This window comes from Poecilia reticulata, chromosome 10 (genome assembly GCF_904066995.2).
Source record: "Poecilia reticulata chromosome 10, P_reticulata-male-v2, whole genome shotgun sequence".
In the NCBI taxonomy this organism is placed as follows: Eukaryota; Metazoa; Chordata; class Actinopteri; order Cyprinodontiformes; family Poeciliidae; genus Poecilia; species Poecilia reticulata.
The window spans coordinates 21839093-21903919 of record NC_088839.1 but is presented as its reverse complement, the minus strand read 5'-3'; the positions used below and the strand labels follow the sequence as shown (position 1 = coordinate 21903919).

Genomic DNA, 64827 nt, shown 5'->3' with positions numbered 1-64827 from the left:
CAACCCCCAGTATAACAGAAAGATCACAAGTTTGTTTTTAAAAAGTTTATGGATTCTGTTTGTCTTGAAAGTGGCCATAAAAAATGTTTTTTTCTCTCTTTAAGAAAACCAAACTGCAATTTATTTTGTTCGGCTCCACTGTTAATCTTCAGATTCAATTACCTTCGAACTACTGAAAAAATGTCCAAAGAAATGGTATCACCTTGTGGAAAGAGGCAGACATGTGTAAAACCATCTGAAACTGAGAGTGTTAAAAGCTGAGATTATCTAAATATAAAGCTCCAAGAACAAAAATCTGTTAATGTGTCACCTTCTTCTCTTACCTGAGGCTGGCTGCATGAGCCTGCTTTTGGTTCTTAATCTGGAGTAGTTTTTTCCTCACTGTCAACCCATTACTAATTCTGGATGATGGTGTGAAAGTGAAAATCTGATGCAATCTAAAGATTTCCTTCAAAAGATACTTTTTGTTGCCTACCAGCAACAGAATCTGACTGTAGTGTCGTGAATTCATTTGAAAGAATATTAAAGAGTATTAGATTACATGCTATTGGATTAGAGCTAGGCTAGATTTTGTGTAAAATACGAAAACATGACTGCCTTGCTAAAACTTTCTATGACATATTCACAGACTTCAAAGTCCTGACTGGCAGGTCTTCTCAAAAGTTGATATTTGTCGCCATCTGCTGATCAAATACAGGACTTCAGACCGTCATATCAGACGAAGGAGGAACTCTCGGACTGTATTATTTTAAAACTGGTGTAAAACTAACCCAGTCAAACAGGGGTGGTGGTGTCATGATCTGTGGTTGTTTTACTGCAACTTACTGCAACTGATAAAATAATGAAATAACAAAAAATCTTGAATGAGAATGTCCAGGCATCAGTTTGGAACTGGAAGAGCAAGAGCCATATTCAAGAGAAGGGTTATTGAGAAATTGAGAAATCCATCACAATAATATAAAAGCCTCTTTGCTGACAAAGAGGCTTTGTCAGCAAAGAGTTTTCACAGACACTTGATCCCAGTTACTTCTGCCAAGGATAAGCTGACCATAGATTACAGAAAAAATTACTTTTCATTCTAGGTCTTTATTACTTTTTTTTTTATAACAATATTATCTTAAAATTAAAATTACATTTGTGTTCACAAAAGCAATGAAATAAAAAGAAAATTGAAAATAGGTTTGAAAGTCAAAAGAAGTGAGTCTTAAGAAAAGATTCAAAATGAAGCTAATCAGCAAAATAAAAAAAATCGTATCTAACTTATTCGTGACAAACACAGTAGGATTAGACTAGGTTGAATGGACTTTAGGTTGTTCAAATGTTGACAGACAAACAGTCTAGTTAACTGCAAAACAGATGTCACAAGAAGACTTTGCAACAATCATGCTGACATTGAAAATAATGTATTTGATCTTCTGTTAATAGGGCAATATAGAAGAATGTGATTGCCAAATATTATTGCTACAATTATTCTCTAATCTGGACTCATCAGACATAATATAAACTTTACACATTTCAAGTATATCCTGTAAGATTCCTTGAACTTTAATCATTGTAAATGTAAATGTAATTTTTTTTGTGTGACCTTAAGTACAAAAATGAAATCATGCCTCTTGGAATACAACACTGTTTAAGTCTTCTTGCAGTAATTTGAGAAAACTTTTAACTCATTTCACCTTTGTTCCATCTCTGCTAGGTTTGTCCTTCCATTTTGGTTATTGATCAATAAGTCAAAGTCCAAAACAAATCCTTTAAAATGATCTTAGTTTGCTTTTCACTGGCCAGTATCAACTTTTCAGCAATTGAGGAAACAACTCCATAAAGATAAATGTTGAAATATTTAAAAATATATAACTGTTTCAACTTTTAATATTTTAGTGTAGCTTCTAGAGAAAGTCTTAACGGAAGGAAAAGGAGGATCAGCTTCATCTTTACATCGGTTTGTAATTTTTACTTTTTTCATTTTTGTCTAAATCGTATGGCTAAGTTTCATATTAACAATATTCAATTGTCTTTTTCTATATTTGTTTCCATAGTGGACAATGAAGATCCCACTTGCCTGCTTGCTGTTGCTTTTTAGCTCTGCAATCTGTCAAGGTCAAACTGTTGGAGACCGTTACCAAAAATTTATAAACCAGCATATCAATGGAGGCATGAGCCAAACCCGATGTGATGCAGTAATTAGCCCTAGAGGCATCTCAAAAACTGACAGCAGTGAATGTAAGGAAACCAACACTTTCATCCGAGCCACTACTAACCTAGTTAAACAGATTTGTGGAAGTGCAGGTGAGCCATATGGTCAAATGAAGAAAAGCCTTCAACCTTTTGACGTTGTTGTCTGTACTCTGAGAAACCAAGGTGCCAGACATCCACATTGCCAGTACAGGGGGACTAGTCGTACCAGAATAATTGCAATCAGATGCGAGCAAGGCTTTCCTGTACATTATGATGGAGACATTGTTGTCTTTGATGACTGATCAGATCCAGGGGTCTTGTGTGCCTTCTTAAATAAAAAATATATAACATTTGTGTTTCTCTGTGTGCCTTTTTGTTAATAAAACAACCGTAACATGATTTACAGTGTAAACTTAACTCAAAGGTATTCAGAAAATACTACATTTTTATGAAAGAAAACGAGTATTTCCAACTGTAATATATCAGAACATAGACATTATGAGTTTAAATCATACCTGGTAAGGTTTTATAGGATGTGCAAAAGCCATTTTCTCCCATGGTGCTGCCAAAAGAAAGCTAGTCTCAAGGAATACTGGCCTCGATTGCAACATTCTGGATTCTTACGTGTATGATAGGAGTTACATACGAATAAATTGTTGAATATTGCAGGTATGCTAGCTCTGACCTTGTGAATTCTGAACAATGTTTAGTGTTCAAATTCACTTGAAATGTTATCATTCTATAAGACACATCTTCTTTAGTTTCCCATTCCCCACAGTTTATGTAGTAATCTGAACTTGTTCCTGAAAACAGATTTTTCTATTGTTATCCCCACACACAGAATATATATATTTTTATATATTTTGGCAAGGCAATCAATATAACAGCACAGCAGGTGTAGTTAAGAAAAAAAAAATCTTTAGCTGATGAAGATAACGTTTCATTGCATGTTAGAAAAATGACAAAGTCAAAAATATTGGGTAAAAATATATGGATCAAAATCCCAAGCAATGGAACAGAATTAGAATTTTTCAAACCTGCAGCAAGTTGAGAGCAAGATAGATTTAATGAACATCTGGAAATCCTGGTATGCCATACTTTTACAGTAGCCTCTTGCCACTATCAGACCAATATGCCATAAATGAATTTCTCTTTTAAAATATTCAATAATCAGCTGATCCCAAGTAAGTACAGTATTAAATGTTTAAATTATTTAATCTTTAGATTTTCTTGGCAGAATTTCATTAATACAAAATATCAGAGGGTGAATTCCCAATTGCACATTTTGCTTAGGTTACTTTTTGCTCAATAACATTATCAAGTAACATATTTTGAAGATAGTACAAAATTTCTGACCCCTGATACAGTGGCAGGAATAATGGCTGATTTTATTATCTGAACTGCAGAGTTTGAAGAATTCATTGTCATATTTTACTTTTTTTTTTCTGAAAGAACTGAAGGTCAGCTTTTCAGAGATTTTCCAGGCAATGGGTAATTCAATTATATTTGCCCTGTCACAAAGAGAAACCAGGTCAATTAAATTTTATTTTCAAAAAATGTCATCTTCATATGTGCATTTTATCCTAATCAGACATATTATTTTTAGCATCATATGTCCTCTACACGTAGGTGCCATAACTATCAAAATATATCATCATTGTATACTCTTTTGCCACCCTTCTGGCCCACATTGCACCAACTCCAGGCCTGGCTTTTGTGTCCAGCTGAGGAAACAATTTTCAAAACTATTTTTCATCATAAGGGGTCTTTCGGGCTGCACTTTGCTTGATACCTCATTAAACATTAAACGGCATTTCTATGCTTTGAAATCCTTTTCATTGGTTTTCTGTAACATTACAATTTTCTAAGAAACTTTCAAGTTTTTATTTACTGTAAGAAATTACCATTCCAATAATGAAAAACACACTTGACATAGGTCATCTGTACAATATATGAGCTTCAGGTTTTCATTTAAATTACTTAATTCAACTGTCTACCACCAGACGGCAGCACCTTAAACTAGAAATGACCTCCTTTAGGTCATGCCGTAACAGAAAGCCTTCAAAAATGAAATTTGGAAGGCCTAAAAGGCTCTAAGCTTTCAGAGAAACAGTGTAACACATAACAGAGTCAGATAATGTTTAACCAAAGCCTTTGATTATTTACAATAAAAAGTATTTAAAAATATTTTTATTTTACTTAAAAAGATATATTGCTTAATCAATAAGCTCTTTTCTAATGGTTTTGAACGTTTTACATTTGTGATTCCTATTGAAGGTGAGTTGTTGCTTGTGTCATCTTCGTTTTACTGTTTTGAAATTCTATACTAGTTCTTGTGAAAAAAAAAACATTCTTTTGCTTCAGGATTCACATAAGAATATACAACAAAAAAGTGCTTTCTTTGGAGAAGACGTCATTCTTACATGCAAAAAAAAAAAAATCTGGAAAAAAAAAATCTGAATTCTTAGGACCAACTATTGCTAGTTATCATAGCACCTGTTAACAAGACACCTTAATAACAAAGCAACAACCATGACCGTCTTTACTCCATATAAATCAAACTCGGTTGCGTGATATTGCTTCTTACTACAATGAGGAAGCAATTGAGCAGCATTTCCAGATGCTCCCATTCTATGTAGCCACATAACCCTTCATAATATGAGATCTAAATAATCAGATACCTCCCCTGCCCTGATATACCCAAACAATGACGATCATACTTTATACACTTCTCCTCTTTCCAAATGGACGTGAGTATTGCTGTAAACATTAAATTATCTTGGCATTTTACATTGATGTTTATGTTCTTTTAATTTGTCCTTCAGGATGCACACAAGAATATACAACAAAAACTGTTTCTGTTGGAGAAGATGTCTCCAACATCTGACCCCTAGTGGCCCTAATTTTAGGGACACTAGGGGCCACTAGCCCTAGTCACTTGGGGTTTATTCTAGTCACTAGGGGCTAGGGTCAATAGATACCATATGTCAATAGACATCGATATGACGTCAATAGAAACTTTAGACATGTTTCTGGGGTTACATGTGACAGTGTACTGATGTTGTCATGATCCGTGTTTCTGTGTGTTTATTTTTGAGTTTTTCTGTGTGATCCTGTTCCCTGTGAGTCTGTCTCTGCGTCTTCCCCGTTGATTGTCTCCCAGGTGTGTCTCGTTCCCTTGATTACCCCATGTGTATTTAGTCTCACCTGTTGTCTGTGTTCTTCGTCGGATCCTTGTATAAGTTTGTCTGTCGTCGCATGTCGCACTTCTATGTCTCTGTCAGTCAGTCAGTTTTCTCAGTTGAACTGTGAAGTCCTGAGGTTGCTTGGTTCAGTCTTCAGTCTCAATGTCAGTTGCTACCGGTATTAGCTGTGTGCTAATTTGCTGCCGTGCTGCCTGTCCTGGACTGTGAGCTCTATCATTAAATTCTTCCTTTTTTCATCTATAACCTGGGTCCTGCGTCTCTCCTCACCTACAACCACATCTCTTCATGACAGAAGGATCCAACCACAACCGGTGAGGAATGATTTCAGCATGGACCCAGTAACGACCTCAGCTGCTCCACCCGTTTTTCCATTCCTCAAATCCCAGGACATTCACAACCTCGAGTACGAGGAGGATTTTCATTATCTGTTAAACATGTTTCACAATGACCCATTCATGCTGGACCTAGTTCAGGAGCTCCATGAGGAATTCCTTCAGAAAAGATTCACCTCACTTGTTCCAGTTCCGTCACCTCCACCGTTCTGTTCCAACACCTCTGTTCCGTTGTCTCCAGCCGCCACCGTCAGCCCGTCTCCTCCGACAGTTCCAGCTTCCGCTCCAGCCGCCACCCCCTGCCCGACTCCAGTCGCCACAGTTCCCCTGGCCGTGGGGTTCCAGGTAGCCAGGCTGGTGCCTGGTCAGTAAGCCTGCCCCAGAGTCTGCTCCGCCCGAGCCCCCAGAGCCTGCAGCAGCCGGCGCTCCGCCCGGTCTGTGTTCTTCGTCGGATCCTTGTCTGCATTTGTCGTCACGCTCCAGTTCAAGTCCTGGTTTGCGTTTGCTCTGATCTGTCCTCTAGTAAGTTGCTACCGGCAGTTTAGCTGTGTGCTTGTTTCCTGCCGTGCTGCCTTTCCTGGACTGTATTCCGAGCATATTATCATTAAATCATCATATTCTTCATTTTACCTGGGTCTAAGCGCCATCTCCTCACCACCACCCACCCTGACAGATTAGTATTAAAGATTTTTTTTAACATTTTAGGCTTCAGAAGAAATTGAGCTTGGTGAATTTCTGGGAAGAATATTACAAAAAAGTAATTAAATCCATACTTGGGTTGCAGGCAACAGATGTTTTGTTGTTTTCACTATTGATCAGACCTCTTGTTCTGTTTCGGTTCCCTTATTGCTAAGCGACATATGTCTTTTAAAGAAAATCAACCCCCGGTATAACGGAAAGATCACAAGTTTTTATTTTATATGTCCTGTTTGTTTTGAAAGTGACCATAAAATATATTTTCCTGGTTAAGAAAACCAAACTGTAATTTTCTTCAGTTTCACTGCTAATCTTCAGATTTCCGTACCTTGCAACTACTGAAAAATCTTCAAAGAAATGGAATCACATTGTAGAAAGACATGTTTATCTGCCACTCGGAGTGTTAAAAACTCAGATTATGTAAATATAAAACTCGAACAAAAATATTTTCATGTATTGCCGTCTTCTGTTAATTGAGGCTGGCTGCTTCAGCCTGTTTCTGGTTAGTCTGGAGATTTCTGCTTGTTAATTTGGAGGAGTTTTTCCTCACTGTCAACCCATACTAATTCTGAATGATGTGAAAGTGAAAAGAAAATCTGATGCAATCTATAAAGATTTCCTTGAAGACACTTTTTATTGCCTACCAGTAACAGAATCTAACTGTATTGTCGTGAATTCATTTAAAAGAATATAAAAGAGTATTAAAGGACAAGCAATTGGATTAGAGTTGGGCCAGATTTTATGTAAAATACCACAACGTGACTGCCTTTCTAAAACTGGCCGGTCTTAAAAGTTGGTATTTAGCACCACCTGCTGGTCATTTGAGCAGGACCAGGACTTCAGACCTTCAAATCAGATGAAAGAACTTTAGAATTGTACTACTTTAAAACTGTTGTAAAACTAACTGGGGTGTTGTGATGGTCTGTGGTTGCTTTGCTGCAACTTACTACAACTGACAAAATAATTCAATAACAAAAAAATGAGTGTCCAGGAATCTAACTGGAAGAGCAAGATCCAAGTCTGCAGAAAATGGTAATTGAGAAATCCACAACAACGTAAAAGGCCCCTTTACCAGGCCAGTTTTCACCGACACTTGATGCCAATTATTTCTGCCAAAGGTAAACCAACCATAGATCATGGAAATATTTTCTTTTCACTCCAAATAGCTATTAATTCTTTAAATAAAATATCTTAAAATTAAACATTCATTTGTTTTTACAAGAACAAAAACTAAATTGAAAACAGGCATGGAAGTCAAATGAGGTGAGTTTTAAGAGAAAATAAAAAATAAAGCCAGTCGAGCAAAAAATTACCTAACTTATCCATGAGAAACACAGTAGGATTAGGTTCGGGTGACTGGGCTTTAGGTTGTTCAAATGTTGACAGTGTCTGTTTACGCCTTTTTCCAGTAATTTGAGAAAACTTTTAACTCATTTCACCTTTGTTCCATGTCTGCTAGGTTTGTCCTTCCATTTTAGTTATTGAGCAATAAATCAAAGTCCAAAACAAATCCTATGAAATGATCCTAGTTTACTTGTCACTGGCCAATATCAGCTTTTCTGCAATTTAGGTAACAACTGCATGAAGATACATGTTGAGATATTTAAAAAATATATTTGTTTAAACTTTTAATATTTTATCTTAGCTTCTAGAGCAAGTCTTGACAGAAGGAAAAGGAATACCAGCTTCGTCTTTCAGCTTGTGATTTTATTTTTTCTAGTTTTCCGATTAAGTTTTTGTCCAAGTTGGCTAAGTTTCATAATATTTCACAATATTCGATTGTCTTTTCCTATATTTGTTGGACAATGAAGATCCCACTTGCCTGTTTGCTGTTGCTTTTTAGCTCTGCAGTCTGTCGAGATCAAACTGTCAGAGACCGTTACCGAAAATGTATAAACCAGCATATCAATGGAGGCATGAGCCAAACCCGATGTGATGCAGTAATTAGCCCTAGAGGCATCTCAAAAACTGACAGCAGTGAATGTAAGGAAACCAACACTTTCATCCGAGCCAGCACTAACCTAGTTAAACAGATGTGTGGATGTGCAGGTGAGCCATATGGTCAAATGAAGAAAAGCCTTCAACCTTTTGACGTTGTTGTCTGTACTCTGAGAAACCAAGGTGCCAGACATCCACATTGCCAGTACGGGGGGACTAGTCGTACCAGAAGAATTGCAATCAAATGTGAGCAAGGCTTTCCTGTACATTATGATGGAGACATTGTTGTTATTAATGACTGATTACTGATGATGATGATGATGATGATTAGATCCAGTGGGCTTTTATGCCTTGTTGAATAAATGCCTTGTGTTTCTCTGTGTCTTTTTGTTAACAAAACAATACTAGCATGATTTACAGTGTAAGATTTTAAGTAAAGGTATTCAGAAAATACAAAATTTTAATGAAAGAAAACGAATATTTCCACCCGAACTGTATCAGAACACAGAAGAAGTTATGAGTTTTTCTGAGGAGGGTTTTAAATATATACTGGGTTTAAATAGGATATGCAAAAGTCATTTTCTGCCATGATACAGCCAGAAGAAAGCTAGACTCAAGAATACGGGCCTCGATTGCAAGTCTGGGGACTTATGTGCATCATAGGAGTTACATACACATAAGTTGTTAAATTTTGCATATTAGCTCTTTTGAATTCTAACCAATGTGTAATGCTACTATTTTAAAGCAAAAAGAAATAAACTAAATCGACTGTTTAGGCCTAACATTTACATTAACTGACCCCTCGCACCACCTTCAGGCCTGGCTCCCAATGTCCAGCTGAGGAAAAACAGTTTTCAAAGCTAATTTTCATCATAAGGAGTCCTTTGGGATGCACTTTGTTTGACACCTCAATGAACATTAAACAACACTTCTATTCTTTGAAATCCTTTTAATTTGTTTTGTGCAACATTAAAATTTTCTAAGAAACTTTCAGGTTTTCATTTGCTGTAAGCAATGAAATAAAAATAAAAACACTTGAAATACAGTGTGCAACATCTGTATAATATATGAGCTTTATGTTTTCAGTTGAATTACTGAACGGTAACAATTAATTCGACTGTCCACCACCAGATGGCAGCATATCAAGGGAGAAATGACCTTTTTCAGGTCGTGCCTTGTTAACAGAAGCTCACAGATGACGGACAGTAGGAAGGCCTTAAAGGCTCTAAGCTTTCAGAGAAACAGTGTAACACATAATAATGTTTAATCAAAGCCTCTGAAAATGTACAATAAAAAATATTTCAAAATAATGAATTTTACTTAAAAAATACATTTCTTACTGATAAGCCCTTTACTAAAGGCTTTGAACTTTTTACGTTTGTGATTTTTTTTTGCTTTTTCATATTGAAGGTGAGTCGCTCATGTCATCTTCGTTTTACTGTTTTAAAATTCCTCAATAGGCTTTGAGAATGTTTTTTTTTCTTTCTTTTTTTACCTAAGGGTTCACACAAAAATATACAACAATAACAGTTACCTTTAGAGAAGATGTCACTCTAACATGCAACCTACAATTTAATTTGTCGAGTTTCTTCTTCTGGATTAAATTTCTTTGCTGGAAAAAAATAAACTCCAGTTCTTTTTAGAATTTAAAGTGGAGCACTTATTCCCTTGCTAAAACTCACCTTTTTGCATTAAGCAATTCACCTTTTTTTAAGTACAGCAGCTGTAAAACATTGTAGCAGGAAGACATCAGGACAAAACTGAAGTTCTCAAACATCTTCATGAATGCCTCAAAAACAATGGGGCCCAAGATTGTTGACCACAATATTTTAACAGGCTTGATGCAACACATTCATTAACACCTCTTGCAAGAAGGAATTGACTGTTACCAATAGAAATCCTCAGTTCTTGCTGGGTTTTTTTTTTTTTATATCAGAATTAAATAAGGCTAATGCTTCTATGTTCAGGAACGTGTTTTACTATCAGATGGTATGCTTTAACAATGCAATTCATTTCATTGAAACTTTAATAGTTTGTCAAACAAATCTCAGCGAATGCACAGCATTTAATATTTTAATATTACCCTCACTTTTCCCTTTCATCAAGAGCTAAATCTCTAAGTTGACCAATGAGCACCATGAGTCACTACTCTGTTGATCATAGATGTGACTCATGTTTACAAGTTTCCATTACCTTCATAAGCAAAGGTAATGGAAAAGAAAGGCTGTAGTGTGATTATTTTCACTATGTTGATAAACGTAAACACAAAGAAGAGATCGTTTATTCAAAAAAAAAAAAAACAGCCTCCTCCCATATCTGGGAGGAGGCTCCCATTCTGCTATAAAGCCACATAAAGCTTCATAATATGTTTACGAGATCTAAATAATCAGATACCTCCCCTGATAGACCCGAACAATGACGATCATACTTTATACACTTCTCCTCTTTCCAATTGGACGTGAGTATTGCTGTAAACATTAAATTATCTTGGCATTTTACATTGACGTTTATGTTCATTTAATTTGTCCTTCAGGATGCACACAAGAATATACAACAAAAACTGTTTCTGTTGGAGAAGATGTCACTCTAACATGCAGCCGGAGACATAATTCATCAGGTTTCCTCTTCTGGATGAAAGTTGTTGCTGGAAATTTGCCTGAAGTCTTAGGAGCAACTTATACTTTTGATAGCAACATTGCTAATTTTACACCTCACATCACAACAAAACAAGAACCAGGAACTTTTCTTCTCCACATAAAACAAACAGAGCTGAAAGACACAGCTTTTTACTACTGTGAGGAAATAATAGAGCTACAGAAATCCCTTTGGAATGTGACTTTTTTGAAAGTTAAAGGTAATTGGAACAATTATTCTCTAACTGATGATCAGCTTTCAGTTTTTAGAAGTTTCTCTGTAGGAAAAAATATAGGTTGCATGAATTAGTTCAATTTATTCCAGCGCATTTTATGCAGACTTGAAAATAATGTATTGTTCCGTTATACCTCTAAGGACCAGAAGCTGAAATTACCACTGTTGTTCAAGAGCTCCCATCGCTTCCAGTCCACCAAACAGACGCCGTGGCTCTTCAGTGTTTGGTCCAGTCTGAATCTGATGACCATACAAGTTCAGATCATCACAGTGTTCATTGGTTCAAAGCCAACGATGATGAATCTCATTCCACTAAACTTTATGTTCATGGAAAATCAAAAAGTAAATGTGAGAGGATTCCTGAGACCCCATCTGTGAGGAAATGTGTCCACAACTTTTCACTGAGCGATGTCGGCTCCTCTGATGCGGGAACGTATTACTGTGCCGTGGTCACTTGTGGGCACCTACTGTTTGGAAAAGGAACAAAACTGGAAATTGAAGGTATTATTACCAATGTGCGATTTAAACTTTTTCTTGTTCAGAAATTGTTTTGCAATGAAGCAAAAATACTCAATAATCAGAGTGAAATGTGTATCATAATTATGACTGAGCCTTAAAGTTAAGTCACAATCCTTGTTTTTGCTCAATATACCTTATTATTTTCTCCTTTAATTTTCAGGATCGTTATTTGTCTCTCATTCTCTTGGGACCATTATGTTCATTGTCCTGCTGTGTGCTGCTTTGACCATCACTGTGATAGTTATTGTCCGACTAAATCACACCAACAAGAAACTAAGGAGAGGCACCACTGGTATTAAAATGCAGTCACTATCTTGTCATTGCATAAATATACATATATATATATATAATTTATTTTTTCTTTCTTTCTGTTATTGACACAGAAGCTACTCCAGATTCTGAAATAGCTGTTGCTCAATATAGTCAGGCAGTAAGTTGGGTATATTCTGAGTTGAAAAGCAGATCTTGTGAGTTTTCTCCATCATCATGTTTTATTTTTTTCCTGCAGACAAATGAAGATAGTTTGATTTATTCTGTGCCAAATTTTGCAAAGAAAAAGGCTGAGCAAAAAGGAAAGAGAGGCGCAAAGGCAGCGGAGGGACAAATCATCTACGCTGGTGTCCGGACGTTGGGATATGAATAGTAGTGTCATCTAATTTACAGCCCGAAGAGGAACTTGATATATTATTCAAAACAATTCTAATTTCCTTCTGGATTGACATGAGTACATGTGAGAATCATTTTATACATTTAATTGGATAGTTTGACAAATTTTTGCTCTGCTTGTCCCTTTATTATATGTTAAGTCTGACAATTTACTGCTTTGTACTGTTGCGGCTGTGTCTGTGTGGCGACTATCTGCATTTTCATTTGCTGCCCTGAGAAACTGGGTCTCATAAAACCATAGAAAGAGATGTAGCAAATTTACAAGTTGCTTAATTAACAACAACTGCCACTGGCAACAATAAGAAAGAAACAAAGAAAGAAATAATGAAAGATTCCTAAGTGTTATAAGTTTAGACTACGGCAAAGAGAAATTTAAAAAAAGTAGTTTTTATGGTGTGAAAACCATTTACTACAAAAAATAAGTTTTAATTTTCCAAAAAAAAAAATACTTCTGAAACTCTTGTTGACTTTTTTAATGATTATTTAATTCTATGTTCCTAATATTTTAATATAGATGTTGTCTGAGTGTTTCTTGTTTGCAAGTGTTTTTGATGTGACTGCTACATTTTGCCTTACTGCACAGTACAAATAAGTTTATTCTTGAACCTAGAAAAGTTGACATGTAAAAAAGAAAAATAGCATGTTGTGTTGGCTCTGGTAATGTTTGTCTGTTTTATAGAGAAAATTTTAATGCCTGCTTCCTTAACATTACAGTAAAAAAATAAATAAATAAACATTAACTTTAAATTGCTTTGAAACTGCGAGGTGCATTATTGCCTTTAATAATAAACAATTTGTTAATGTTACAACTGATGAGATGAAACAAACTGACAGTTAATGGCAACAAAAACATAAGTTCTTTCTGGATTTGGAGGAGAATAAATATGAAGACAACCACAGGAGGTCAGTAAAACAGCTAGAACACACATAGAAACCATCTGGTTGCGAAAAGGTAGACGAAGCTATAAAAGACTGCAAGCTATTTCATGTCAATCCAGTGTCCAAGCGCTATTTTAAGCTCTTTAAAGGCGCTTTCCCAAAGAAGTCAACATGCTGCTCATATAATGACTTATTCATCTGAACAAGAGAAACGTGTTTTAAAAATATAATTTATCATACACTTATAATCACAGATTTTTCTTACTTATTTGGATAACAGCATCATGCAGTTGCTGCAGATTGTTTAGCTGTAAATATTTGATGTGAATATCCCTTTCCATATTTTCAATGGATTTGGAACTGATGACTACTTTTTACTACTGTGAGGAAATAATAAGCCAGTTCATTAAACGAGTTTGAGAGGCTTTGAACCTTGTCTCATGGTGCATCATACTGCTGATAGCAGCCATCAGAAGAAGTGCACACTGTGGTCATAGGAAATAGGAGATAGTTTAGTTGGTGCAACGGGTTTAAGTTTTCACAAAAAAGTTCAACAAAAGTTTATTTCCCAAACCATTTGACCACCAGACGCAGCCTGAACTGTTGGTACAAATCAGAATGGATCCATACCTTTGTATAATTTATGATGAAATCTGAAACTCTTATCAAATATCACAACTCAGGGAATATTTTTTTTAAACTGCTGTGGGTTCAGTTTGTGTTGAGCCTGTGTCAACCGAAGCCTCAGGTTCCTGTCTTAAGCTGACAGGAATAGCCCTTTTTGTGGTCCTCTACTGCTGTCACTCGTCTGGTTGAGTGTTTGGCTTGTTGTGTGTCAAGAAGAGGTTTTCTCCATACCTTGTTTCTTTTTTTTTGTCCATTCTTAGCAAACCCAATAAATGAGTTGTGTGTGAAAACCACAGTAGATCAGCAGTTCCTGCAATACTCAGAACAGCACTATGGTTTAACAGTTGAACTTCAGCAAGCTGGCTGCATGGCATGCAGGAATATTCATCTGGATACATGGGATGAGGATACCTGCAGAGAGAACCCAAAAAATGATGCTCAAATAAGGGCATATTAATTGAGCATATATTTTGCTCCAATAAAGAGATTGGCAGATTACTGCCATGTTATTGACTGATTCATTTAAATGCTGTTTAAAAAGCAATTAAATAGTTGTACATAGTAAATTGGCTGGTGAATGTAAAGAGTAATATCTCATTCTCAACATCAGTTTGTGTTGGCATATACGTTCAAGAAGCTAACCCGAGGAAGAATCTGGAAAAAATTATGCAAAATGTCTTCATAAGAACCCTTACTGTTATAAATTGAACTTGCAAAAAAAGTCTGAAGTGAAACAAAATATTAAAATAGTTGTGGTTTCAGTATGAGAGTGGCCGTTTCTTTTTGATGTCAGGAAATAACGGTTCAAAAGTGTTTCTTGGAAAGAGACAACACAAAGCGTTTTGTAACTTCTGCATTTGCTTTTTTTGGGGGGGAGGGGAGAGGCTGAGCAGTTTTACAAAGGAAATAGTTTCACTCTTAAGTTGGTATCACATGGGGTGTTATCATGTCATGTGTCCCCACGAAGAAACGTTACATGGATTTATAAGTGGGGAACTGAAGTGGGGAGCTTCATTCCTCCAACACTACTTTCATGTACTTCTGTATTGATTTGTACATATGCAGAGTATGTGTGTGTATTATGTTGTTTGTGTTTAACTGTGTCAGAACCGAATATGTTACTTCCTATCAATCCACCATTTCAATGTATTTTGTTTCATAAATTTAAAGAGCAACTGACTGATTGGGGAATTACATTCTAGCACTGCCCTGTAGGGGTTGGGAAATTACTAGCACACCTAATTATACCATAAGTTCCAACTACAGTTTCAAGCATCCAGCATCCTGAGGTGAGAAAAGCACGTGCAAAGCATAATTTCACTGATTCTGTAACCGTTGTGGTTTTGAATCCCGTGATGCTAATGCACTGTTATTTTCTTTTTAAGTTAAGATACATTGACAGGCAGGTTTATCTGGTATTTACATTTTATATGCTACAAATGCATATGAAGAAAAATTACAGACAAATCTATGGAACTTTTATAGGGGAGTTATTTTTCAACGTCATCATGTCATAAAACCATTTAAACAAAAATGGGTAATAACATTTTAACCAACAGCACAATATTTCATAGTGTATGAAAGAGAACTAGAGCCACAAAACAAAAAAACAAAAAACTATTTCTGACTTTTGATCTCAGAAGATTGAATAAAAAAATAAAAAAACTGAATTCTAATAGATATGTTTGCTTTACATTAAGAAAAAAATCTGTGAAATTGCAATGTTTTCAATGGCAAAAGCAAATGCCATTTTCTTTTCTTTTTTTTTTTTTAATAAAAAGGTTAATACTTTATGTCCAACAAGAAAGGGGCAGTTTTTTCAGTTTTTCTGAAATTATTTTAAACTAGTGTGTCATCCTATTGGTAAAGGATCTTGCAAAAAATAAATATGGTTGTTTTGACCCATTTTAAAACAGACGGCAAAACTGCAAAAAGCTGACATGCAGAAGGCGCCAGCATGACAGGAAATGAAGTTATAAAATCGGCTATCGTGCAGGTTCATCAAGCAGTTGGACATATCGCGTCCACCACGAACCACAAACAAGTCTCACTCAATCAGGATGATGCACATGTGGATTTTTTTGATTTTTCTTGATCAAGGAGGTAAGTACTATTCACGCTATTCGGTTAAAATTGTATCTTTGTTTTAATGCAAAAACAGCATTTTAAGCTTATTTTTTTCTGTAGAATATTTTGTTGCCCCATTTATGTATCATTTATGAGTTGGTCTTTGAGTATAGACAACTTTTCTGCTGAAATATTGTCATGTACGGGGATAAATTTACAATGAAATCTGTTTTTACTCGTTATTAACGATAATTATTTTTGGATTATGCAGATTCACTGTTTTCAGTGACCACAGGTCAGCTAGGTGAACCTGTGACCTTTACTTGTTGGCTTTCTAATTCGGACTACAGTAACACTCGAGTAAAGTGGTACAAACAGAGTAATGGAGATACTCTAAGACTGATAACAACCCTGATGAAGGCAACGACCCACCCATTATTTGAGCCAGGGTTTTCTCCCTCACGGTTTGCTGCAAACTATACCACATCCACGAGCACGTTGACTATCCTCAAACTTTTTAAAGAAGATGAAGCTCTGTATCACTGTGCAGTTTCTACCTGGAATACAGATGAGTGGTCCGGGACTTATTTGTCTTTGAAAGGTAATGCATTTTTATAAGATTCTTTGCATGTCTGAAAGAGGCAATTTCTCAAACAATTTCTGAACTCATTTTTACTCTCACATTTTCTAGACGTAAATACAAGATCATTAAACTACAGTGTTGTTCAGTGGCCAACAGTATCTGCCCCACTTCAGCCTGGAGGCTCTGTTACCCTCCAGTGTTCAGTCCTACCTCGTTCCCAGACTGGATCCTGTTCAAGTGAACGCAGGGTGTCCTGGTTTGGAGTCAGAAAAGACACTTTCCTCGGAAGCATCATCTACACAGATCAAAATGCATCTTACAGCTGTGACAAGAACCCTGACGCATCATCAAATTCAAAAAGTTGTGTTTATTACTTCTCAAAGAACGTCAGCTCTGATGATAGTGGGACTTACTACTGTGCACTGGCCGTGTGTGGGGAGATTATATTTGGAAATGGAACCAAACTTGAAATTGAAGTCAAAGGTAAGAGTATGATAGTTAATAAACCAAAATTAATTTTTGTGGATTACATACAATTATGTATGTATTACATACATAATTGTATGTAATACATACAATTATGTATGTATTACATAATTGTTTTCAATCACTGTTAAATAAAAGTAGTTTTTATGGGTTATATTTTTATATGTAAGATGGCTGCAGATGGCCAAATCATGGGCTGCTTCTGACGTGTTCTCTTGTGGCTGTAAGTGGGCTTGCCATTGTTATTACCATCATCAGGACAAAAGGGGATTTCTGGAACGGTAAGACACATTTTTGCAACTAAATTTGGAAGTATTGTAATGAAGGTTTGGTATTTGTTTATAATTTTTTTATTTAACCTGTGACTTTTCCTCTTGTATTTCACAGTTGATAATTGTCCACAAGGAAAGGTTGAAAAGCAGAAACTAAAGGTAATATTTTCAAAAAACATATATTATTTACTCCATCCATCCATTTTCTAACACCCTTGTCGGGGTTGGGAGGTGCTGGTACCTATCTCTAATCAACCTATATTATGTATTATAGCGTATATTATTTACTGACATACTTATATCCACCATTTCCATGCTAAACGATATGATTTGGGTTTCCGCTGATTCATAACAATTCACTGATTTGTGCCTTTTCAGCTCAGTTCAAATGTATTTAATCAACGACAGCACATTAAACAATGTTGCATGTTAACAACAGAGTAACCATCATTTTGTACATCGGTTTTCTAGGCACAGACTAATTTGCAAACCTAGTCCTTGGTTGGACCTTTTTTTAAAAGAGTGAAATTTAAATAACTTTTTATTCTTCGTAATGATATTATTAATATGATCACTACTAATGTGTGTGTCTTCAGTAGTTTTATTGGTTTTATGTCTGTCCATCTGTTTCAAGATGTATCGGTTATTGGTGTGAATTCTATGAAGTTGAATAAATGGCATTATTTAAATCTATCACTGGAATAAAAAAGTTGTCTTTTTTTACAGAAAGAAGAGGACACACTGATTTACTCTACTGTCGTCTTTAGTATAATAAAAAATACAAGTCAAGAAGGAAAAGATGCAAAAGCAGTAAAGAGGGAGAAGATCTATGGTGCTCTAAAACCATTCGGAGTGGAATAACAAGTCAATGCCTGAAGCTCTTTTAAATCACCATGAACCACAACCAGGAGGCCCAATACAGCCCTACTATCTCTCGTGACCACTAATACCACTAACTTTCAGTGCTGACTTTTGTATGTTTGTTTTTTAAAAATATTTTTCTGGCAGTAGTGGCCTTTATTTCACAGTAATTTGACAGAACAGGGGAAAGGACGACGACCGCATCAATGTCTGCAGCCTCTGAATGTGGGGAGCCCAATATAGCAATAGCGCCACGTAATGAAATTTTAAATCAAAACACTTAAATACACATTGTACTAGTCTGATCAAAATACTGATTTGTGAGCAGAGTTAGTTTTTGAAATCAAGGCAGTCTCAAACTGAATATTTTAAAAGATCCGTTCTTATAAAACTGATGGAGGAGGATGTGCCAAGTGTGAAAGTAGCAAGTAAATGTATCATATTATAGCTCTGTTTCCTGTTTTGTCTTCCTGTTTTTTTTCTTCTTCAGATTTAGTAAAGTGAAACCATAAAGAAGAAAGCTTCTGCTCCATGTGTGTCATTAAAGTGTTAAAATAAAATGTTATCAAAGTTTGCATGTTACTTTTTTTATACAATGAATGAATGAACCATATACTAAGGTTACTATTTACACTGACTGATTGTATTTGCAATTAAATTTTAATAAACAAAAGATATTTGTAATTTATGTTCAGCTTTTTCAGACATTTTATCCAATGTATGAAAAATGTCTCTGTTATCAATAAGGTCAGTGCATGAAGTCATAGGATCTGCAAAGGCCAGCATGACACCTTAGGTTCTTTTCCCAACTTCTCTATAGAAATATAGAATATATTTATTTTTACGTTCATCTGACAATATAAAACAATAATATAAAGATGTAAATGCATGAATGATGTTTTTTATTTAGTATTTTTTTTATATGAGCAGCTTTAATAACAGATTCACGCAAGATGCATCTGATCTATTTTCAAATATTCCAATAATACCCAAAGGACTTTTAAACAGTTACCAGTGCAAGTTTTCATGCACAATATTACTCATTTTGGGGTTTGGTAATACGGGAAATGGGTAAAATACTCATGTTCACACAAACACATCAGCTGTCACTTCATAGTGCAAAACAAAGGCTCTTTATCAAATGTATGCCAAAGTAAGTTTACATATTTTACATTTTACAGTAAAAAGTACAAATGGCTCAATTTTATTGTGAACCCTTTATTGTAAACAATTTCTGTACAAAGACATTTTATATTTAATCATGTAAGAAATGTTTGCAAAAAGCAAAACTTAAATAGTCAAATCTATGAAACTTTAAAACCAACAAATGCACAATGTTAATTTGTCAGTCATGTAAGCATGTTGTGTCCAAGCTCTACACACACAGGTCCTGCTCTAAGACATTTCATGCAGTGTGGGATGACCTCCTCTCACAGCTGAGTACACACACTCTGGTGGTGATTCTATCCTCTTCTTCATGCCTTTTGTCTTCCTTGTGGCGAAATTAAGAGCTACATAATTGGCTTCATCTCCACGAGCGCCCTGCAAATAATAATTTAATATTATTTACTATTAATATGCACATTTGGCTACAGGTAAGTTTTCAATCTTTGTCAAATCACACCCTAAAGTTGGGTATTGCCATTTTGTCTATTCCTACGTCTTTTGCGTTAGTTTTGCTACAACTGCTTTTCAACCAGTCAAACATAATTTACATTTTTTTGGTCCTGATCCCTGTTTGGGCTTGATGACTTGAAATATCATCTGGATGTATCATAATATCTAGACCACATTAAAGCAAAAGTAAATTACTTGGATATTATTTATTGAACTAATAAATGCACATTTTGTAGAAGCAGAGCAGAGTACATTATAGAAATCACTGATCTTTAACAGGAACAAACTCCTGCTTGGTTGACGCAAATCAACCCATGATGAACAGCACATTTTAATAACCAAAACTTTTAGAAAAAAAAAAAAAAAAACACCACAACTATGAAGGTACAAAATGACAAATACGTGCAAACCAGTTGTCTGTACTTTCAATAATTCATTGTTTTTTATAATCCCATCTCACTAGCTCACCATAAAGTTTACAATTAAAATGAATCAATAATATAGACCTTCATTGTTGGGTAATTAGAAAATTACCCAACAATTATAAAGAAAATGTAAAATATTTTATAATAGTTATAAATTTGACAAGCCTGCTGTATCAGACAGGTATGTGAGAATTCTGCTGAATTGGGATAAGTGACAATAAATGTATTCTTTTTTAAATTTGGTGCAATGTGGCAATAAGAGTCTCACTGTGTCTGTTGCCCGGTCCCTCGATGAATTGGGTCGTCCAGATGGGCCTGTATCTGCCCCTGTCAACAAAAAGTAAAACTGTCAGGAAGAGCTGAAATTAAAACTTAAATATGTGCAAAATTAGCCTTTTATTACTAAACTGGCATTTTAGGATTTATTGCAAAAGCAGAATTCTGTTTTTATAATAAAAGAGTACTGCTTTTAATGCAAAAAAATAAAAAATAAAAATAAAATTCCACTTTTGTAATAAACTGAATGAATGGTGTTTTTTCTAAATGCATATTAAATGTATATTTGCATGATTTTGGCTGCAACAATAGTTTTTCACATATTTTTCTATTTAAAAACAACACAAGAACCACACCACAGCAAGCAAAACAGAGGAATACATGCTGAAATCTACATGTAGTTACCATTCTTCCTTTACCATCTATCCTTATCTGTCTGGACAAACAGCGAGATAGATATATAGATATAGATAAAAACTATCATTGTCCTTTCTTATGTATGTATATGTAAGTACAAGATTCAGCTGAAGCTATTTTGGACTGCTCTAGTTGTAGCTGGCTTAGATTGTTGAACGCTAAAACTAGATCTCTACATGTGGTATGAATGATTCATGAAAACCACATTATGAAGGGGTTGCTAGAGCTATATGTGCAAGCGCAGAGGAACCTATACACGAAACCTTGGCATATAAGCAATCTATACATGTGCATCAAAGGGATAATTAATTTTTTTAATTAAAATATACAACTGGTTTTTAGAAGCAACAGATATGGTCTGAAATCCATCTTTTGCCATGAAACTGGAAGGATCATATTTTATAAAACCCAGAAGAGTTTATTTTAACATGTACCTATAGCCAAATGCAATGGAAGTACATGTGCTGTCAAACATTACTGCTTTCAATACATTGCTGTACTAAACCTCAATCTGTGTTGAACCATCAAATAAATAGTTCATTTTTAGTTGCAAATTCAGTTAATAAGTCCATCATACTTGTAAATTCAAACGTTTTCCTTCTCTAAACTTTTTACAAATATTCTGTACACACTTAACACTAAGAAGCTGCTGATTTCATACTTTTTTTCAGAGAGAAAAAAGTAAGAATTAGAAAGAATTAGAAACTCGTGCTAAACCTGATCCACTACAGTGGCATTTCTTAAAGGAAAAATACGTCCTTCAGCTATAACTGTGAGAATTTTTGTATTGCATCAAAATAGGAAAGAAGAAATTTATGCATAATTTATCATAGAGTGCTGAGTAAAAACTTGAAATAGATGTAGCATACATTTGTATATGCTTGAATTTAAATAAAAAATGATTCATGATCTCATGTACCTTTAACTTTGGAACAGTTCTATATATCAAACCTACCTTCACAATGTTCAACAAGTGTTAGTTTTATGTAGACAATAAGAGCAGCGATTAGAGTCACGCAGCACGCCAGCAGCACACTAAGTACAAGAACAGATGGACTGAGATGTGAACCTGAGGGAACAAAAAAGTCAAAGAAGAAACTTTTAGTCTTGTATTTATTAGTAATAATTACAGTTAGTTACTCCAAACACTGAGATCAAAAAGTTCATGTTTAATGTTCAATAATTAAGTAAGTTGAGTAAAGTTAAGCTGGATATAAATACACCATATTGTTTAAGTGTGAAATTATGAATTGAGAAAAAAAGGAAAATTGTGTATTTGTCCAAGGTATTTGGTTTTTGTTTTAAACCAAACAAAGCTATTCTAATTTGACCCAGCAGAAACACGGTTGAGAAAAAACAATTCAGTAAAAAAAAGTTTCAGCACCCGATAATCTAAATAATCAATTTGTGTTTGTTTTTTTTTTCAGATGAACTATATTAATGGTAAACACTAAAATGTTATATAAATCTGTATTTATTTCAAAGACAATTTTCATTTTCATAACACAACTTTTAGCTGTTTATTGACTGACTATCTATAATTTGTATGTAGCATACGTGTTATGTAGTCTCACTATGAAAACAGTACTTTTTGAAAAATAAATAGAATTTATTGGACTTACTCATCTGTACTTTTGATCCTTCTCCAAACAGGATCTTCCCACATGAGAGCACAGCGCAGTAATATATTCCAGTATCTGAGGACGTCTGTATAGTTTTTGACAGCTGGTAATCACAGCTCCTTTGCTGAGCATCACAGCTGCTTTTGTTGGCGTAAATAAAGCTTGAATGGGAGGCTCCGAATCCGACTCTGAACCAGTACACATTGTTTTCAGCTGGACATTGACCAGAGATTACAGAAGTGTTGGAAAGAAGAGAACAGTTTAGATTAACCGTGTCCCCGTCCTGGACTGATGTCGTCTCTGGGGTTTGTCTGACATGAGTCAGTGTTCGACTGTTATGATCTAGTGCAGGGAAAATAAACAGATTGTTAATAAAGACTATTATATGAAAATCTTGTCTGACCTCTTTGATCTCTTTGAATAACAACAGAACTTACAGTTTACGGCCAAGTATACCCCTGCAGCAAAACGTTGAAAATAAGCAGTCCCACCTTGACAGAAATATGTTGCTTCATCCTCTTTAATGATATCCTTGATAGTCAGAGAGCACTGAGAATCCTCCGCTGTTAAATTAAAGCGATTGTTGTTAAATTGTTCACTCAGTTTTTGTTCAGTCAAGCTTCCCGTAGCAACTGTCTGGAGCATATGTCCAAGCGGCTGCTTGTACCAGTAGAAGAATTTGCGCTCCGTCTTTGAAACTGGACAATGCAGAGTAACACTCCCACCAACTTCAACCAGTTTCAAAGGGATCTGATGAGGAATCTCATTAGTTTGACTCAGGGCTGAAAAAAGAATGAAGATGATTAAAAATGTTAAATAAAGCCCATTGCATAACTTTACACTGCTTAGCTATATTGAAAAGTAAACTCCTCCACATTTGTGAACATACTGAATAAAAGTGGTACTTACAGGACATAGCGAGAAAAAACAGAGCAGATAGTATTTTGGCCATTGTGATAAATAAACAAACAAACATAAAAAAAAAGAAACACACCAGTCTAACACAACTGATCCCTTCCTCACTAAATGAAGTTTTAGCCTCATGATCTTCAATGTATTCAAAAGGGCAAATAGTTCTGATTGGCTAAAAAGATAGAAGTGCACTCCCTTCAAAAGTAAGCCAATCTATTTTTGATAGAAAACAAAAAGAGAAATAAAGGCACTATCTCAGTTTTCATAGATAGTTATTTTAAATATATATAGATGTTTACTCCTAAAATGAACCTTAAAAATCTTCATAGAATATATGTAGATATGACCATAATTTCTTGATCTATAATCAAACTTTACACCCATTTGTAATGGAAGTGACTGTTGTTGTGGTATATGTTATTAAAAGCTTAAAAGGAGGATGTGACTCACATCTCAAAAGGGTCAAAAACATTCATTATTTTCTAAGGCACTTCACTTCTAATACAGCTAATCTTTTGTTCATATTAGATCATATTATTATTCAGATCATAGTAGACAAACCAGAACACAAATCAAGGCAAATATGACACGTGAGGTTCCTCAAGGCTCCATGTTGGGGTGCTCTCATTCAGTAATTTTGTGATCCCACTATTTTAGAACATAGAGTATCACATCATCCAACACATATTTTGATGGTCGATAGTTTTTCAACTTAGCACATGCATGATTCATTTGCAGTGTGAACACAGAATGGAATGGTTCTTTGACTATAGGCAGTGTATACTGCAGAACAACTGTGAGACTGACTACAGCGGTGGGTGCAGCAGGGGCTCAAACCAGCACTTTCTGCTCACTCAAGACAGTTGGTACAGAGCAATTGGTGCTTTCACAAGTCTTAATGAACAGAGTAAAGTCACTAGTCTCTTTTTTGAAAATAAAAAAAGTTATTAATAGGGACTGAAAGTTGATCAATATAGCAACAAACTAGATTACTTGGCAACAGTGCTTTCCCTCATCCTGACCACACTTCCTGCTCATCCCCACATTTGTCCAAACTTGTCTCTTCACTTTGGTGAAATTTTTCAAAATCAGGGCTGGAGTTGTGTTGTTACATTGGATTTAGTTTCACTTTAATCATCTAAAAGATAGCATTTCTATTAAAATAAACTTTCCATATTAACAAAAATCTGCATCCTTTATTAGTTCCACCCTATGGAGAGGAGCAGATGTTGGTCAAATGTAAATAAATGAAGGTGCTAATTCAGTTTTATCTCTACAGTGTGGATGAGTGATGGTGTGGCTTTGAGAAAAAACGGGATAACATAATTTAATCTCCAGCTAAACCAAGCTACTCCACAATACATTATCATGGTATCGTAGTAGGTATCAGTGTTCATTGAACATTGCGATTTTTTTCACTATGTGGTTTTTTTCTGCGTGTGTAATTTTCAAGGTGCTAGAAAATGTTTGGAGGAAACAAATGGTAACCTGAATGTCACAGAAGGAAAATAAAAACTGTGTTCTTCAGATACTCTCTTCTTTAATATTGGATGTCAAAGGCTGTTACAGAATAATAATACCGTACATTTTATGATACATTTTATTTAAAGCATCTTCCAAAACACTCAAGGACACTATGGCAACAAGATACAAACAACACAACAATAAACCAAACAACCATGAGAAAATTACATAAATCAAACATTACAGAAAATGCTTTGAGGAGCAATGTACTTTCTTTGACTAATTGAATTATAATAATTATAGAAATACATCTAACTTATAAAGCCATTTTACGACACTCAGGAAAACCAGACAGCTCAGAAGTAGTTTGACCAACAGGGGGCGCTCAGTCTGTGTTCAACACATTGGATTTAAAGCACAAGATGATCCAGTAGCCATAAAGTGCAGCAGAAGGAAAACAAGACGGTTGTTCCAGGGTACATTTTTATTTATCCACCATGGCACTAAAGTCTACTATCTCACTTCTAATGTACGCAATGTATATAACAAGGATCTAATAATATGTGACGGGATTTGTAAAACTAGCTACTTTGACATTTTCCTTGCTTTTATGGAGTAACAAATATTAGGTTGAACTGGTTGCAGAAATATTTGTCAATTTTATGTCAATTAGGAATCAAAACCTGTTCTGGTGTGAAAGACTTTACATACTTTGTACTTTTAAAATGCTTAATTATGTGTATTCCATGTTTGAACCACTGTTCGTATTGTGAATTAAGAAACTGACAGGCTGGAACTGCTACTACTAAAAATGTACCTTATATGTACGAAAGTATTACATGCATTCCACCATTGCAACATAAAAGTAGCATGAACAAATATTTACAGTATTTAAACAGCATGTATAATAATTATATAAATATTTAAAAAAACTTCAGATGAATGTCTTTTCAACTGTATTTGCTTGTTAAAAATAATGAAATAATTCAGAAAAAAATAAACACAGATAATTCTATGAAAATTTGTACATCATTAGGTAATATTATAGAAAGAAAGATAATACAGTGGAGAGTGAGTCTCACTGTAAAAAGTTCCTGTTTTCTTCTTTACAAAGCTGACCACAAAGAAAGTTTACAGGAAATGTTTTGAGTATTTTGTACATGTAGAAGAACAGATATTCACTTCTCAAAAATTCCAGTCAGTACTTGTTGATAGACGATAATGGCTCCATTTCTTTCTTCTTGCAGTGTAGAAAAACTCAGTCAGCAGATTCCAATTTGGATCCTTAAAACAATTGTTTCAAGAAATATCAGATCTGGAGACCAAATAACATGAAATATATTTCATATGACTAAATGTGAGTTTTCAAAATATAGCAAAAAAGAATTGCAAATGTTGTGTAAGCAAATGAATACACTTGAGTGTGGACATGCTTGTGTTACTACATGCCGTGTCAGTTGAACAAATTAGTAAAAGAACAGTAGAAATATTCTAAATTGATGTAACCTCAAATGTTTCTTTCTTTTTTTTTTCTTTTTTTTTGGCTAATTCTCAAAGAATTCAGCAGATGTTTTGTGATATTCTACCAGCATAAATTAAAGGTTTTGTAATAAAATGAAATAAATAACAGAATAATCTTACCTTTAATCTCTGGAGAATATAAGAATTGAAATCACAATCACACAAATACCCAACAGCACACCCAAGACAATGAGAACAGGTTCCATAGGTTTACCTTGCAAAAGAGATACATACATACATTGTTAAACAAATTAATACATATCAGATGTTATTTGTTAAGATTCCATTCAATTATTAAATGTGTTTCTGACAAGCAAATTTACTTGCATAAGGAATTGTTAATAAATACATTTTTGGTCAATTAAACAGATTTTATTTCTAAGATTACGCTAACTATTAATCTATAGCAATGTAAAAATAAAATGGTGTGTGATTATACTTTTTTGTTCCGCAGGAAAGTACATACGTAAAAGTGTAGATTCATCAACTCTAAGAAGGGAAATGTACAGAACGATCTAGAAGTTATGATGTGACACAGACATTGATACTTCACATCACAGAATTTAAAGTGATGATGAAAGTTTGTATAAAAAAAGCAAATTTTTTCAAAAGCAAAAAACATAAAAAATTAACCAATGTTAATATTAGTTTATCTCAATTGCTCATTGACAGCTGTCTCAGTCTTCAGTCTGACCTGATAGAACAGAATGAAACTGTAAGAAAACAATTCAGTTAGTGCTTCAAAGTGCATCTAATTTAGCATACATACTTGTCTCTACTGTAGTTCCTTCTCCAAACAGGATCTTTCCACATGTGACCACAGCACAGTAATATATTCCAGTATCTGAGGAGTTCTGTATAGTTTTAGACAGCTGGAAGACACAGCTACTATTACCACTCCTGTTCTTCTGAGTGTAAATAAAGCTCAGGTGGGATTCTCCAAATCCAGCTCTGAACCAGTACACATTGTAATCAGATGGATTATGATTAATGTTTTCTCTACTGCTGGAGAGAAGAGAACAGTGGAGATTAGCTGTGTCTCCCTCCTGAACTGATGTTGTTTCTGGAGTTTGTCTGACATGGGTCAGTGTTCGACTTCTGCAATCTAGAGTGCAATAAAAATAAACAGATTGTTAGACGATTACATGGAAATCTTGTCTGACATGAAACGATCTGTTTGACGTAACATAACAGAGCTTACCGTTTACGACCAAGTAGATTCCTGTAGCAAAACTCTGAAAATAAGCAGTCCCACTTTGACAGAAATATGTTGCTTCATCCTCTTTAATGATATCCTTGATAGTAAGAGAGTATTGAGAATCTCCTGGTGTAAATTTAAAGCGATTGTTGTTAAATTGTTCACTGAGTTTCTGTTCGCCTAAAATTGATGTAGCAACTGTCTGGAGCATGTGTCCAAGCGGCTGCTTGTACCAGTAGAAGAAGTCGCCTTCATTGTTTGAACGTGGACAATGAAGAGTAACATTCCCACCAACTTCAACCTCTTTCAAAGGGATCTGATGAGGAACCTCATTAGTTTGAGTCAGAGCTAAAAACAGAGGAAAATTTTAAATTAGTCATGAGACAATTTACAGAGAAGCTCTAATTTATTAAACTATGTTATGTAAGGCTGAATACTTACATGCTGCAGTCAGAAGAATCAAAGCAGACAGTTTTCTAATCATTGTGGCAAAATGCATTTTGCAGAACTGACACCTTACTACTCAAATGAAGGTTTACTCACAATATCTTCAAAGTCTGTAGAGTGAAAATTGTTGTGATTGGCTGAAATGTGTAGAGTGCACTCCCTCTAACGTCCCTCTAATACAATGTCTACATTTTGTAACAGCCTACATGGGTTTCTCAAACATCCCTTAATGATCAGCATTACATTGCTCTTTATTCAAATATCAATTGAATATAGTGGTTGATAATGATTTTATGTGCAGGTTTAGTTTTTAATTGTGACAGTTTCTCAACACGATGTGGTTTTCTGTCTAAATAAAACAGAAATATGAATTAATTAAATTGTAAAGTGATAGCATGTAGTATTTAGATTATTTGATACTGAAAAGAAGATTGATTTATCCCTACATTGAAACTGAAAGTGAACCTGGTAAATTCTTAAGATAGATATAAAGTTTAACCAAAGATTAAGGAGATTCAGTTAAAGATTCATCATGGGATTGTTGGGTTCAGACTTGAGAGAACCTGAAAAATTCTATTCTGTTTGAGTTGTTGGCAGAGGACAGATAGTGAAAAGGGAAAAGGTCTGCTTGGCTAAGAGCTTCTCAGTTTGTATTTTTGTTTTGTGTTTGGAGGGTTCTTCCAAATGCACAGCTCCAGGAAGGGCTTGGCGACAGAGTTGGGCAAGAAGAGCAAAGGAAATAGACCACTAGGCTCATCTCAAAACATGCGAGTCAACATAGAGAAATCCTGAGGGTCAGTCACGGATGGATGGATGGATGGATGGATGGATGGATGGATGGATGGATGGATGGATGGATGGATGGATGGATGGATGGATGGATGGATGGATGGATGGATGGATGGATGGATGGATGGATGGAATAAGGTTGTTGCAGGTTGCCTGGGAAATACTTTATTGTTGATAGAAACATGCAATGTTTTCACAGTGCACTACTGAACAATGAGAAATCTTTTTGTCAACAATTTTTATACAACAGTTGTTTTTTATACCATCATCCAATTCTATGAGAAAACGTTTGCAGAAAGCATGGTTTACAATATTTTAGTAGTAAAATCTGCAGAGCTGCAAAACCAACAAATGCACACTATTAATTTGTTGTCAGTCATGTAAGCATGTTGTATCCAAGCTCTACCACACAGGTCCTGCTCTAAGACGTTTCACGCAGTGTGGGATGACTTCCTCTCACAGCTGAGTACACACACTCTGGTGGTGATTCTGTTCTCTTCTTCATGCCTTTTGTCTTCCTTGTGGCGAAATTAAGAGCTACATAATTGGCTTCATCTCCAAGAGTGTCCTGCAAATAATAATTATTTTGCATTACTTATTATAATAATGCACATTATTAATGTCATGTTCCGAGCTTCCCCAATTCATACGCCCATTTTGAGTAGCGCCATTTTGTCAAATCCTACTTCCACTTTGTTACTTCACACAAACCATTTCAAATGTATAGACACACCATATAGTGATGGTTTCTTTTTTTTGTTGTTGTTGGTGTGGTTTGGTATTTTGTTGAATTATGGCGATCGTGTATCAGTCGGACATGTACTGTAATTTAATTTTACCATAACTGAAATATGCAATTCATTCTGATTTAATTTGGTTCTGATCCTTGTTTGGGAAGGATGATCTGAAATACCATCATCCATTTCTATGAGAAAAAGTCCATAATGTCTAGATTTCAGTGAATGACCCAGATGTTATATTGAACTAATAATGAACATTTTGTAGTAGAACGGCAGGGATCCATTGTATAAATCACTGATTCTTGATCAATACCAATCCCAAGGTAGGAAACACTGTTTTGCATCCAAAAACATCAGGTAAGAAACAACCAAAACTATAAAAGTACAAAAAGGCAAAGGTGTGCAGTAACCAATGCCCTGTAAAGTTTTTTTATAACACTGTCACACTTGCTCACCATGAAGTTTACAATCAAAATGAATCAGTAATATCCTCATTGTGGTATATAGACTAATTTTACAACTTAATACCATTAGGAAGAAAATTTAAAATATTTTTAAATAACTGTAAATTTGATACATCACCTGTCACAGACAGGAAAACCTGAACTGTCCTGAAAAATTACAATAGATGCATTCTTCTTTAAATTTGATGCAATGTGGCAATCAGACTTACTTTGTCACTTGGTTGGTTTCCCAACGTCTTCTGTTGTCCAGACGGGCCTATAACAGACATAAAGCTGTCAGAATGAACTAAGATTAAAACTAAGATTCCCTAAATTGTACAAAATCAGCCTTTCATCAGAATTTATCGCAAAAGTAGTGTTCTATGAATATACAAGTGATTTTTGTTTTTTCCTTTTTGGCTTTGTACAATGTCATCTGTAGCAAATCACTCTTTCAGTTTTACAAAATATATTAATGTGATTATAAAAAAAGATATATGTACACGTATGCAGGCACACACTTACACACGCACACACACATACAAATGAAAAAGGAAGGTTCATAATTAAAACCCAGATCTATCTAGCAAAACACAATATATGTGCACACGCTGTCACACATTGCTGCCCTCAACCGTAGACTCCAGTACTAAACCCAGGTATTCTACCACAAGGAAAATAGGTTGCAAATTCAGTTGCAAAGACTATCATATCTCTAAATATAAATATTTCCCTTCTCTAAAGCTTCACAATATTCTAAACCTACTTAACACTAATGCAGCCGTTGATTTTCTGATTATAGTTTTATCATAGAGCGAATCGGGTCAGGCTACATCACATCCACTACAGCTACCTTTCTTAAAGGATAAAGATTTTTAGCTTTAACTTTCAAATAGAAAATTTATATTGTATCAAAATGATTGCACAAGTTCATAAAATAGGAGAGAAGAAATTAATACATATGTCATGCTAAATAGACACTTGAAATAGTTCTAATTTGCATTTGAATATGCTTTAATTTAAACGAACCTTGAATACCCTGATAGAAATAACTCAAAATCTCATATACCTTTGTTTTTGTTCTGTATTTGACAAACCTACCTTCAAAATGTCCAAAAACTTTTTGTTTTATGTAGATAATAAGATAAATAATTAGCGTCACACAGCACGCCAACAGCACACTAAGTACAATAACAGCTGGATTGAATTGTGAACCTGAAGGAACAAAAAGACAAAGAAGAGACTTTTAGTAGTGCATGTATTAGTAATAATTACATTGAGTTATTTCAAACATTCTGAGATCAAATGGTTCATAATTAATGTTCAGTTAACTAAGTCGAGGAAATTAAGTTGGACATAAATATATCATATCAGCGAGGTGTGAAGTCATTAGTAGACAGGAGTAAAAAAGGGGAATTGTTTGTCCTGAGAATTTTGCTTTTACTTTCAACCAAGAAAATAATTTCTAATATGAATAAGAAATCCTATTATATTAGGCAGGGATGAAAGAAAAAGCATGTTTCAGGAAACTAATTTTGTCAGACGTTTAACAAGAATTTGTCTGCATCAGATATTCTAAATAACTTTTTTGGACATTACCTCAAAATGCATTTGATTGATTATACATACTCATCTCTACTGTAGTTCCTTTTCCAAACAGGATCTTTCCACATGTGACCACAGCACAGTAATATATTCCAGTATCTGAGGAGTTCTGTATAGTTTTAGACAGCTGGAAGACACAGCTACTATTATCACTCCTGTTCTTCTGAGTGTAAATAAAGCTCAGGTGGGATTCTCCAAATCCAGCTCTGAACCAGTACACATTGTAATCAGACGGATTATGATTAATGTTTTCTCTACTGCTGGAGAGAAGAGAACAGTGGAGATTAGCTGTGTCTCCCTCATGGACTGATGTTGTTTCTGGAGTTTGTCTGACATGGGTCAGTGTTCGACTTTTACAATCTAGAGTGCAATAAAAATAAACAAAGTGTTAGACGATTACATGGAAATCTTGTCTGACATAAGATTAGATGTATGTTGTAACGTAACAGAGCTTACCTTTTACAACCAAGTAGATTCCTGTAGCAAAACTCTGAAAATAAGCAGTCCCACTTTGACAGAAATATGTTGCTTCATCCTCTTTAATGATATCCTTGATAGTAAGAGAGTATTGAGAATCTCCTGGTGTAAATTTAAAGCGATTGTTGTTAAATTGTTCACTGAGTTTCTGTTCGCCTAAAATTGATGTAGCAACTGTCTGGAGCATGTGTCCAAGCGGCTGCTTGTACCAGTAGAAGAAGTCGCCTTCATTGTTTGAACGTGGACAATGAAGAGTAACATTCCCACCAACTTCAACCTCTTTCAAAGGGATCTGATGAGGAACCTCATTAGTTTGAGTCAGAGCTAAAAAGAGAGAGAGAGAGAACAAGATAATTAAAACTGTTTAATGAATCCAATCACATAGTTTTACAAAGCTTAACTCAAATGAACAAATACATTCCTCTTCATATTTTCTATCAAGTATGAACATACTGAATAAAAGTGATACTTACAAGCTATAGTGAGAACAACGAGAGCAGACAGTCTTTTGGTCATTGTGGCATCAAAAAATAAACAAAAAACACTAGTCTAACACTGACGATTCCTTCCTCTCTAAATGAAGGTTTAGTCTCACGTCTTCAATGTGTTCAAGGGGCAAATTGTTCTGATTGGCTGAAAGGTTGGAAGAGCACACCCTCGGAAAATAAGCCAATCTGTGACTGAATTTAGTAAAACTGAGGTGAAACAATTTTTAGAAAACACAAACATCCTAAGCAATTTGTGAATTTTGATGGAAAACTAAAAGACAAATAAATTTAAGGCACTACCCAAACTTCTACCAAAAATCATTTTAAATAATTGGTAACACTATTTGAAGGGAGGGTGAATAAGACTGACATGACGCTGTCATAAACACCTGTCGTGAACATGAATAAGCCTTCATGAATATTTATGACTGTTGTTATAAAGCGTAATTCGGTAAATTATGACACTTTTAATTATTCAAAATGTCTTTGTTATGACAACTTCACATTAACCAATAAATCATTACTGATTTTAATTTGTTATAAAAGTATTACTGATTGCACTTTAAAAATTAGGTAACTTTATTTTATTAAAGGTAAAGTTTAAACAGTAATGATTTCTTGATGTTATGTCATGTTTATGAAAGTGTCATTACAGTCTTATTCACCCCCCGTAAAATAAAATGTTGTCAGTAGATTTCAAAGTAGTCTGAGATTTACACTGAACATAAACCCATTACAGGTATCTTCTTGATTATTTTTGCCATAATGTACCTCAAATATTTTCATAAAGCACAAATTATTATTATTATTATTATTATTATTTTTTAACATGGTCTTAATGTCTGGACCTCTAGATAAACTATGGCAATGGCTCTTTTCTTGTTGACTTTATAAACTGAGCTTAAAATCAAAGCTAAAAAGAATGAAACTCATATCTAACAAAATTAGAAAAGTAATTTTTACAAGTATTCCCTGATTTTTTTAAATTCATTTCACTCAGTACATCTACTCTCTTGTCCCATTAAAGTAGTTGTCTTCATAGAATCTGGAAATTATTCTCAGCTGGTCACATCAACAAAACTGGTGGCCATTTCACAAAAAAGACACGACACTTGCAAAATGATTAACCCTGCTGACAAACCAGGGTGAGAATTAACTCTTCTAATAAAACTGTAGGTTATGATTCTCAAAAGCTGCTTTAATGTCCAGTAATTGATTGTAACATATTGGCAAATATGGGAGAAGATGGTTGTATTGGTCTGCACTGTGTTAAAACTGGTTCAGGTTACATTAGACAAACCAGAACACAAATCAAGACAAAATATTACATGTGGGGTACCTCAAGGGGAGCTTTTATTTAGCATTTATTTGATCCTACAACTTCAGGACAAAGGGTGCCGCTGGCGTTTCAGGAAATAAAAGCAAGCTTAAAGACGAACGGTGGCATTTTGCAGTTTTCAGGCACGATCAGGCAGTAAATGCGTGACACCAGGTGAGATACACAAGAATCCCATACCAGACAACAACATGACTCAAGTTTAAATACTACAGGAAACAAGTGAGGAGAATAACTGATCAGAAGACAGAGGTGAAAAACATGAGCTACATTAACAGAGGGGACAGAGCTGGAGAATCAATGACCTAAATACATATAAACAAAACATAAAACCTGACATCTGATGGAAAACTAAACCTATGAAACTTAAAAACACTCACAAAAACATCACAAAACGTTGACATCGTGACAACCACATGATGTCACACAATAGCCTGCAGACAACTGCTGTACTTGACCACAGTTCACAGCTACATATATATATATATATATTTTATTTTATTTATTTTTTATTTTTTTATATTGTTACGGCCTTGTGGGCCTGGGTTGCAGGTTTTCTCTTTGTGCTCCTCCCCTTTAAAGGTGCTGCTGATTTGTTCATTTGGAACGCAGAGTATTTGAACCTGGCTGTCTCCATCTTTTGGGTCACCTTCAGCGTCCACTCTGCAGCTTGACGCTTGTGATGTTTTGTTGCCAGGCCTCAGCTCCCCTCCTTTTGCACTTTTGAGTTTGTCTTTGTTTTGGCACCTCAACACTTCCATATGCACTCATTCAACACATCCAAGCATTTGCATTACACCACTGATATCCACAATCCATTGTTGTTTTTGTTAATAAATATTCGTTTGTATGCACTTTAACCACAGCATGGTCCACAGCACTTAGTTGCGCTTAATACACACATGATGTTTGTAGCGGGCAACATAAGCAAAAATAGCTGCTTCATATGTGGGGAAATATTACTAAAACTAGTTCGTTTTGTACATTTTTCTTACTCTTATTGGGTTACTAGTAGTGTTGTTAAGAACAGTTGTTTTCAGAGAGCTGCTTTTTGTGTCATGGCTGAAAAACAGTTCTTAATTTAATATCAATTTAATATAGCCTCACATTTTAGCTTAACTTGCAAATATGAATATTTAGTGTGCTAAATCTTTTTGCACTCAGCGATTTTTAAAAAATACTTTTTCTCACCTGATTGTGTTTGTTCTGTTACAAAAGCAGACATTATTACTTTTGTGAAATATGCTGCTTCCCTTAAGGAAGTCAGTCTTATTTATGGGTTGCTTTGCACTTTCCTGCTCACTGCTGCCTAAAGATGAATTCTCCGCTTGACTGTCATGTTACCAATCAAAACAGAGTTCTGTTATTACTCACTCAGAGTGAGAACTGTGAAAGGAAAAAAAAAAAGTAGGGAACCAGTTCTTCTGATTCGCTTGACCACGAGCCATCAATAGTTACTGATATAACAAATATTCGGTGTGAATGGGTTGCAGAGATATTTATCAATTCCATGTCAATTGGGAAGTAGAACCTGTTTTTGCATGACATGCATCCCACACTTTATAGTTTTGTTGCTTAATTATATATACTACTTAGCAGGTTTGAACCACTGTCCATGATGTGAATAACGAAACTGACAAGCTGGAAATGCTACAGCTACAAATGTAATTTGTATTTATTTTAAATAATTAGTCTCTTTTTTTATTTTTGATAAATATTCAAAAGACTTGCGTACATGCCATTTCAGCCGCATTGGCTAGTTAAAAACAATGGGATTGTTCAGATTAAAAATAAATAAATAAAAACACAAAGAGGAATAATAAAGTGGAAATTCAGCCTGTTTAATTTAATGCTCTACATGCTCACCCAGGCACATAACAAAAAACATATCTTGCAACATTTAAGCAAACAGTTTATTGTCCATTTTACAAAGCAACATTAGCATTGAACACAAAGCTTACAAGAAACATGTTTTAGGTATTTTACACATGAACAAATACTGATATTTTCTTCCTCATTATTCCAGTCCATAGTTGTTGATAGATGATCTTGTTGCTTTTCTTTCTTCTCTCTGTGTAGAAACACTCAGGTGCAAATTCATATTTGCATCCTTAAAACAATTGTTCAAAGAGATATCAGAACTGGGGACCAAATATATATCACATAAAAGAGAACATACAGTATTTCATATGGCCTAATGTTGCTTTTCAACGTCAAAATATAGAAAATAAAAATGACAAGTTTTGTGTTAGCAAATGTATACATATTTGTACATGCTTGTGTTAGTACAAGGTGTTTTATTCAGTATAATTAGTCAGAAGATGTGAAAGTAGAAATGTTGAAGAATATCCAGTTTTATAATTTACAAAAAATATTTTGACTAATAGTTAATTATGAACCATACCAGAAATAAAATGTTTTTCAATAAACTATAAGAATATATATAAACAAATAAACAATCTTACCTTTAATCTCTGGAGAATATAAGAATTGCAATCACAATTACGCAAAGACCCAACAGCACACTCAGGACAATGAGGACAGGTTCCAAAGGTTTACCTTGCAGAAGAGAGATAAATAAATAAATAAATAAATAAATAAATAAATAAATAAATAAATAAATAAATAAATAAATAGTCTACTAATGACATGACACACAGGTTCATACTGTGTAGCCCAGAATTTAAAAGCAACATTTTGAACAAAAAGAGACACATTTTCAAAAGGAAAAATATAACAATGTAATTATAAGGTTTGTTATCTTGCTGAGTTCACTGAAAGCCGGGGCAGTTTTCAGTCTGACCCAAAGCGTTGAACAGGGTGAAACTGTAAAAAATTCAGTTAGTGATTTAAAGTGCATAATTTATTATATGTACCCGTTTCTACTTTAGTTCCTTCTCCAAACAGGATCTTCCCACATGTGAGCACAGCGCAGTAATATATTCCAGTATCTGAGGACGTCTGTATAGTTTTTGACAGCTGGTAATCACAGCTCCTTTGCTGAGCATCACAGCTGCTTTTGTTGGCGTAAATAAAGCTTGAATGGGAGGCTCCGAATCCGACTCTGAACCAGTACACATTGTTTTCAGCTGGACATTGACCAGACTTTACAGAAGTGTTGGAAAGAAGAGAACAGTTTAGATTAACCGTGTCCCCGTCCTGGACTGATGTCGTCTCTGGGGTTTGTCTGACATGAGTCAGTGTTCGACTGTTATGATCTAGTGCAGGGAAAATAAACAGATTGTTAATAAAGACTATTATATGAAAATCTTGTCTGACCTCTTTGATCTCTTTGAATAACAACAGAACTTACCGTTTACGGCCAAGTATATCCCTGCAGCAAAACGTTGAAAATAAGCAGTCCCACCTTGACAGAAATATGTTGCTTCATCCTCTTTAATGATATCCTTGATAGTCAGAGAGCACTGAGAATCCTCTGCTGTTAAGTTAAAGCGATTGTTGTTAAATTGTTCACTCAGTTTTTGTTCAGTCAAGCTTCCCGTAGCAACTGTCTGGAGCATATGTCCAAGCGGCTGCTTGTACCAGTAGAAGAATTTGCGCTCCGTCTTTGAAACTGGACAATGCAGAGTAACACTCCCACCAACTTCAACCAGTTTCAAAGGGATCTGATGAGGAATCTCATTAGTTTGACTCAGGGCTGAAAAGGAGATAAATGTTAAATATCAGCCATGCATTAACTGCAAAGAGACATTATACTGTACATATAAACAGTTTCATTGCTTAAACTATTTTGCATGAGGCTTTATACTTACATGCTGCAGTCCAAAGAATCAAAGCAGTCAGTTTTCTAATCATAGTGGCAAAATGCATTTGTATTGCAGAACTGACACCTTACTACCCAAATGAAGGTTTACTCACAATATATTCAAAGTCTATAAAGTGAAAAGCATCCTGATTGGCTGAAAAGTGGAGGATGCACTCCCTCTAATACAATGTTGTTACTGCCTGCATGGGTTGGTGAAACATGCCTTAATGCTCAGTGTTATGATGCTCTTTATTCAAGTATAAATCTTTGGAGAAACTACTGATGAAAACTGGACTATTTGGCTATCTCTGGGGTATTATGTGATGCACATTGTCCCTTTTAAAATACACAACAATAATAATTTACTGTGATGTTAAAGTGTAGTGTAGTGGCTGGTAATATTTTTATGTGCAGGTTTAGTTTAATTGTGGCAATTTCTCAACACAGTGGCCTTCTGTCCAATAAAACCACAATGATTCACTTTATTGTGATGCCATGTATTATATGGAGATTTTGATATAATAATAATAATAATAATAATAATAATAATAATAATAATAATAATAATAATAATAATAATAATAATAATAATAATAACATTGTGATTGTTAATGTTTCAGCCTTGGACACAACTGAAAGAATCAGATTTGTATCATTCCACCTTTGAGCAGAATTTATTTTCTCGAAAAAAAGAGGCATTTTGTGACCTTTTCCACAAATTATATTAATGTTTTTGTTCAGAATGAACGCTGAAAGTGGACCAGGTAAGGTTTTAAGTTTTATATAAAATTTAAATTGAGGTTTGAAACAATTTTGAAAAAATTTAAATTTGAGGTTTGCTCTCCCTTAGAGATAGGGTGAGAAGCTCGGTCATCCGGGAGGGACTCAGAGTAGAGCCGCTGCTCCTCCACGTCGAGAGGAGCCAGTTGAGGTGGCTCGGGCATCTGGTAAGGATGCCTCCTGGACGCCTCCCTGGTGAGGTGTTCCGGGCACGTCCCACCGGGAGGAGGCCTCGGGGAAGACCCAGGACACGCTGGAGGGATTACGTCTCTCGGCTGGCCTGGGAACGCCTTGGGATTCCCCTGGAGGAGCTGGAAGAAGTGGCTGGGGAGAGGGAAGTCTGGGCCTCCCTTCTGAAGCTGCTGCCCCCGCGACCCGACCCCGGATAAGCGGAAGAAAATGGATGGATGGATGGATGGATGGATGGATGGATGGATGGATGGATGGATGGATGGATGGATGGATGGATGGATGGATGGATGGATGGATGGATGGATGGATGGATGGATGGATGGATGGATGGATGGATGGTTTGAAACAAGAGGAAAATGTAGATCTTGAAATCACAGGACACCAGGTTCACTGAAATTCACCAGAGTACCTCAGATGAAACCCCAAACTCTCAGCATCACACAGTCAGGCAGGTTTCTTCAGAGTACCTGCCTTCTTCTCAGGAAAGTCAACTCAACTTTTTGAAATGGGGAATTTTTTCCTCCTCATGCAAACAGTTATGGAGATCCTGATTTCATTTCCCAGCAGGGCTTGGCACCAGCCCACAACGTCAAAAGTACCAAATAATGACCATGGTATCATTGTGCTTCATCTGGCCACCATATTGGTACTGCTTTACAATAAGGCTCCCTTATAGATGGCTAATAAATAGTTTATAGACATGTTATTAATTCCTCTATAAAAACTTTATTAATGATTAATAGCAGATTATTCATTAAGGGTAAGAAAAAAACCCAAAACTAGGTGGTTTCTTACCAAAAACTGAGCCAAATCTGTTCACTTAGATATTTCATCTAGAATTGTTATATTAAACATTATATTAAGTTGCTTTCTAAATCTAATTTTTAGCATATAATATTGTACTCCCCTCACTGCATTATCAGTATCTACAACTATCAAAAAGGAACCTTATTTTAAAGTATAAAACAATGCACTGTTTATTTTGACTACTAAACATTAATAAATGTCAAAGGGAGCCTTGTTGTAAAGTTTATAACATGCTAATGGCTAATAAACATTTATAATACCAAAAAGGAAACTTATTGTAAAGTGTACAGCATAACAATTTATTTATGAATAATCACCATTTTTAAATGCCAACATAGAGTCTTACTGTAAAGTATGAAACAAGCTATAATTTCTTAATGATTGCGTAAACATTTAAAATGAAAAAAGAAGCCTTAGTATGATTCATAAAACATGTAACCATTTATTTATGACCAGTATTTGTATCAACTGAACTGAGCCTAAAGAAGAGTATATCACAATCCATTTTTAAGTATTTCAAAACTTATGTTACCTAAAACTACATTAAGGTCACCAAAATTATTCTAAAATTCACCACACAAAATTAAAGAAAAAATATGCATTGAAAATCACTTTAACTGAAACTGTGCATATGTGTCACTTTATCAAAGTAAATACATCAATACAAAGCAAACCCTTCAAACACACACACACACAAAAACTGACAGAGAAATCTCTTAGTTGTGTGGAAACTAAACACATTAGTAAACAATCTTTGAAAATAGCAGATTTCACATATCTCTTCTTCTGTTCAATATGTTTAAAACAAACAGACCAATTTAAGAAAAATAACTGGCATTTCAGACTTGTCTCTTCTAACTGAAAGCAAAATATCTGTTCATGTCGAACGTTGTATTGTATTTTTCACTTCTTCATTGTCTTGGACTGCAGCATCACATAGCTAATAAAAGTCTAGGACTCCACTAAACCTGTTGGAGAGAAACTCCAGGGTAAATATAGGAAACCACAAAAACAAGCTTCCCTGCTGATGAAGTGGAAACAACAGTGTTTTTGTCGATCCTGTGCTTCTGAAGCTTTTGTCATGATCTTCGTCTTTGGAAACATTTTGAGGAAAGACTTGTGTCATTGCGCAATCTCACTTAGCGTTTGGACTAAGATTGAAAATAAGACGAAGAAAATCATTAGAAAAAGCAAAGGTTTATAGTACAGCATGTATCGTTTTTCTGCATATTGTTTATAGTTCATATATATTGCATTGTGTTATAACAGTGTTTGCATGGAAGCAAATGCATAGCTTTATGAAACCAGGAAGTAAGTTGCTTTAAAAGGTGAGGTGTGTCTCCATGGGTCAAACTTACTGACATTTAAAACAGAAACAGAAATATATGTGAAAAAAAGTGACAAAATTATATTTGCTGTTATTTTACATTTAGATACATAACTGGAGCAGGACGTTCTAAGTTTTAATTGATTAAAAATGTCAAAATGAGCAACAAGATAAATTATTTGCATTAAAAAAATGCTAAAGATTTAAATTATCTCTTTTAGTTTGAACAACTGCTTTGTTTTTTTAATTTATAAATGAATAAAACAAATAAAAACAGAAAAAAGCAACACATTACTTAAATTGTAAATAGGAATTACCTTACATTCAGCTTCTTGAGAAAATTAGGCAAGCAATGACGATCACACAGAGACCCAACAACACAGCAAGTCCAATGACAAGAGGATCCCATTTTTCTTCTGACGAAAGAAAAAATATTTATAGCCAGCAAACCTTTGCATCTGTAACTTTTTCAAGTGTCTTTAGGTGGCATTTGAGTTGTCAAGCAATTAAAATGTAGAGGTATTTTCTTCATTTTGACTGAACTCTATTACTTAAGTTTGCAAATTTTACCACCCACCTAATTCCACTGTAGTTCCTTCTCCAAACAGGATCTCTCCACATGTCACAACAGCACAGTGGTAAATCCCAGCATCTGAGGGGTTCTGTATAGTTTTGGACAGTTTGTAGCTGCAGCTCCTTCCTGCTTCTGTCTCACAGACGTTCCTAGCAGCAAACATCACTCCTGGATTGGATTGTGAACCAGGTTTAAACCAGAACACACTGCGCTCAGCCGCACATCGATCTGCTGCTTTATTTTTCTCTAGTAACGTAAGTGAACACTGCAAAGTTATTTCAGTGCCAAGTGGCACAGATGTGGTTTCTGAAATTTGTTTCACGTAGACAGACTTTTGGTTTTGGTGACCTGAGTGATTAAAGAACAAATAATTAACACAGTTTACACATTTTTTCACCCAAATACAGTTTTCAGAACAAAATGAATATTTCTTACCAGTCACAGCCAAATGCGTGACATTTATGAACGCCGGTTTGTTTGCTGTGATAGCCTCACACACATATATAGCTTCATCCTCTTTGCGAACATTTCGTATAGAGAGATAATACACGTGTCCTGCTCTTATAATACTGTATCTTGGACTGTAAAACTCTGCTTTCAGTGTTACTCTGTGAAGCCCTGTACTTGCAACTGTCTGAATTATATCTCCATAATTCAACTTGTACCAGTAAATAGACACGTTTTTATGGCCAGTAACGTTGCATGTCAACGTCACAGTGTCACCAAGTGAAGCTCCGATTTGAGCGATCTGACGAGAAACCCTGATGGTTTGAAACACAACTAAAGAAGCAAGAGAGAAACAAATTAGAATCATTACACAGCAGACAGGACAATGAAATCAAAATACAGGCATAAAACTGTAATGTTATTACATTTTATTCTATGTATTGATTACTTCAGCACTTAAATGTTTCTATACATGGTACGAACGAAATAGGAAAGAAAAACAATTGAACTTACAAACCATGCGCAGAAAAATTAAGCCTGCCTGTCCTCTAAGCATTTTGATAGAAAATGGAGCACCATTTATTTGAACAGCAACCTTCTGATCAAAATCAAGATATACATGATGCTCTAGTTTTCTTACTTGACTGGCGGAAATGCAGACGTGGCAAATGATGCTGCATGTTGTTTTTCTCTCTTTCTAAACTTCTTGTTTTTGACGTTCTGAAGCAGCAGTTGATACAGACACACATTAAAAACATTTACATTGGACCTTCAGATCCCAACTGGATTCTTTTTTCAGTGGCAGAGGGATTCTTTCATCATTAGGTCTGAAAATAAAAAAAAATGTAGCCTACATGTGTCAATGCAGCTTTGATCTACTAATGGATAATTCTTGCATATGGCATCAAAATAAAGAGGTTTCATTATCAGAATAAAAGCCCGTGTTTGCATGACCTTTAATCTTTGGTATTATTTGTATGAGTGCACGAATGTGTGTCACCTGCAATTACAAATATAAATTTGATTTAGATAATGAGGTTTATCTAAATCTCATTTAGTATAGTATTGTAGTGAATAGAAGAAGGTAGTTACAAGTCAATAAGCAGATGAAAACACAGGAATGAAAAGGCTTACAGTATATGGATGAAAAAAATCCAACACACTTAATTTTCACAGTATTTATTAAAACCTTTTCAGCCCTATTTGGATCTTTGTCAGGTCAAACTTGTTCAACAGCAACAAGTCAACCACACTTTGATTCTGAGGCATTCTTCCTTTACAGCTTGGTTCTCGTCACTAAACATGAATTGTCAAAATACTAGCAGAAAAAGCAAATCGATAATATCAATGAGCATTTTTTCACAGATTATTAAAAGATGCTATTTTTTTTCCAGAACATGTAGATAAAAGCTGAATGTTTGAAAATTTCCAGGGATCTGAAGTATTTAATGTTTATTAATTTTTATTGACATTGTACAACATATAGAACAAAACCACCTAAATGGAAAAACCATCAACTAGTTAATAGGTATTCTCCCTAAAATACAACACTGTACAGACAAAAACAAAAATACAAAAATTTTTTGACAAAACATCAGTATATTTCCACTTAGATTAAATTCAGTCTCTCAAAAATACAAGGACAACGATTACAATCAGACATAAAACACACACCACACACAGCCCGATGATAGTTGGATCCCAGGTTTTTCCTGTAAACACAAAATGTTAGGTCAATTAACAACCTTTTACTTTATGCAACAACAAATTTCAAATTACATCATCACTAACATTAAGTTCTACTTATATTACCGTAAATTAGAATTTAAGTAATTTTGACATTTGAGATATTTTTTTAAAAGATTGAGCCCATCTGTCAATTTGTATGTCCACATACCTCTTTTTTTAAGTTTTAATGTTGAAGATGAATTACAGCTTTGTAATGATTCATTTTATTTTTCATTTAAAACCCCATTTTCATACAACTACTAACATTCTACTAATATTATACATACTTGTTTCAGCTGTGGTTCTGTTGCCAAACAGAATTTCTTGAGACGTTGGCACACTGTACTGTTTCACTGCCAGCTTTGTGCCATTAACGAATGCCATCCTGTAGGCTTCTCCTGCCTGACAAAAGTATGTTCCTTCATCTTCCTTTTGGATGTTTCTTATGATGAGTGAATACACATTGTCCACTCTTTGGATCTCAAATCTTAAGTTTTTAAACTGTGCTTCAAGGTTTACATTTTTGAAATACCCTTGAGCAACTGTTTGGATCATATATTCACAATTTGTCTTATACCAGTAAAACAATCCGCTGTCATACCCAGAGATATTACATGACAGAGTCACATTTTCATCGAGTGCAGCTTCAGTTAGAGGAATATACAGAGAAACCTCAAGAGATGGAATCACTGCAAAAGGAGAAAGACAGAAACAGAGAAGTTACACATAAACTAAGTCCAGAAGTCCTCAGAGAAAAATCAAACTAAATAATGTTCAAACTTTCATGCTTAGAAAAAAAAAAATCCTTTCACACAAAGATTTAGCAAATACGTTACTGGACTTACATACTGCACTTAGAAGAAACAAAGCAACCAGTCCACGGAGCATTGTGATAGACAATGGGGCATATTTCAGTAGAACTGCTGTCCTCCTTCCAAAATGATGCAGGCAACATGTTCTAGTTTTGAAACCAAAACAAGAACTGATAGACAAAATGCAGACACATCACCTGTAGCTTTTTTTTCTTTGCAGAAAAATAAGACTACAAAATTTTGTAGTCTTTTGACTGCACAGGTAAACTGGTTTTTAATGTCTGCATCAAATAATGACACTTGAGGAATTGTAACGATGGGACTTGACAATTAACTGTGTGCTCTACAACTTTGTATTTCTGTGTGTGAATGCATGCGTGCGTGTGCTTGCGTGTGTGTGCGTGAGCATGTGTGTGCATGCATGCGTGTGTGTGTTTATGATGTAAAGCACTTTGAACTGCCTTGTTGCTGAATTGTGCGACTTTAGCAGAAGAGGTTTTGCAGCGCTAAAGCTATTGTGGTTGTCCTGTGTCCATCTACCATGGGCATTATATCAAATCTATGTGACTTTTTTAAAAAAAATGTTAACGTATTTGTTAAAACTGTCACCATATTATAACAGCATGACAGGAGAGAGAAGATCTGAAAAGATTAAGCTCCTCCAACTCATCAGAAGAGCAATTTGTTTTTATGTTTGAACCAAAAAGAAAATTGAAAACACACTAGCTTTTTCTGTTTTTGTTTATTTAACCAAAATACAACATTGGACAGCAAACCGTTGTCTGATTTCCAATGAATAGCAACGAGTACTAGGTTTTTATTTTATTTGTTTTTTATGGGTTAAGTGGCCTGACTTGGACATTCACACAAGATACAGGATACTTTAATGTTAAAACATTTTAATATGTTTTGACAGAGAAACTAGAACAATACACAAGAAACATTCTAAGACATTTTAATAATAAAAAACAAAAGCATCTTTATTGAGAAATGTTCTGACAAACACATGAACAGTGAGTAGAGGTGATCTGAGATTTATTTGTAGAAAAACCTTTGGTATTCATTCAGCGACATTATTACCAGTTTGTCTGACATTTGGTAGATAAAAACAAATACATTTGAAATTTTATTTAAATGCCTGATATTTTAAGAAACTATAGCAACATTTAAGATTAATGTTTATTAGGGTCACGTTTAAGATGGGATTCACATTGAGGCACAGAGGAGTTATTTTTATTACATGATGGAATTAGACATACACAGTTTGAAGAAGTGAATTTATCAAAACTTGTGGAGCAACTGATTATGAAATTGTCATTTCTTCTTTACTTATCACTTATGTTGTAATAGAAGAGCATTGCAGTGGATTTTAAACAATCGGTGAGAGAAGATGAACTCTATCATGGTAATTTTTGCTGTAGCTTTTTCTACCCTCAAGTTAAATCAAAAGTGTTATAGTTACAATAGAATTACAAATAATTGACATGTCTTTTCTTTAAATCAGCCCAAAAACCAACATATAAAAGAGTTTTATATGTTTTATATGTTTTTTATATATTTTATATGTTTTCTAAACCAAACCAAACCAAACCAAGTGAACACTTGGTTTGGTTTAGAAACCAAACCAAGTGTTAGAAACACTTAGTGTTTCTAAATTTGGTGGTTAGAAAACACCAAATTTTCTAATTCAAGTATTTAATCAGTTTTACATCATAAAAACATCTTTGCAGCTCATAATTGTTGAATCAGAACTTTCGACATGTTTATTATTTTTAAAGACCACGAGTCTCCCAGACATTTACTGAAAAACTATTCTTTTTCAAAGACATACTGTACTTTATTAACACCAAGTGATGACTTCTTAATACCAAAAATTATTTGTTTTCAATGAGCTGAAGGTCTTAAATACAAGAATGTATCCAGAAAGTAGGAAGTCGACATGAACAGACATGAAAAATCTTGCACTCAGAAAGAAATCGAGTCAAACATTTTTTGTTTGACTAATCTTAGTCCTGTTTTTTGGAGTCTGGTGCAAATACTGCGGCTCTAATCAGAGCTGCTGCTGTTTTTTTGAATTTGCTTTGACTGAAGAATACGTACATTCTGTGGTCACTTTCTTGCAGTTTCTCACATTTGCTGCAGGGAAATTCAGTGCCTCTGCGTAGGTCATGTTCTCTTTTTTATCCTGTAAATAATTCATATATATTGTTTATTAATGACAAAATTTATACAGCAATAAGAACAGATTATTGTTGACAATAAGTCAACTTTAAAAAAATATGTTGGAAGGTTTCACTGTCTCATTTTGTATCAATAAAATTTAAATGAAGTTTAACATTAGATTGCTTTAAAATACACTTTAACTGCTAAAATTCTGTTGCGGTTTTAGTGGCTCAATTCTCTATAATTCTTTTCTGTCTAATGTAAAGACACAATTTTTACAAAAAAAAAATAAAATAATGAAATTATGTGGTATAATCAAATTTATGTTAAAAATGAATTGACCACCACTGGTATTTTACAGTTACTGCATGTTTGCAGGTCATCATCATCAATTTTCTACTTTGACAATTGAGTCTTTCATTTAAAAAAAAAAAAAAACAACGACATAAAACATTTGTAGACAAACATGTTTCATGTCAGGTACATTACAGGAAAAATTGCTCATTTTGAGCACAGCCTAAAGATCTAGATTAACTGTACTGTAAATATTGATTTTAAATTTACCAAGTTCTTTGTTTGATAAGTAGTCGAAGTTTCATCTTCAGCATGATGTGATCCTCTTATTCCTGTTGATGAAAGGAGAAATTAATACATTAGTTTTCTTTAAAAAGCAGGAGAAGAACTATAAAGCCATAGTGAAAAGCCGAGTACATCTGTTGTAGACATTATAAAAGTCTAGGATTCAAATATAAAACTTTTCCCAAACAATATTTTCTTCTTTACATAACTCTATTTTTAAAGGCTCTGTTGTAGACAGATTCCCGTTGATAATCTCAAAAATGAATTCAATTTGTTGTTAGTGACAGTCTACCAACAATGTAGCTTTAAAAACTCATAGTAAGCATTTATCTAAAAACACCTGATTACATTGGATGCCATGTTAAATAGCATGTAATGAACTCATATTTAACAACCAATTTTTGTTTTGGTAATGTTGATATGAAAAGATAAAATGCCAACCTTCAGAACTGTCGGAAACTCTCCTTCCAGTTATGTAGAAGATAAGGCTGATGATCACAATCACGCAGCACCCCAACAGTCCTCCAAGCACAAGAACGCTTGAGTCTTGTTCTGTTCTTAAATAAAAATAATCCTTAGACATGCCTGGCATCTTACAGGAAAAATTAAACACATTTATATTTTATTAATTATGTCAAAATTATCAAGATGACTTACATTTTTCAGGTTATATTACCAGTGTTATCTGGTAATATAACTGAATGTTTACTTTGTAAAGCAATAACATTCAAAACAAGAATGTATAAATAAATTGAGGACAGAATGCAAATACATACTGGTTTCCAGTTTGCTTCCACCACCTAGGAGTATTTCTCCACAGATGGCCACAGCACAGTAGTAAGTTCCAAAATCAGAGGAGTTCTCTACTGTTTTTGAGAGGTGGTAGACACAGCTTCTCTTCGCTGCATCGTCTGTGCTATTCCTTGCAGCGTAAATGATACTTGGATAAGAGCTTCCAGATCCAGATTTGAACCAGTGAACAAAGTTTTCTCCTGGACACTGAGGTCTTGTTTCACTGTTCGTTGAAAAAAGGGCACACTGGAGACTGGTGGTGTCTCCTGGCTGGACCGCCGCAGCGTCTGGAGTTTGTTCCACATAGACAGAAGTCTGTTGATCACAGTCTGTGCAAGATAAATAATTAAAAAAAGAACATGTAAAGTTAAACTAATGCACAGAAGCACTGAACTTGAAAATTTAAAGATGGGTTATTGTTTTCAGAGAAAATAACAGCAGCAGTTACATTACCCTTTACAACCAAGAGGAATCCATCATGAATAGTTAGTAAAAATTCAGTTCCACTTTGGCAGAAGTATACAGCTTCATCTTCTTTTTTAACAGAATGTATAGAAAGAAACATTTTATTGTTTTCGCTACGGAATTGGAAACGAGTATTATTGAATGTCTCAGTTTTTGTAATTTGTTTATAAACTCCTGTAGCAATAGTTTGGATCATCTTTCCAGGAGACTGTTTATACCACTGTCTGAATCTGTGATCGGCAGGCGATTGACAGGAAAAGGTAACATTATCACCAGGTTTCCTCTCAGTTGTGGAGATCAAACGAGGAACTTCTGCAGTCTCTATAATACCTGATAAAAACAGTAAATATGATCAAAAAACAAAGAACAGTAATCAAATTTGTATTTTTTCTTCAAGTGATTGTCCCAATAAAAATATAGAGCACTTACAAAAGGTACTAAGAAGAATCAAAGCAACCAGTCCATGCATCTTGAGGAGAAGTCTTGTTTACACCACTGAAGTCTTTCTACCCAATGGAACATTTGGTCTAAGATGATCAGGCTTTGCAAAGTAGAAGTCAAGGTGATTGGTTGACAGGTAGATGGATTTCCGCCTACTGTTCTTTGCAAAACTACACAAACACCATGAACCTTTTCACAATTTCTTCTAGATTACAGTCACAAACCTTAATGTAGTTTTTGAGTTATGTGATACATTGCCAATAAGAAACTTATTGTACAGCAAAAAGAACATGATAACATTTTCAAAATATTTTACAAAATAGAATTCATAATGGTGTATCATTATATTAAATCTCCCCGAGTTGATACTCTTTAGACCTACTTGTGTAGCTGTTATGGTTTTAACAGCAATGTTAGGTATTTACCGTAGGATATGTATGTCTATAGGCTGATTTTTCACATCTATTTGAACACATGAACCTATTTTAATCTGAATCCTTTACTGTACTTTTAGCTGTAAGGGAAACTTCCAACCTAGTTCTCAAGTCTTTTGCTGCATTTAGCAGCTCCAGGATTTGCCTGTCTTTACCACACAGTCCCTGCTATGTAAAAGGTCACGATGCTCCCACTGAGAGTAGAGGATGTATTCTGGGTGCAGCTCAGTTTGTTTTCTGTCATTGTTAGTATTGTCAGAGTCATTACCACCTGCAAGTATAGCATTATTTTTAATGAACTCAAATATTGTAGATGCAGGTGTTTGTCAAAGCTGAAGAAGAATGTATCCATTTTATAATGTATCTGTTGTAGTGTTGCTGGATCATATGAGTCTCTTTGAGATTCACTCAGCCATATTCTTCTACATATATCTTGCTAAGAAACACCCGCTGACTCCAAATCAAAATATCAGAATCTCAAAATCTGCACGATACTTTAGTCTACGGCAGGTCTTATTCAGATCAGGAAGCAAGACTAAGAGGGAACCTCTACATAGGTGACTACAAACAAGAAATTCTGATTTACTTTATGTTTTCTTAGATACAAAATCACTATAATGGCCCTGCGATGGACTGGCGACCTGTTCAGGTCTCTCTCCGGTTGACCGCTGGAGATGGGCACCAGGAGCCCTTATGGGATAAGCGTGTAAGAAAATGGATGGATGGATGGATGGATGGATGGATGGATGGATGGATGGATGGATGGATGGATGGATGGATGGATGGATGGATGGATGGATGGATGGATGGATGGATGGATGGATGGATGGATGGATCGATCGATGGATGGATGGATCACTGTAGGGATCTCACATGGGAATTTTTGAGGGTTTTGTGTAATTCTGAGCTCACTAAAGACAGATATGTCAACTACAAGGTCCATGTCTCAGGCCTGTGAGACAATGTCACATATATATTATTAACGGCCCACAAGTTGCCATTAATTATTTACAAGTTTGACTTGTAATCTCGCAGCATACAGTATCTCATTATGCACTGCAACAACGACTTCCAATTCAAGACAGGAACACTCTAGTTGTTTGAGAGAAGCAGCAAGGAAACTTTTCATGTTGCTAAGGACCAACAAACAAAGTCTGCGCCACTGTGATCCCAAATGTGCATTTGCTGTTGAGCTGAGCATTCTTTGCAATAAGCTTGCAGGGCACTTTTCTATATTCAAAGCAAAAAAAAACAATTTCATTCTTCACTTGTTGTTAAGAGCTCCTGCAACCATCCAGAAAGAGATTATAGAACTGCTGTGTAGCAGGACATGCAAGGCCGGGATGACTCTGTGGGACCCACAACATTTTCCCTTTTTGTCTCTGAATTAATACCCTGACTCCGCCTCCAACCTGCTTTGAATTCTCCACATTTGGTAGTACATACATAAGCAAACAATCGTGATGAAGATGAAGAAGAGGCATAGAAGCTATAGAAATGCTGTTTTAAATTCAGTCTGTTGGAGATCTTGAACATTCAATTTATTAAAATATGATGACGCTTCATTGCAAGGATTTGTAAGGATTCATTTTAGGGAAGAAAGATAGAGACTCAAAGTAAAAACAAAAAAAGAAAAAAAAACTTTACTGCCATCTCTTCTTCTGCATAATAACTACCTACTTATTGGTTTAAAAATAAAAATAGAACCTCATTTGTAGCTTCCTTTTTAAAAGTTAAACATTGTATCAAGAACATTGTGTACTTTTAAACTTGGGTGTGAAGTTTAATTCTTAAAAAAGACCAACAGCTGTATGTTGGCAGGCCTTTGTAGTTGCATTCTGCATGTCAAAGCCACATGCTGCATCTCCCGTGACAAACAGACTGTGGTGAAGCACTTCTCAGGCCTTTGACCGACCACAAAGGTTGTTTACTCAGATCAGACGTGCCTCGCAGCTTCGACAGGATGTGCAAGGTGACAAGACGTGGGGGAGTCATAAAAATCCTGTTTCTTTTAAGTTTGACATGAAGTTAGACTAAAACAGTTTCATAAATAGTAATGAGTTACTTTTCAAACTGTGTATATTATGTTACACTTTGTCACTCCATCTTGTTTTGAGAATTTTTATACTAAAACAGTGGTGCATTTCATGACAGGTGGTAAACGGCTGTTTCCAGATCGAGACGCAGAGACAGTTTATACCGGCCATTCAGAGTTTCATATTGACTATCTTGGTTTGAGTGGGAGGATGTGTGAACTCAGTGATGATGTGCCGTACATTTGGACTTTGTAGTTGATTATCAGAGATGTACATTTTAATTCTAGAACTTTTTTACAACCTCAGGCTTTTAGAAGCTACAAGTTTCCAGTTGTTGCTCTTATCAGCAAAGATTTTGGCAGATAATGAAGATAATGAAGATCAAATGGTTGCTGGTAATGCAGACAGGAGAAATAACTCCAGAAAAGTACTTTGTTCTTATAATGTGGACAGATCTGTTGACTGTCCACATTAGTGTATAGTATTTACACTAATGTCTGGTGTAAATAATATACAGCTTATTACAATAAACTTCACATGAAAGTGTTTCACCCTGAGAATCTTAACCTTAAACACCCTTTAGTTCAAAAATAGATTATCATGAGCTGTTTCTTGAGGTGTTTTAGTGGGCTAACCACTTCGCTATTTGTGGTTCAAAATCTTGTCTTCCTAAATTAGGTCTCTCTTACTACTAGGCCCCTATCAGCCAGATAAACTAACTCTAGGCTGCTGGATACGAACTTTTACGTCAAAAAATGAGGGTGATTCTTTTTGTCTTTCTGTGGGTTGTAGTATTTTAAAATCCTTGTTATTTACAGTGTCTGCATTGTGTCACAATGGTCCATAATGCAGAAAGATGCAGAGACAAAAATGTAATTGTGCGTGAAAAACTTTATGACGTTAACAGACATTTTATCTATGTCAGGGCGTAACAGTGAGTGAATCCACTACATTAGATTAAAAACAACCCCAATGGTGGATTGTATAAGGATGACTCACTGTTAGCACAGCACATGACTCATATCTCAATTATTTTTTTCTTGAATAATTACCTTCCAGATCGCTAAATACTCTGAAAACATTCTCAAAGAAAATAAGTTTTCTCCTCTTCATCCATACCTTCCATGAAATTTCAGTGAGTTCTCAACAAAAGGTTGTTCAAAGTTTTCATCATACTCACTATGTTGATTTACATACACCCAACTGTTGTTAATGTTCTGCCAGCTCTGCAGTGTTGGCAACATATTTTTTTTTTTTGTTGACATCTAGGGTAAGTGTGATATGGCATTTGTTGGGAAATCAGACGTTCTGATGCCTTCTTCCCTGCTTTTCTCAACTTACTTTGCCCGTCTTGAGGTTTTTCATGATTCAGAGACCAGTTCTCAAGAATATAATAGCCTGAGGTACTTCTCAAAATTTTACAGATAACTTCTTAATGTTTCTGGAACAACTATGGTCGGAATCCGCCACTTCTTAAACAGTAATGAGTTGTTCACGCCGCCTGGCCTCCTTTGCTGTCTGCTCCACTGAGAAGCCTGTCTGATGCAATTTTCTCTATCTGTAAAGTCCACAGGAGTCTGCTAGAGGTTTCTATAGACATCTGCTCACAGCCCACATTTTGTTGTCCGAGTTGACTAAACCGACTCAAATTTTTGGTTTATTTTCACGACCTGTGTGACTCCACACATAATTAAAAATGAAAGATATAATATTCATATAGAGTGTGATGTGCACACCACACATAAACAGGTGTCACTGCCATAAAAGAAATGTCAAAACCCCTTGAGATCAAATGTGAATTCAGAGTGAACAAACATGGCTGACAACGAAGAAGATATTGTGATATTTGTGGAGTAGAAAACATTAAGAATGAAAAGGCTTTGCTGTTGTCATGGTGAGTGATGGTGATGAGGACCCAAATGCACCTGGCTGAGATGTTGTGTTGAAGATGTAGATTTAATGAAAAAAGGAAAATCAAAAAACTTACACAAATTACACGGAACCAAAGAAGAATAAAAAAAAAACACATAAACCAGGAACCAAAGGGAAGTCACAGGGAATAATGGTGTTTAACAGGAGGAACCAGCAAGGAGTGCAAGGAAGAGAGGGGTTTAAATACTGCGAGGGTGAATGCTGGAACAAAAACCTGGACTGATGAGCTAACAGGTTTCAGGTGTGAGGGGAGAGAGAGAAAAATGGCATAGAGGGTGATGGAAAGTATACAAGGGACTAGGACAGGGGTGAGCAATCCTGGTCCTCGAGGTCCAGTGTCCTGCAACTCTTAGATGTCTCCCTGGTCCAACACACTTGAATCCAACAGCTGAATCACCTCCTAAGTGCAGTCAAGCTCTCCAGAGTCCTGCTGATGACCTCATTATTTGACTCAGGTGTATTGAAGTTGAGACACATCTAAAAGTTGCAGGAGACCGGCCCTGGAGTTACCCACACCTGGACTAGGAAATGAATCTAACACTAAAGAATAGCTAGGCCGAAGAAACATAATTAAACTAGAGTAACAAGAAACACTGAGAAGGACTGAGCTAAAGTAAAACAGAAATAAGACTAAAACAGACAGAATAATCAAACCTCAAAAACAACTCAAAACAAACCAGGACATAAAAGTAACAGTATTATATGGAGGTGAGTTTTTGTTGGGTTCTTTTGTCTTCTGTGTTTCAGATTCCGCTCTGTATTTCCATCACTTCACTTTCTGATTATCTTCATATCACATTCTGCTGCTTGATCATTTGTCCTCAAGGGAAATACGCAATATTTTACTGGAACGAGACAATCCAACAATTTGTGTATCCCTGACTTAAGGTTGGAGCAATGCTGATGAAGATTATCTGTACAGTCATCACAAAAATTAGAGGGTTGTTAGTATCAAAGATCAGGTCAAAAAAATTAGCATTTCAGTTAAGGAGTGAATCAGGCTGAATATCCATGTAGCTTGTTTAATGAGATACTGAGGTGTGTTCAGTCCTTAAGTGATGAAAATCTGTTGCAAATGTTGCCTTAATTGTAGGACCCCCCATTGTTTATTAATTTAAGCAATAAGTCATTAAAAAAATCAATAACAGAATAATTTAGACACTATGTTTGATTAGAGGAAAAAAATTAAAATATGAGGCATGAATGACATACATCAGTGGAAAAAATAATCAGTTCTATGAGCCATGTAAAATTCCTTGTCACATTGCTGTGCAGTGATTTTAGAGCATCTTTGTGTCTTTGTTTCATGAAAACCTCCAGCTTTCTACATTGTGGATGCTGGGTGGTTCCCCCAGGCCTCTCCTCTGCTCTCCTATGGAACAGGGACATGGCTGTTCCCATGGTGGTCGTCCCGGGGCTCCTAGGGGCCTCTGGATGCCTGAGTATCAGATTTTCATGTCTGCCTCGGGTTCAAGTGGTTGGGTCTGCGGGTCCTCACACGCCCTACTGAACATTTGTATAGAAAAACTTGATCTGGACATATGTGTTCACAAACTCACTCAGTTATGGATTCAAGTATTCTTAGATACACTGTCCGGTGCTGTGGTTACACCTTGTGCTTTTCAGTATTAATGTTAGATATGCATATTCTATTTGTCCTTGTAGTTTCTTCATTCTCATTTTTTTCCTCTCTACAGATGATATCCAGCGTGTTTTCTTATGTCTTCTCTTTCCTCTCCTCTATTCTCATCTCCCTCTCCCCCTTTTACTTTGTACCCACCTCTTTTCCTTTCTCTTCTTTTCCATCTTCTGGTCCACTGCATTTGAAATAATTCTAATTATGTCTTTACATACACGCGTACAGTAAATATATATTTAAACTTTGTTTATTAGTAAGTACTAAATAATGTTACACTCGTGAAAGAAATTCTTTAAGACTACTACTTGACACGTCAACAATTCTTTGTTTTATTCTACAGATCAGGACATGTATAGTAAATAAAGGCACTGATAATAAATTTTATGTAGGCAAACTAAATCAGTGATGATGATGTTTGATGACTTGCACTGATTTTGGATTTTTCTTCCTTCCAGTCGGCACATGTGAGTGCATGTGCAAACCTGTGCACAAGCACTCAGGTTTGTTCTACATTTAGATCATGTGAAAAGCTTTGTCAAATTTTACATAGTGATTTTTAAGAATACAGGCTTTTTATTATTGGTTTGTTAATTTAATTTGGACTTCAGCTGTGCTTTTTTAAAGGTGTGCTTATTGTATCAAACTCACGCCATGGAAAATTTATAAAAGCAATATTACCTTCACAAAACCAAAAAGTCTGGGGTTTTCAGAAGCCACTAGACTCCTAACATAACACAAAATACATTTTGTTTTCTAGTAAAACTTCTACTTCTCCATAAAGTACTTTGAACTCATTAAGACACCACCAGGTTTTTAGATATTTAATAAACCTGCTGATGTTATTTTGGGAATTCTGAAGCCATGCTGAGGTTTTTCATGATTCAGAGACCAGTTCTCAAGAATATAATAGCCTGAGGTACTTCTCAAAATTTTACAGATAACTTCTTAATGTTTCTGGAACAACTATGGTCGGAATCCGCCACTTCTTAAACAGTAATGAGTTGTTCACGCCGCCTGGCCTCTTTTGCTGTCTGCTCCACTGAGAAGCCTGTCTGATGCAATTTTCTCTATCTGTAAAGTCCACAGGAGTCTGCTAGAGGTTTCTATAGACATCTGCTCACAGCCCACATTTTGTTGTCCGAGTTGTCTAAACCGACTCAAATTTTTGGTTTATTTTCACGACTTGTGTGACTCCACACATAACAATTACAAATGAAAGATATAATATTCATATAGAGTGTGATGACCTGCTGATGTTATTTTGGGAATTCTGAAGCCATGTTCGTTATTATTCTATTTTTGATTCAAGTTCTTTGTTTTTGTTTTGCTTTTTGAATTCTTAATTTAATATCATTATTGCAGATTTATGTATAATATCAGAATTATTGCTTCTATAGGCTTCAAACCCCTTCTTTTAACTTTACACACGTACTAAAACTCACCAAAACACCAGATGAAAAAGCTCTTTGCTGGTGTTGTCTCATGTTTAAGCTGGAAAGTTTTGGTTACCCTCTTTCCACTGGGGTAGCTGCACAACATTTGAATAGGCCAATCAGATGTCTAAGAAATTGTTCCCTCCCATTTTATATTACCAAATTAAGAATTCGTCCTATATAGTAAACAGAATTAACTGCGGCATTGAGTTGATAAACGCCTTCAATATGTACGCTGCCTTTTTCATCCTGCTGATGCTCCAAGTTGAATGTAAGTATGTAGAAACAGATCAGAAAATGTAGTATTTTCTTTATTTAGCAAAAGATGCATAAGTTATTGGGGTTATTAATTACCATTTTGTGTAAATGTGCTTTTTTGATGTGCAGATGCTGAGAACTTTGTGATAACAACTGTTGCTGTTGGAGAAAATGTGACTCTATCTTGCAAACGACATCCATCTGGGGGTGTTGGATCCCTCTTTTGGATAAGAGTCATCCCTGGGAAAATGCCTGATATTTTAGGCTCAACATTTACTTTTGATCATCCCAATTCAAACACATATTCTCGCATTTCAACCAAACAAGAACCTGGGAGTTTTGTTCTCTATTTAGCAAGAATAAGGCAAAGTGACACAGCATTTTATTTTTGCTTAAGGACACAACGACACAACCTTACTTTCTTAAATGGAACATTACTAAGAATAAAAGGTAAAGGGATTTATAAAACTTTTTAGAAAAATCACAAATGTTTTAAATGCATTAGTGTTTTATCATTGTGAATAGGTTAACATTCTCACTGTCTTTTTAATGTTTATTATAAAGAAACATACATTAACTATTTCTATTGGAAATATTTCTATATTTGTTCAATATTTCAATTTATCTTTTTTTTATTGCCTAAATCCAATATATATGACTTGTATGAATGTTGTAATTTATCTCTTTTCTTCTCTAGAACCGGAACCTGATGTTACTGCAATCACTCAAGACTCTCTATCTGATGCAGTTCATGAAGGGGATTCTGTGAGTCTGCATTGTTCAGTTCTCTCTCAGTTAGAGAAGAAAACATGTCCAGAGGAACGCAAAGTGTTCTGGTTCCAAGTCTCTTCACCACCATCACATCCCAGCTTAATTTATGCTCAAAATGAGGATGATGGTAAATGTGGAGAAAATCCTGAGTCTCAGTCTGGACAGAGTTGCATCTTTAACTTTGTGAAAGACAACATCAGCTCCTCCGACACTGGAACCTATTACTGTGCCCTGGCTGCATGTGGGATGGTAGTTTTTGGAAATGGCACAAAACTGGAGTTTCAAGGTAATTCCAACGAGTTTCTGCAGTACAGTCACAATATTATGTCTTATTTTGACTTTTCTATGATGACTTATATACATATATATTTATGTTTCAGATGTCAGCATAAATAATTCACAGAGGAACATCACTCTCCTCCTTCTGCTATGTGGAATCTTGGTTTTGATGCTGATTGCTACGGCCCTACTTGTTTATTTGATTAGGAAAAAATGTAACTTTTCTAAAGGTAAGAGTAGTAACTAGGTTATTTTTCTTTAAAAGTGGATATTTTTTAACAGAAAATTAAACTCTATTTAAACTATTATAATAATTAACAGGTCCTGAGTTTCCAGGCAGAAATGCTGCAGTACTTTGTGGGCAATTGCAAAATCAGCAGGTGAGAAATGTTATGTTGTCAAAAATATATCAGCTAAATAATGTGCATCTTATATCTACAAATATCTGAGCATTAAGATTTGCCCATCCATTTTATTTCCCCAGAGAAGTGAAGACTCTGTAGTTTATTCTGCAGCAGTTTTTACCCAGAGAAACGATGATCGAGTGGGCAGGGTCAAGGCAAGAAGAAAAGAAGGTACCATCTACAGTGATGTCAGGATCTTTGATAAAGAATAAAATCCTAAACCATGGATTCAAGGATCATTTTAGACTACTTTTTAAATGTATTTTTATTTTTTTACTTGGCATGCCAAAAAAAAAACTTTGCAGTCGTTTGCATTTAACACAGTATATTAGCTCAATAAATACTTTCACCAGGTTAAGCATATTTTAATGTGTATTCAATTTTATTGTGTTTCATTTAAAAGCTGTGTATCATTTTTGAGTTGTGTTAAAAGTTAAAGTGACTGATGTTCATTTGCCCAAAATATGTTTAAAAAATAGTGCGGCTTCACTTTTTTCTGCACTTTTTTGTGTCTTTAGTAATGCAACGTAATAAATACACTGTATGAGGAATTGTGTATGTATGGAATGTTTTCAAGACAGTAAAGTTGTAAGTGTGAGCAAAAATAAAAAAAACATCACTACAACAACCCACTTTTCATAAAATATATAAATATTTGTATTTTTTTTTTTACTGTAATAAAATTTAATAATACAGCTTGATCTTTTTTTCCATCGTCATCAATGAGTTAAAATAGAAGCACTAATTTTTTGGAAAAACATAATGTACTAATTTTTGGTTAGTGTAAGTAGGGTAAAAGCATATCTTTATATACATATATTGCATTTGCTTTTAGTGTTTCTAAAAGCCAAAAAATGTAGAAAAAATAAGAAAGATAACTATATTCATACCTCTGTAACCTTCTCTTGTGGCAAACCAGCAGAATGTAATGCATAATTGTGATGTCAAATTAAAAATGACGTAATGGTTCTTAAAACAACTACCCTGTGTTGCACCAGTGTTTAGGCCATGTCTCTACCAGTATTTTGTTTCCCATTCTGTAGCGTAGGCTCAGTCACATCTGTAAACAACAGTTTTCAAGTCTTGCCAAAAATGCTGTGTGGCTTTAGGCCTGTGCCGTTCTAACACTAGTATAGACATGTTTTGATCCACACAATCCCATTGTAGCTTTATCATTCAGGTCTTTGTCCTGATGAAAGATGAACTTCTCCTCTGGTCATGTCATTTTTCATGCCGGTAATTAAAGTACATGTTAAAACATTATCTGTTTAGGAACTACCTCCCCCAAACAGTTTCCTGTTGTACTGATGGTCTGAATCTTGATTCTATCTATGAAAACGATGCAGGGTAAACCGTTAATAATTTCATGGTAGAGGTCAGTTCATAAATTTGGTGTCGCAGTATTCTATTCAATTTTGTTTTTATTTTTCTATTTTGTCAACACAATTTCATGATGGGGTTTAAAGAAAACTTCCTCAGTTTGTGTCATGTAGTCACATTTCTTAATGAGGCAGTTTAACATTAGTGCTGTGACTGGAAATGAGGTAAATGTCATTTCAGATTTTTACTGCTGCCTTTAAAATTCTTCCTGATTTTAGTTAATTTCTGTTCTTGGTGTAAAACATAAAGAAGGATCTTTCTCTAAGTTAATTTCCAGAGACTTTAATTTGTATTTCTCCTCTTATTGCCCAGGTTTCTTATGCAATAGTACTTGACTTGCCTCTGCCATTGCCCTTTTAGGTTTGTACAGTTAAGTTTCTATCTAGATTTGTGTCTCGACACAAATGCCGTATAACATCCACCAGTGATGTGCAGTCCAGGGACACAGGTGAGGCAGCACCTTGACTATGATTCTAACAAGTAAAATAGGTACATGAGAAATGAAATAAATGCCACCAAGCAGAGGAGGTCCTAGAACATTTGGTTCCCTGGGTGAACAGCCCCAGCAGCCTGGCTGCTCATGTTAAGAAAGCATAAAGGAGATTTTATGTGTCTGACTTCTGGTATTTATTATTGTTTGCAAGTTGCAATTTGTTTTGCAGCTAAAACATAATTTAGAAATCTATAAATCATATGTTTGAATAATTTGTGAATATTTAGTGAATACAGGACCCAATGTTTGGCCTCAATGCAGTTTTTTTCTTTCATCAAAATCAATACCATGACACTATAGTACACAATAGTAGTAGGAGAAGGACTAACATTAAGCATAGCAGTGGTCCTCTTTGGGAACAACACTCAGTCGGGATCAATAATTAGAAGAAAACTGGAAACGCAATTTTTGTTGTAAGTTTAATGGAACCGCATGAAGGAAGTTTGTTTGAATAAAAAAAAAATTACGCCACACATCTGTTGCAATGATTTATTCAGCTTTTATTCTGTTACATATTTGTCAACATAATTTACAATTCTGTGCAATTTAGTTGATTTATGCAAAGAGAATTTACTTAGTGTGATACATGGAATAAAGAACGGCTGTTTTGTTTTTGTTTTTTTCATGTGTTAACATACTGATACTACAAAATAAACAAGTAAGAAAAAGGAAAATAACATGATTTTGCATTACAAATTAAGTTATGGAAATATGCTCTAAAAGAAGAGCAGTGAAGCTTGGGGTCTTCACTGTAATGACTACAGTGAAGAGAGCTGATTTTGGTGAGCATCTGATTTGACAGTGGAATAAACACATTCTTGTGGATGATTTTTCTTCCCATTAGACCTTCTAACCCAGGTTTGCACTGATGCATAATTCGTTTCTATTGCTTCACCATCCTGCAAAAGAAGGAACAATTTAGTCTGTTTCCATGTTTACAGAACGTGTTGTGAAAAACTTGTCAGGGATATATTTACCAAGTTTCTTGCGTGAACATCTTTTGATTTGGCATCCTCCACCAGACTGGAACCACCATTTTGACCTTTGAAGAACAAACAGTGTTTTCATAGATTGTCTCTTTTTTATGTCGTTTGCTTTTGGTGTTGTGAAAGATTATGTTTCTTCTATTTGTCTTGTAGGTAACTAAATTAAACTCAAAAGAGACAGAATGTTTTGCAAATGTAATTGTATTTTATTCGAATTTTATGTAATGCGAAAAGTAAAACATGCTTTCACGGGACTTGGTCGCAGTGCACGTTAACACGAAGAACAACTGAGCCAGTCACATGGCAGCGATTCAGTGGATTTAGGCCTCACATTTTGGAGAAGACTATTTTAACAAGTTCAAAGATGAGAGATTTTAGAGATTTTGAGAATGACATATTAGGTGACTTCAGACAGAGTGGTCTCAGTACTTTTGAAACTAAAGTGCTTCAGACAAAATAGCTTGAAAAAAGATAACTACTCAATACAATCAAGGTTTGTGAATGAACATATTTGAGAACACAAAACACTTAACCCCACAGCACATATACTGCTTCAGACACAAGTGACATCTATCATGATCCAAAAAACTGAGATACAGGAAACTGGGACTGCAGTTCAAACAGGGTTATTAAAATAGGACAGTAATGCAGAAACATTGTCGCTTTGCCTAATGTAAAGCAGCAGGCAAATCTGGAATACACAAGAAATTATGGCTCTGTCCTGTTCTGATGGTACAGATTGGTGGTAGCGGTTCCATGCATGGTAATACACGACAGCAATTTCAATTTAAACAACTTTTAAACATCATGGTTAATATAAAAGTGAATCTGTATTGAATATGTAAAACTCACCTTTGGTTTGTCCACAATTTCGCTTTAATTTAATGTAGAAAATCAGGAGGACTATAACAATAACACAGCAGGCCAACAGTCCTCCAAGTGTAATGACAAGACTGTCAACATTTTGCTCTACTTTAGAAAAAAAGCGAAAGGCACATTTCAGATATTTTTCTTTACACAAGTGTACTGACAGTCAATTTTTGCAATTGGACATTAACACCAAGGCTACACAAAGCCAGCACAATAAACTATAACTTCCAGAAATAGGTTATAGTTGCCAAGCACGTGAAAAAATATTTATATTTCTCTGATGTGTTTAACCAGAAAACACAAAATACATACTCATCTCCACTTTGGTTCCTTCACCAATCACGATTGATCCACATGCTACCACAGCGCTGTAATAAACTCCAGTATCAGATGAGTCTCGTACAGATAAACTGTAAGAACAGCTTCTGTCCAAGTCTTTGTCGCTGATGTTCCTCTGAGTATAAATGATGCCTGGATGGAATTGTTCTGATTCAGTTCTGAACCAGTACATACTGGGTTTAGTTGGGCACTGAGACTTTTCTTTACTCTTGGAGAGAAGTGAACACTGGAGAGTTACGGTCTCTCCCTGCTGAACCAGCTCAGTCTTTGGATGTTGTTTCAAGTAGAGAGATTTCTGCTGTTTATCATCTGCATGGCAAATATCACAGATAACACAGTTAATGAAAAAGACATTACATGTCAGTGAAGTAGAAAGCCAAAAAACATCATCTTACCATTCACAGCCAGAAAAGTGCCACTGATGAACTTCTGTGAATATGTTGTTCCAATGTGACAGAAATATGTTGCTTCATCCTCTTTGCTGATATTGAAGATAGTGAGATCATAACGAGACCCTTTTATTGTTACAAAGTGAGAGCCTTTAAATTTATCACTTATCGTTTGTTGACCAAGGATCACAGAAGCCACTGCTTCAACCATGTGTCCAAGAGACTGTTTATACCAGTAAAGAAATTTAAGCTCCTTCTCAGAAGTACTGCAGTCGAATGTTATACTATCACCAATATCTACCAGAGTTAAGGAGATCAGGTGGGAACCATTAGCAGTTGGAATTAGAGCTGTGGAAAATAACAGTGGAGGCTTCAGTAAAGATAGTTTTAAACATTCAAGTCCGATATACTTCAAGCACCTACTGCTTTGCCTGGAGATGCTATTCTTTCTAGAAAACAAGTATTCTTACGTGCCACGCTGAGAATAATCATTGCAGCCAGTCTTGCGATCATTGTGGTGCAGCTATTTCTCTTCTCGCACATTTGATGTCCTCTTACCAAATGGAAGGCTTAGTTTAGGTGGTGTTGAAGTGTTTCCAAAACAGGCAACAGCGATTGGCTGAAATGTTCGAAGATGTACAGCCCACTGCATGTGCTAAACCTGCGAGGCCTTTTCTGTAAATAAGGGATTGGCATATCCTCATTTAAACGTTTTACTTATGATAAGAAGCAATGTTAAATCTTTAATAAATCTTTTAAGAAAATTATACTAATTCTTTCAGTTTTAGTTTGGTCGGTCTGAAAATATTTACAGTGGCATGAATTAGGATCAGTCATTTCTACTGGGTCAAATCTGAGCTATATAAACAAGTGTTTCCTGATATCCAAAGTTATAATTATTGCAATGTATTACACATTGTTAAATAGCTATGTTAACATGTGTGGCGGATTTTGTAAAACATCATGAGGGAAGATGGTAGAGTTTTTTTTTCCTTTCAGTAACAGCTGGTTTGTTGTTGATGCTGTTAATGAAAACTGCCAAAGTCATTTATTTTTCTTATGTTGCTGTATTAAAAACATCTGCTTCTGTCACTTGTCTCCTGAAACCTGCCATGGTCAAATCCTTTATAACAGCGGTCATACATCAGCATTTTTTTTTTATTTTGGTGACTTTCAAATGTTAAGAACTTAAAGTTATGGAAACAAACTTTAGCTTTGCAGATTCAAATAATTTTTCTGTAAGCTGTTTTTAAAGAATTTAAATTAAATGCAATATAAAGTCACATAAACACAAGTTCTGGAGGAACATAGATGCATTTGGTCTGCAGTAAACTGGTCACTGTTTTAGTACCAGTAGATCTGTACAGCCATTATAGTTCCAAGCAATTCATCCTCCTTAACTAACATGTAGCAACATTTGACAGTTAATTGCATTACGTTGTGAATAGGAGACATAAGGAGTGTTTAAATTTATGTAAGAATATATCTCAGATGTTACAAGACATGATAATACCGTTTTATAATACTATTGAATGCATAGGCTTTATCAGTGTTGATACTTTAACCTCATTGTTATTCAAACAGAAGGAATCTTCTGTTCTCATTTAGCAAATAATTATTTTTACCACTTGGGGCCAATCATAAACTGTGCACAAATTCCAAATAAGATTGTAGTGCAAACTTTAATAAAAAAGAAAAAGAGAAAATCATCAGCAGCAGCTTCATTAAAGACACAAATAGGTCCAAAGAAAAATAATACAAATAATAATAATAAAAAAAACAATCACAAAAAAAAATAAAATAATCACATGTACAAGTCACTGATTTAAATTGACATATAACACTATAATGTGAGGGTACACTGACTCTGCCCTGGCATTTTAGTATGCTGTACATTTTACACCTTATTTTACAAATGTACTTTATTTCTTCCTGTTCAGATCTACGTAAAATGGCACAGGAACATATGTGGCATAATAGGGGAAAAATGTGTCAGCAGCTTATAAACAACGCAAATAGTGGCTTATTTTGCTCTCAGAAGAAGTGACAGAAAATACAAAGTCAATAAAATGTTAAAATATGATTTTACAGAATGATACAAAATTGCACAGACAAACAGTATTTTCAATCATTACTTTTCCAACAATGTAAGCTGTTATAACTGTAAAACAAAGAACTACTAGATTTTTATTTTTCATTTGTATTGTAATAAAGTAAATGTTTGTTTTTTAATCCTGTGTTTTCTATTTCTTAAAGATAGATTCAATCTTTTGTTTCGTTATTACTCTTTCATGCAGAAGTTACAAGACTCCACCACAAACCCTGGCTGCTCTCTGGCCTTTCTCACATTTTATGACCT

General features: G+C 35.0%; 6 protein-coding genes and 1 long non-coding RNA gene across 7 annotated transcripts; 1 reads left to right on the top strand and 6 right to left on the bottom strand.

Annotated features, from left to right (window-relative positions):
* The first annotated feature begins 15714 nt into the window (after positions 1 to 15714).
* On the top strand, positions 15715 to 18748 carry LOC103471478 (uncharacterized). The gene is made up of 6 exons (XM_008420507.3): positions 15715 to 16009; positions 16245 to 16574; positions 16665 to 17039; positions 17213 to 17323; positions 17430 to 17473; positions 18041 to 18748. The coding sequence occupies exons 1-6, from the start codon at positions 15967 to 15969 to the stop codon at positions 18173 to 18175; spliced, it is 1038 nt and encodes a 345-aa protein (XP_008418729.1). The 5' UTR covers positions 15715 to 15966; the 3' UTR covers positions 18176 to 18748.
* A 210-nt stretch (positions 18749 to 18958) lies between these two features.
* LOC108166626 (uncharacterized) lies at positions 18959 to 21999 on the bottom strand. Its single transcript, XR_014089227.1, has 3 exons — positions 21866 to 21999; positions 20486 to 20544; positions 18959 to 19717 (listed from the first exon to the last, which is right to left on the bottom strand). It is a non-coding gene; the product is annotated as an uncharacterized LOC108166626 (long non-coding RNA).
* Positions 22000 to 24928: 2929 nt separating this feature from the next.
* On the bottom strand, positions 24929 to 27991 carry LOC145553243 (uncharacterized; the record flags this gene model as incomplete). The annotated part of the gene is made up of 4 exons (XM_081612034.1): positions 24929 to 26192; positions 26550 to 26643; positions 27199 to 27534; positions 27631 to 27991. Coding segments are annotated over 3 exons (789 nt in total), but the record flags the coding sequence as incomplete, so codon positions are not given.
* Positions 27900 to 32688, bottom strand: LOC108166625 (uncharacterized). Its single transcript, XM_081611906.1, has 6 exons — positions 32602 to 32688; positions 32108 to 32452; positions 31676 to 32011; positions 31148 to 31261; positions 30277 to 30323; positions 27900 to 29431 (listed from the first exon to the last, which is right to left on the bottom strand). The coding sequence occupies exons 1-6, from the start codon at positions 32642 to 32644 to the stop codon at positions 29285 to 29287; spliced, it is 1032 nt and encodes a 343-aa protein (XP_081468032.1). The 5' UTR covers positions 32645 to 32688; the 3' UTR covers positions 27900 to 29284.
* A 3981-nt stretch (positions 32689 to 36669) lies between these two features.
* Positions 36670 to 41561, bottom strand: LOC145553242 (uncharacterized). The gene is made up of 3 exons (XM_081612033.1): positions 41402 to 41561; positions 37266 to 37610; positions 36670 to 37170 (listed from the first exon to the last, which is right to left on the bottom strand). Exons 1-3 carry the CDS (start codon positions 41559 to 41561, stop codon positions 36794 to 36796), a joined length of 882 nt encoding a protein of 293 aa, XP_081468159.1. The 3' UTR covers positions 36670 to 36793.
* Positions 41562 to 46026: 4465 nt separating this feature from the next.
* On the bottom strand, positions 46027 to 53333 carry LOC103471752 (uncharacterized). The gene is made up of 6 exons (XM_081611843.1): positions 48814 to 53333; positions 48373 to 48714; positions 47904 to 48248; positions 47569 to 47679; positions 47113 to 47174; positions 46027 to 46570 (listed from the first exon to the last, which is right to left on the bottom strand). Exons 1-6 carry the CDS (start codon positions 48851 to 48853, stop codon positions 46436 to 46438), a joined length of 1035 nt encoding a protein of 344 aa, XP_081467969.1. The 5' UTR covers positions 48854 to 53333; the 3' UTR covers positions 46027 to 46435.
* Positions 53334 to 60371: 7038 nt separating this feature from the next.
* Positions 60372 to 63594, bottom strand: LOC103471753 (uncharacterized). Its single transcript, XM_008420934.3, has 6 exons — positions 62939 to 63594; positions 62475 to 62816; positions 62053 to 62388; positions 61723 to 61842; positions 60862 to 60926; positions 60372 to 60783 (listed from the first exon to the last, which is right to left on the bottom strand). The coding sequence occupies exons 1-6, from the start codon at positions 63009 to 63011 to the stop codon at positions 60643 to 60645; spliced, it is 1077 nt and encodes a 358-aa protein (XP_008419156.3). The 5' UTR covers positions 63012 to 63594; the 3' UTR covers positions 60372 to 60642.
* Positions 63595 to 64827: the final 1233 nt, after the last annotated feature.

What these genes read in the sequence shown, in the direction of transcription:
- LOC103471478 (XM_008420507.3), top strand. Translation starts at nt 15,967, where the DNA reads ATGATGCACATGTGGATTTTTTTGATTTTTCTTGATCAAGGAG. An exon ending in GATTTTTCTTGATCAAGGAG is followed by an intron (nt 16,010 to 16,244) that starts GTAAGTACTATT and finishes TGGATTATGCAG; the next exon opens with ATTCACTGTTTTCAGTGACC. An exon ending in ACTTGAAATTGAAGTCAAAG is followed by an intron (nt 17,040 to 17,212) that starts GTAAGAGTATGA and finishes TTTATATGTAAG; the next exon opens with ATGGCTGCAGATGGCCAAAT.
- LOC108166625 (XM_081611906.1), bottom strand. Translation starts at nt 32,644, where the DNA reads ATGACCAAAAGACTGTCTGCTCTCGTTGTTCTCACTATAGCTT. An exon ending in AGGAACTACAGTAGAGATGA is followed by an intron (nt 31,262 to 31,675) that starts GTATGTATAATC and finishes TTGTTCCTTCAG; the next exon opens with GTTCACAATTCAATCCAGCT. An exon ending in AGTTTTTGGACATTTTGAAG is followed by an intron (nt 30,324 to 31,147) that starts GTAGGTTTGTCA and finishes TGTCTGTTATAG; the next exon opens with GCCCGTCTGGACAACAGAAG.
- LOC145553242 (XM_081612033.1), bottom strand. Translation starts at nt 41,561, where the DNA reads ATGTTTGCTGCTAGGAACGTCTGTGAGACAGAAGCAGGAAGGAGCTGC. An exon ending in AGGAACTACAGTGGAATTAG is followed by an intron (nt 37,611 to 41,401) that starts GTGGGTGGTAAA and finishes TCTCCTTTTCAG; the next exon opens with CCCTGAGTCAAACTAATGAG. An exon ending in GATATACTTGGCCGTAAACG is followed by an intron (nt 37,171 to 37,265) that starts GTAAGTTCTGTT and finishes TCCCTGCACTAG; the next exon opens with ATCATAACAGTCGAACACTG.
- LOC103471752 (XM_081611843.1), bottom strand. Translation starts at nt 48,853, where the DNA reads ATGCATGGACTGGTTGCTTTGATTCTTCTTAGTACCTTTT. An exon ending in TGGAAGCAAACTGGAAACCA is followed by an intron (nt 47,680 to 47,903) that starts GTATGTATTTGC and finishes ATTTAAGAACAG; the next exon opens with AACAAGACTCAAGCGTTCTT. An exon ending in AGTTTCCGACAGTTCTGAAG is followed by an intron (nt 47,175 to 47,568) that starts GTTGGCATTTTA and finishes TTTCATCAACAG; the next exon opens with GAATAAGAGGATCACATCAT.
- LOC103471753 (XM_008420934.3), bottom strand. Translation starts at nt 63,011, where the DNA reads ATGTGCGAGAAGAGAAATAGCTGCACCACAATGATCGCAAGACTGGCT. An exon ending in CACTTTTCTGGCTGTGAATG is followed by an intron (nt 62,389 to 62,474) that starts GTAAGATGATGT and finishes TTTGCCATGCAG; the next exon opens with ATGATAAACAGCAGAAATCT. An exon ending in ATGTTCACGCAAGAAACTTG is followed by an intron (nt 60,784 to 60,861) that starts GTAAATATATCC and finishes CTTCTTTTGCAG; the next exon opens with GATGGTGAAGCAATAGAAAC.